The sequence below is a fragment of the Saccopteryx leptura genome, chromosome 3, assembly GCF_036850995.1.
Source record: "Saccopteryx leptura isolate mSacLep1 chromosome 3, mSacLep1_pri_phased_curated, whole genome shotgun sequence".
In the NCBI taxonomy this organism is placed as follows: domain Eukaryota; kingdom Metazoa; phylum Chordata; class Mammalia; order Chiroptera; family Emballonuridae; genus Saccopteryx; species Saccopteryx leptura.
The window spans coordinates 159,548,794-159,620,231 of NC_089505.1; the positions used below are offsets into that span (position 1 = coordinate 159,548,794).

The window sequence follows — 71,438 nt, forward strand, 5'->3', positions numbered from 1 at the left end:
TCTCGCTCTGTCTCTGTAAAAAAACAAAAACAGGCCCTGGCCGGTTGGCTCAGTGGTAGAGCGTCCGCCTGGCGTGCAGAAGTCCCCGGTTCAATTCCTGGCCAGGGCACACAGGAGAAGCGCCCATCTGCTTCTCCACCCCTCCGCCTCTCCTTCCTCTCTGTCTCTCTCTTCCCCTCCCGCAGCCGAGGCTCCATTGGAGCAAAGATGGCCTGGGCGCTGGGGATGGCTCCTTGGCCTCTGCCCCAGGCACTAGAGTGGCTCTGGTCGTGACAGAGCGACGCCCCGGAGGGGCAGAGCATCGCACCCTGGTGGGCAGAGCTTCGCCCCTGGTGGGAGTGCCGGGTGGATCCCCGTCCGGGGCATGCGGGAGTCTGTCTGACTGTCTCTCCCCATTTCCAGCTTCAGAAAAATACAAAAAACAAAACAAAACAAAACAAAAACGAAAACGAAAACAAAAAACCCCTGTATCTTTCTCATAACATAGGTTTACCTCATGGCTATGATACTAACTACTTCATGACTTCCCTTTCTCCATTCTTTTTGCTTCAATATCTACTAACTATATACTTGAATCTTGAGTTCTTCCAATTCTAATTAGGGCTCATCTTTCATGCCAGGCCATTTTATTTGTCTCTGGCCAGCCAAGATTTGTTCTTCAGTATTGATCTAATCAGAAGAGGTAAAGAGAGTTATAGTTCAAACATAGTTTCTTTGCTGTTCCTTAGTATAGCAGGGCAGTTTACCTTAGGAAATTTGTAAGGCAGGTCTTGTTGATCTGTCTTTGAGTTTGCTTAATTAAAAATTTGTTCTTAATTAAAATATTAAGTTTTAATACATCCACAGGAATTTAAAAATTCTGGTCTACCAATTTGCATACCAATTAATGTACTGTAGTTATAAATTACCACAAATTCTTATCTAATAAGGAAGTTACTATAGATGTATCTGAATTGTGTTTACTTAGTTTTAACATTAGAGACTAGTATTAGTACAATTGCAAAAAAGAGCCTTTGGATAGATACAGAAATGGAAAGGTTTAGATGTTATCTTAAATACTGTTTATGATGGTTAAAATGAAAAAGTACATTTTAAAGTTTTAATTATTAAGAAATTTATATGGGGCCCTGGCCGGTTGGCTCAGTGGTAGAGCGTCGGCCTGGTGTGCGGGGGACCCGGGTTCGATTCCCGGCCAGGGCACATAGGAGAAGCACCCATTTGCTTCTCCACCCCCCCCCCTCCTTCCTCTCTCTCTCTTCCCCTCCTGCAGCCAAGGTTCCATTGGAGCAAAGATGGCCCGGGCGCTGGGGATGGCTCCTTGGCCTCTGCCCCAGGTGCTAGAGTGGCTCTGGTCGCGGCAGAGCGACGTCCCGGAGGGGCAGAGCATCGCCCCCTGGTGGGCAGAGCGTTGCCCCTGGTGGGCGTGCTGGGTAGATCCCGGTCGGGCGCATGCGGGAGTCTGTCTGACTGTCTCTCCCCATTTCCAGCTTCAGAAAAATACCAAAAAAAAAAAAAAAAAAAAAGAAAGAAATTTATATGGGACGTACAATGTTAAACTAGTTTAATTTAAAAGATTATATATTCCAGTATATGATCTTTTGATTTTGATACCATTAGAACAATTAATGGTCTCTGGTAGGACTTCAAGAGCAATAATCAGTATCAGATCGCAATAATTTGAAGTTCTTTTGTGTTTGTGTGTGTGTGTGTGTGTGTGCGTGCACACACGTGTGTGACAGAAACAGAGAGAGAGAGAGACAGAGAGATGGACAAATAGGGACAGGCAGACAGAAAGGGAAGAGATGAGAAGCATCAATCCTTCGTTGCAGCTCCTTAGTTGTTCATTGATTGCTTTCTCATATATTCCTTGAGTGGGGGACTACAGCAGAGGAAGTGACCCCTTGCTCAAGCCAGTGACCTTGGGCTCAAGCCAGCAACCTTGAGCTTCAAGCCAGTAACCTTTGGACTCAAGTCAGTGACCAGAGGGTCATGTCTATGATCCCACACTCAAGCCAGCGACCTTGGGGTTTCGAACCTGGGTCCTCTGCATCCCAGTCCGATGTTCTATCTACTGTGCCACTACCTGGTCAGGCTTTAGTTTTGTTTGATTCAAATCTATTTTAACAGATGTCAAGGTGGAACAGTGCTTTGAAATCTTGAAAAATCTTCTGCTCTGCTGTAGGTATGCTAGTATCCTTAAGAATTGTCCAACTTTGATAATTTTTTTAGCAAGAGAGACAGAGACAGAGGGACAGATAGGGGACAGACAGACAGGAAAGGAGAAAAGAAGCATCAATTCTTTATTGTGGCACCTTAGTTGTTCACTGATTGACTTGACCAGGGGGCTCCAGCAGAGTAAGTGACCCCTTGTTCAAGCCAGCGACCTTGGGCTTCAAGCCAGCAACCTTGGGCTCAAGCCAGCAACCTTTGGGCTCAAGGTAGTGACCATTGGGTCATGTCTGTAATCTGTAATCTTACACTCAAGCGAGCAACCTGGGGGTTTTGAACCTAGGTCCTCTACATACCAAGCTAACTATCTATCCATTGCGCTACCACCTGGTCAGGCTGATAATTTCTTTTCAGCTACTTTATTTTTCAAGTTTTATTATATATATATATATACTGCTCACAAAAATTAGGGGATATCTCAAAATGAATATGAAGTAATAAAATATCCCCTAATTTTTGTGAGCAGTGTATGTTAAATTTTATTATGTAGTTTTGCAAATCACCATAAATTCTCTTGAGGAAAAACACAGAAAATAATACACAAATGCAATGTAGTCTGATATACATAAGACTACATTTTCATATGGAGTGATTGTTCACATTTATTATTGAGGTATATGAAATACATATGGTGAAACAATTTTTATCATTCTACAGAAATTTGTGTAAATTTAGTTTTCTCACTTCTAATAGTGTATTTCTGTTTTATAGAGAATACTGTATGTATTTTATCTTAATTTTTGACCAGAAGAAAATAAACTTTTAAAAATGTGTCATGGTCACAATTCTATTATAATTTACCACTTTACTTAGTTGTATAGGGTGTATGTTCATTGCAATTATTGACCTTATTTATTAGTAAAATGTCTATTTGAATAGTCATAATAAGATTGAGTACACAGCTAAGTTGGCATTTTGAGTCTATTTTAAAGCCTTTTATGTGTCTTTTTTTTTTTTCACATTTTGAGTTAATCAGAGACCAGAAATGAATGGAATACTATCTTAAACAAGTCAAAAATCTGTTATAACCTTTATACTACTTAAATGAAGAAAGGTAATAAAACCGAAAAAATTTCAACTGATGATTCCATTCAGACATTGGTCAGTTTGTCCCTCAATCCAAGTCGACCTTCCTCATCAGAGGTAAGGAGATATTTTTATACTAAAATATAAGGAAAATATGCTTATTGTTTTGAAATGTTTTGATAAAGCAAAAATATGGATTATATAAAGTATTAGATATTTGCTTCATTTTGAACCCAACTCCACGTCTGATTATAGTTCTTATATATCTAGCTCATTTCCTCTAAGTCCCCTGATTGTACTGGTACCTCCGATTACCTGTTTGTGTTTGTTTGTTTTCTTTTATTTCTCACCTTGTGATACTCACCGTAGCTGGCTTAAATATTGTAGGGCAATTTTGATCACTCTCTTGCACATACTTTTGACTCCTTGCCCCTCTCTCTTTTTGTACTCCTTGGCAAAACAACCCTGGTTGTTTAATCTAATTCTATACCTATACCTAGCGCAGAACATGGCGGGAGAGAAATATACCAGCATAAAGACTATTCTCACTTTAAATTCATAAGCATGAATCTCCAGTGGAACCTTTTGCTTATAGGCAATTGACTATCTTCCACCCACTCATTCACTCTTTCACTATCCTAGACAACTATTCCATAGCTTCACCCCATTTTCTCCTTAAAACAACTCCAAGTTATCAAAACTGCTGTTTTTTTTTAATTTTTATTTTTTAGTTAATGTAAGGCCAGTAGTCGCAGCCGTCACCACCATTCACATGCAGGTTCCCATTAGATTCAGGGAGGTGGTAAAGAAACAGTGGAGCCAAAATGTGGTGGGCCATCCTTTTATTAAGTCTTGCACCAACCAATGGGTAAACTCACAGGGAAAACACTTCCCTCTTCATTTAGAGCTCACAAAACCACTGACGCATTCTCCAGTTCCACAACCAGGAGAATATTCTCCGGTTTCTCCTAGAATCAAAGGCCCCACCAGTCTCAGTGGAGCTCGCAAAGCCCCTCAGCTCTGGTTCCCCATCTGCACACCTTCTCTCTCTCACTACATGTGGCTTCTTCCTTTCTCTGCATTCCGCTCTCTCTGCATTCCCTCTGCTTCCACTCTGCAAATATGGCTTTCCTCTTCCTTCTCCTTCTCTCTAACTCTTTTCAAAACTTTCTGGTGTGAAAACCTCTCCTCCAGCAAACATTAGCAAAACAATGACCCCTCCCAAGCAGGAAGGTATCAATAATTTGAAATTTCACAGTCCACACATACTTGGCACTGCCCAGCCCTCAATGCAAACTATAAGTGAGCAAACATAAAAATCCTATTTTACAAACTTATTTGACTAGCAGTTAATCTTTATTTTATGTCATATTTAAAAAAAAATTTACTTATTAGTTTTAGAGAGAGAAGAATGAAGAGAGAAAAACATGAATTTGTTACTCCACCCACGCATGCATTCATTGAGTGACTTCTGTATGTGCCCTGACAAGGGATCACCTGCAACGTTGACTTATCCAGTCGACACTCTAACCAACAGAGCTACCTGGCCAGGGCCAAAACTTCTGTTTCTAAATTTACCTCTACATTACTAAATAAATATTTTATTTATTTTTTATTTTTTGTATTTTTCTGAAGTTGGAAACGGGGAGGCAGTCAGACCGACTTCCGCATGCTCCCAACCGGGATCCACCCAGCATGCCCACCAGGGGACGATGCTCTGCCCATCTGGGGCATTGCTCTGTTGCAACCAGAGCCATTCTAGCACCTGAGGCAGAGTCCATAGAGCTATCCTCAGCACCTGGACCAACTTTGCTCCAATGGAGCCTCGACTGCGGGAGGGGAAGAGAGAGACAGAGAGGAAGGAGGGGGAAGGGGTGGAGAAGCAGACGGGTGCCTCTCCTGTGTGCCTTTGCTGGGAATCGAACCCGGGACTCCCACATGCCAGGCTGATGCTCTACCACTGAGCCAACCGGCCAGGGCCTAAATCAATATTTTTTTTTTTAATTTATTTATTTTAGAGAGGAGAGAGAGAGAGAGAGAAGAGGGAGGAGCAGGAAGCATCAACTCCCCTATGTGCCTTGACCAGACAAATGCAGGGTTTCAAACCAGGGACCTCAGCGTTCCAGGTCGACGCTTATCCACTGCGCCACCACAGGTCAGGCCTAAATCAATATTTTAATTCTATCCTACACATACTTGATCTGTCTGTGCACAATAATTAACACTGTTGATCACTCTCTCTTCCTTAGCATAATTCCTTCATTTGGCTTTTAACATACACATCATCTTGATTTTCCTCCTACCATTTTTTGTTATTTATTCTCAGTCTTATTTTCTTGGTCTTCTTCTTCCTGATCTCTTATATTAATATCAGAGAATTTCAGGGGTGTGCTCTTTGTCTTCTTCTCTATCTGCATTCATTCCTTGGTGACCTTGTCCAATTTAATAGCTTTAAATATCAACTTTATGCTAAAGATTCCTAAATTAAATTCTCATCCCAATACTTTTTCCCAAACTCCAGATTTATATTCTCAGTTGTTTACTTACATTTCTACTTAGATGGCCAATAGACATCTCAAACTTAACATATGTGAAATTAGCCTATGGATCTTTGTCCCATCCCTGAAACCTCTACTACCCATCCCTTTCCCCATCTTAGGTGACAGCTAATCCATGCTTTCAGTACCTAGAGCCAGACACCTTGGAGTCATACTTGACTCCTTTCTCAAACTTCACTTCTAATGGGTTGACTTCTAGACCTAAATTATATACAAAGCCTGACTATTTCTAATCATCTCTACTGCTAACATGTTGAACTGACACACCAACATCTCACACTTTATTTAAATAGCTTCATAACAGCTTTCATTCTCTTATCATTAAAGCCTATTCTGTTATCCCTTTAGTAGTTATTAAATATAGCAAAATTTAGAAATAGAGTATTATGTGTGCCCAGATATGAAGAAATATGAAATACAGGGCACCATTTATAAAGTAAACTGCTTCTTTTCATGACAGGTCTCAGCTCAAGTATTATCTTTTTAAAAGGGCCTTCTCTGACCACCTAGTTTTTAGATATTATTTTGCTGAGGTACTTTCTGTTACATTATTCTATTTTATTTTCATAAATCACTTATTCCTATCCTAAATAATGTCTACTTAACATCTGCTCTCCCGAAGTAGAATGTTGAGCTACAGGAGCTCTGTCTTGTTTACCCTTATGTTCCTACCATATGCAACACTGTCTGACACTTAGTGTATACCTCAATATTTGTCGAATAAATGAATGCCAAATGAATATTTAGGAAATAAATTGTATAATATCCATCTCTGAAGCCAGACTACCTGGTTTTGAATCCCAACTTGGAAACTTCCTAGTTATAAAATCTTGGGAAGTTACTTAACTCCTCTTTGCCTCAATCTTGTCTGTGAACTACAGATAATATATGTGCCTATCACTTGGAATTTTGAGGATTAACTAAGATATATATATGGCACTTAGAATAGTGCCTGGCATACTATTCATGCAAATAATAGCCTTAATTATTATTATTATTAAGTGATGTAGAATTTCTATTATTTTTAGTGCAGCAAATAGAAAGAGAATTATATTCTAAATTGTCTAGATTCTAACCTTAGTTACCAGCTTCTTGATTAAATTTTTATGTCACAGACCTGTGCCTTCTGCAGAAAAGTGGGGGGAAATGATTGAAAAATGTTACACGAGCTTTAATTTTTCTCATTTATTTATTTGTAGGTGAAGGCAAAACAAGAATCAGAACTGCAACTCAAATCATTTGTTTCTCCATATGATGTAATATGACAGTTTAAAATTTTTTTCATTTGACATTTTAAACTTTAAAAATTATGCTAATTTTTAACTTACTGGCTAATTATTTTTAATTTACTGTTTTTAAAATTACTAGTTATTTAAAATTTCCTGTATGTTTTAGTCTCTTCAACCAGAATTATATTTGCTTCCTATAATGAATCACTTAGGAAATATTTATTCAGCATCAACAATTTCTCTAGATGGGCAGCAGACTAATAACTGTGTTGCTGAGGCTGATGAAATAATCCAGAGACCAGTTAGTGTAACTCTGTCAAAGGAAGAACCTGAAACAGATCCAAGTTTTTTAGAAAATATTTTGAAAGAGTTTTTTTTAACAATCATCAGGAAGAAGGTGATTTCAACTGGAATGGGAGAGTCAAAGAGGGTATTACAATATATATTAGCATTTGGATCTGTAAGCAAATTCTGGACCTGTCCTGCCTTAGGAATATGGGCAGCAGAAAAGGGTAAACTACAATTCAGTGTGGGATTTTTAAAAAGAGTTTCACCAGGTGGGAGGAGAAAACAATATAAGTACTATGCTAAAATAAAAACAAAATAAAAACACTGCACTTAAATGTACTCTACCACCTTTATTTCTTTTATAATAGTTTCAGGTAAAGTTAAGGCTAAATGAGAAAAAAAAGAAAGTGCTCACTGCATAAAACCTTGGTATTATTACTTTAAATCTAGAAAACTCTTAGCTGGCAAAACAGTATTTTAAACCAAAGGAAAACAACTTAATGTTGGTAGACATTTTTATTTCAAAGAATTTTAGAATTTTTCTCATTACACCCATCAATTTACTAATAATTCAGTTCTTAAAAAGTGGTAGGTAATTAATAAATCAAAATTAAAAGTATAAATAAAGCTGGTACTCCACTCTATCTTTTCACCTTACCATACAGAAAATGAACTGTGGTTGAAAAGTAAATATACTAAACATTTATAAATGCAATGAATCCCCCCACCCAAAGCTAATGACAACAGCCAAAATACACTTGTTCTTAACTAGTTGTATTGTTTTCTATCTGCAATTATAGCAATTATTTTTTATATAAATAAATTTTTATTAATTTTAATGGGGTGACATCAGTAAATCAGGGTACATATATTCAAAGAAAACATGTCCAGGTTATCTTGTCATTCAATTGTGTTGCATACCCATCACCCAAAGTCAGGTTGTCCTCTGTCACCTTCTATCTAGTTTTCTTTGTGCCCCTCCCCATCCCTCTCCCCCTCTCCCCCCCCATTAACACCACACTCTTGTCCATGTCTCTTGGTCTCGTTTTTATGTCCCACCAATGTATGGAATCATGCAGTTCTTGTTTTTTTCTGATTTACTTATTTCACTCTGTTTAATGTTATCAAGATCCCACCATTTTGTTGTCAATGATCCAATGTCATCATTTCTTATGGCTGACTAGTATACTATAGTGTATATGTGCCACATCTTCTTTATCCAGTCTTCTATTTTTTTTTTTACAGTGATTAAGGCCTTTAAGTAAACTCTTGGCCAATACAGCAAGAATCCATAAAAGAGTAGTGTCCTTAACATGTTCACCAAGTCCAAGTTGGCACCCACACCATTCCAAATCCCTGCAAATGCAATCCAACCCCAGTTCAGTCTATTAGGAGCTGTCACAAGGAGCAGGACTCCAGGAAAAGTCCACATCCAGGAAAAGTCCACATGGCACTGGAATTGTTGTCACAATTCTATACTTTGCAGCTCACGTCCAAGTCCTAATGATTGCTGCTTCTAGCTGGTAATGATTCAGGTAGACTGGAAAAGCCATTTGCAGCATGTGTGGAGATGGAGCTTCTGTTCTCCTCTGCCTGGAGAGATGAGACCAGGTTGCTTTTCCCTGGAGCTCTGCGACTGTGGCGTGGTAAAGAGAACCTTGGGACACACTAAGCTGGGTGGCAAAGGTAAATTCATAACACAAGTTGGAAAAAGGGGAAAAGAGAGCTCTAAATTAGGAGTAGGTCCCAGCCTGAAATATGAGTGGGGCATTGAGGCAGGAGGAATAAAGGAAACACTATATATTAAACAAAGCAGCAGAAAATAGGACTATCAACACCCACAACAGAGATCTTCGAGGGAAGAATAAAAAACCTGACTATTCAGGCAAGACATAGTTAAGTGACCCTTGTGCAAGTGAGATCAGTTTACCTGCTTCTTGGAAGAAATACCGTAGGTTTGTCCACAGTGTTGTAGATGGAGCCGATGGCCCTGGGCACCTTCAGCCTTCAGTGGCAAACCTCAGCATTCTGGGCAAGGTTAGGTCATATGTGGCTGGAGCAGGGCTGGAAGAAACTGAACCCTCCCTTAGAGGAGCGAGGGGGAAGCCTACCTTCCAGTGTCCCTTTTTCCTCACAGCAAAGGCATGTAAACCTGGCAGGCTTTAGCTCAATGGCCTTCCTATTCACTATTGAAGCAGGACCCAGATGGAATCCTATGAGACCCCTTTGGGGCGTTGGAGCCTTTAAGGGTGTATCCTAAAAGCTGGTAGTTCACCTGATCTCTATTGGGCTTTTTCTGCCTCTTGGTACCTTAAAAGCCATGCTCAGAAGATCTCGCTGAGGTGTTTGAGGGTCCCCATCCGCCTATATAAACCTTTTCCATATATCTGGAGCTATTTGGAAAAAGACAAAACAATGTTATTAGCTGGATCAAATAAAAGAAGGTAGAAGTTTGCAGGAGAAAAAGATTTGGTGTCTCCTGTTCATCAGCATTCAAAAGAAATTTAAATTTTTTTTTTTTTGGTATTTTTCTGAAGTTGGAAACGGGGAGGCAGTCAGACAGACTCCCACATGTGCCTGACCAGGATCCACCTGGCATGCCCACCAGGGGGCGATGCTCTGCCCATCTGGGGCGTCACTCTGTTGCAACCAGAGCCATTCTAGCACCTGAGGCAGAGGCCATAGAGCCATCCTCAGCACCCGGGCAACGTTGCTCCAATGGAGCCTTGGCTGCTGGAGGGGAAGAGAGAGACAGAGAGGAAGGAGAGGGGGAGGGGTGGAGAAGCAGATGGGTGCTTCTCCTGTGTGCCCTGGCCGGAAATCGAACCCGGGATTCCTGCATGCCAGGCCGACACTCTACCACTGAGCCAACCGGCCAGGGCCTGAAATTTAAAAATTTTTAAGTGAAAAGCATGATATGGTAGACCCATAGGAGTTCAGGATATGACTCCCCTCTTTAAAATTTTTTTAAATTGACCTTAAAATATTTGCTGGGTACACTTTAATAATATCTTGACTTTAATGATTGTAAGAAATACCCATAATTCAAAAGGTTTGACAAAAGACAGTAAATGCTTTTGCTACATATGCAGGAGCATTGTCAGTTTAACCAGTTTAGGAAATTCAATAATAGAAAAATGCATACAGACAATGAGCTATAACATGCTTAGCAGCCTCTCCTGTTCTGACAGAGGTTACTATAAATCCAGAATATATATCCACTGTAACGTGGACATAGGACTGTTTGCGAATGAAGGTATATGAGTAACATCCATTTGCCAAAGTTGTCCTGGTAGGAGTCCTTGAGGGTTAACTCCAAATGAAGGGACAGATTGTACTATAAGACCCCTTGGACAGGATTTACCAATCTGCCATGCTGCTTCCCGAGAAAGTTGAAACTGTTCACACAGGGCTGCAGGGTTCTGGTGATGAATAGTATGAGATTGAATTGCTCGATTTGTCATGGTTGCTCCAAATAATTTTCTTTTGGGTAGCTTGATCAACAAGGGCATTCCCTTGTGCTAAAGTTCCAGGGAGCATGGAATGAGCTCAAGTATGTCCTATAAAACATGGAGCTCTATGTTGACATACAAGTCTTTGAAGAAGGAGGAACTGCTGAAATAGTTCATCAACAGTTGTCCCTAAGACAGCAGTCTTTATAGTGGAAACAACCATAAGTAAATATTTGCTGTCTGTATATAGATTAAAGGAGGAATATGGCAAATGCTGAAAAGCCATGATAATGGCATATAATTCTAGTCTTTGAGCTGATTTGAAGTTGACTGTTTCAGTATAAAGTTGTCCATTGATTTGCAAAAACGATTTGCCATTTAGTGGAATTTCCCAGAGCCATTGTTTTTGATCCTTTGAAAAAAGGAACAACAATAATTTTGAGGCTCAAAACCTATAAACTGTAAGGGTCGCCTATGCCTCTTGATAATCCAGGAGGCAACAAGATCAAAATGTGGAAGTGTATTCCATGGGCTATTAGATGGTTCAATGTGCCCAAGCTGTAGTAACCCCTTGCTCAAGCTAGCGACCTTGGGTCCAAGCTGGTGAGCTTTTGCTCAAACCAGATGAACCCGTGGTCAAGCTGTGGCGACCTCGGGGTCTTGAACCTGGGTCCTCCGCATCCCAGTCTGACGCTCTATCCACTGCACCACTGCCTGGTCAGGCAACCTTGGGGTTTTGACCTCAACATTCCAGGTCGATGCTTTGTCCACTTCGCCACCACAGGTCAGGCTTCTTCTTGTTTTGATAGCAGTTATCAATGCCTCTGTGCTCTGTCAAAGATGAAACAATTAGTTTACTTCATCCACAGAAGAAATTGTAATTCAAGTCCCTGCAACCTCAACTTTCTCATTAGTTCTAGAAAAGTTATTTTATAGATTATTTATCTTTTTCTTGTTGTTCAGATGGGAGCACTCTTTTGTCTTTCTACATTTTAAGCAGAATTGGAACTGCAGTTCTTAAAATTTAATATAGTCAAGTTTAGTGGCACATTCTTTCATAATTATTGTTATTTTTGTCTTCTTTAAAAATTCCTTTTCTGCCTTGAGATCATGAAAATAGGGTCTTGGATAATCTTGCAAACACTTCATGGTTTGCTTTCCACAGGAGTTAATTTTTATGCATGAGGGGAGATAAGGTTTCTTAATATTTTTTCAGATGTACGCTACCATTTATTGATGATAGTTGTGCAGTTCTTTTTTTACTTTTTGGTTTTTACTTCTTTTTTTTAGTTGTGCAGTTCTTAAAATGGCCAAATTGCTCTTTAGTGGTACATGAGAATGCAAAATGTCTGAGCTCTAACACTGTGATACTATCGAATATGGCTGATAAGAATACACATCAGCTTGACCAGGTGGTGGCGCAGTGGATAGAGCGTTGGACTGGGATGCAGAGGACCCAGGTTCGAGGCTTCGAGGTCACCAGCTTGAGCGCAGGCTCATCTGATTTGAGCAAGGCTCACCAGCTTGGACCCAAGGTCGCTGGCTTGAGCAAGGGGTTACTCAGTCTGCTGAAGGTCATGGTCAAGGCACATATGAAAAAGCAATCAATGAACAACTAAAGTGCCACAACGAAAAACTGATGATTGATGCTTCTCATCTCTCTTCGTTCCTGTCTGTCTGTCCTTATCTATCCCTCTCTCTGACTCTCTCTCTATCTCTGTAAAAAAAAAAAAGAATACACACCATATGTTTTAGTCCTTTAATGAAGGAGAACAGAAGTACAGTATTGTTTCACACATTTTTACAAATTGAAATGGGTCTTGCTTTCCATTAGTTATCTTCTGTTGTTTCCTATGAGTCTGTGCTATGCATCTTTACACTTTTTACCTTCAGCACATTTAATATTTGACTCCATCATTGTCCACAAATTAATATACTTTCTTGTCTTCTTTCTTTGCTTTCATCATTCTTCCAGTTGTTTAGACTTTAAGCTTTGAAATTTTCCTCATTGTAGAAGATAGATTTGAAGATAAAAGAACTTAAAACCATCTTGACTAGCCTCCTTGCTTATAATCTCCTTTCCAATCTATCTTTGAGTGCTGTCACCATTATTTTTCTTGTTTCAAGTTGGATTATTTATCTCCCTGCTTAATAAGCTTTGAAAGATTCATTGATTACTACTCAAAGCCCACATTTCTTTAAATGGGAACCCTTCATACTCTGACTTCAAACCTAGGGCTGCAAATATTTGACCATACAGATAGCTCACTGCCTTACTCCAGAATGCTTCCTTTACATAAATTATGATAAAATGGAGCTTTCAGGATTTGCTTAATAAGGTAGTTGGTTTAATAATTTTTCAATAATTCTTAGCTATTATTATTATTAGTACTATTATTATTATAGTTGGGGGAGGAAGGGGGAGGAACTAGTACTATGAAGTACTACTGGAGAGGTAGATAGAGACTTGAACTGCAAGAACCTTGCTTGCAAAGCTGAAGAATTACTTAGGAAATGGGAAACCATCTGAAATTATTAAGAGTGTCATGACTGAATTTAAGTTCCAGAAAAACAACTTAGGCGACCATATGGAGCACAGACCAAAGTAATAAAGAGCTGAAGTAGGAAATGTGGTGGTACAGAAATCAGAACTTGAAGAAACATCTAAGGATTGGGTACAGTGCTGAGTGTTTTACACGCATGCTGCCATTTTAGAGATAAGGAAACTAAAGTTAGAGAAATAACTTACCTCTAGTCACACCTGCCGTGATAGCACCAGGACTTGAAATCTTAGGGTTTGACTAAAGCCCATGCTTTATAACACTGTGCTAGAGTCATACTGAATTTTTCACAGTTGTCAAAAATGCTACATACATTAGTATTGTGTCCTGCAAATACCATTTCTTTGCTTAAATTCCTTACTCTCTTTTTTGCCAGGCAAACATTTCTTAGTTCAAAACATAGTTTCACAGTTATCACCCCCCCCCCCATTTTCTTATTGGTGCAGTGCATTGTTCTCCAAACTATGAGTAGGAGTAAGAGATACATATCATATATCTATCAAAATGGAACTCCAAATGAAATAAGATTTGTATTATTTCTTTTGGGAGGTGGATGGTATAGTGGTATTTTACTGTTAGCTCTTAAACAGCTGGTATATCCATTTTCTTTTTTTGGTTAATTTTTATTGAATATATCTTTTAGGAAAATTCTGTTTGCTGTCCTTAAATGATTACTCCAGTGCCACCTGGGAAATAAATGGTAGCAGCCAGACTAAAATTAAACCAATATGACCTTTAGGTTGCAAAATACTGTGACAGTCCTTATAAAATGACTTTTCAAATATTAATATGGCACATTTATTTTTTATAAATTAAAATTTGATTTTTCCAAGGGGTAAATATCTACATTATCACTGGCAGGTCCATAATTCTGTTAAAATGAAGGGAGATGTTATACACATAAATGTGTGTGAAATACAAATGACATTATATGCTCTGTATTTACACCAGGGATTTTCAGAGGGGGTTCCCCAGGATGCTACTTGAAAAAAAGATGCTTTGACAATTAAGTTTGAGTGAAACCCAACTTACCCCTCTTGTGGATTCACACTGCAAGAGAAATCTTGCAGTAGGAATGTGTGTGTGTGTGCATTGTGTTCCTGTTAGGATTGCTTAATTCAGCTTTTCCCAAACTGAATTGACCAAAGGATTCTCCTTTCGCTTTCATGAAATACTTCAAAAAATTTACTTTGGAAATTGTTGCCTTCTATCATGTATGGTAAAAGTTCATGAATATTATGAAACATAGGACAAGAAAATAGAATATCTTCATATAAAAACAAAATTTTGTTTTAGTGTTTTATTAATGTTATGAACTCTGCTTGCCCTGGATAAACATTAACATCAGCTAGGGGAAAAGATATTCCAAAAGAAAAGCAGATGGGAAAAAATCAATTTGGAAATTCTGAATTGCCAAGATCATTGGAAAATTCAAATAATGACAGTCTTAGCACCCAAAAAAGGTAATTAGTATATATATTGATGGATGTATCATAATCTAAACTATAAGAAGAGTGAGATAACCAGTGTACTGTTATAAGGATTTCTAACTAGAACAAAGATATGAGTTAAGTGAGTGATATTTTAAATTAAAATTACTTTGATTCTTATCCTTACTGTTATATACTAGCCTTCCTCTCTAAAAAATGAGGGGTAACTAATTGATTGAATTTATTTCTGTTGTAATCCTTTAGTTATCAGGGACAGCCTAATTACAGAAACTGATTTCATTTGTATTTCTTAGAACTAATTTTTCACCTTCTCTTTGATTCTTGGTTATGGGTAATCAGGGTAATCAGTATGCTGGAGTTTCACATTGTATCATTTTGTTCAAAATTAAATTTTTTTAAATATTTTATTTATTGACTTTTAGAGAAAGAGGAGAGAGAGAGAGAAGGGGGGGAGCAGGAAGCATCAACTCCCATATGTGCTTTGACCAGACAAGGCCAAGGTTTCGAACCGGCAACCTCAATGTTCCAGGTCGACCCTTTATCCCACTGCGCCACCACAGATCAGGCTCATTTTGTTCAAAATTATAGTACTTAAACAATAGTTCTGTACCTACTTGCCTTTTTAAATTAAGATAAGGAATTTTATAAACAATTATTCACAAAAAACTACAAACAATATATGTTTATGAAATTTCCAATTATTTTACATTGTAATAGATATTGGACTATGATTCGAAGGTAGCTATAATATAATGAAACATGATTTTATCACTACTAATAAATGTAGTCAGTATTGATCATCACATAGATTGAAAGGTAATATGACAATAATGATTTCAGACTGACTTTAAAAACATTGTCATATCTGTATTTACAGAAGATAAAATAAAATATATAAAATATGAAAAACTAATATTTATGGAATCATTTTTTAATATGACTTCCAAATATCTCATTTTCTTTAAGTCAGTTTCTTTGGAAGAATAAATATGACAGAGTTAATAACATTAGAAGAGATGACAGGTATGATTTTTTTTTATAACGTAAGAGAAATTTGATTTAGAAAATCACAGAAGTAGGAGAAACAAGTTACAGAGACAAAAGAAGGGGAGCTTAGGAGAAGGAGAAATATGCGTGGAGGTTAGGGGAGGGAAGGGACAGCGGCCTGGGCATCCTCCCTCTTCCCCAGGAGAGTTCCAACAACCAGCTATGGTTTTAAGATGTTTGTTTAAATGTGATAGTGAAATCTAATATTTATACTGAAATTAAAATGAAACTGTAGATAAAAATGTCTAAATTCTCCAACCATAGAGGTTAGAGGATGAGAGAGAAGCCTCCAGAAAATTCAGGGGCCTGTCAATTTAGTGACATTTCTGGGAGCTCCACGGTCTGGGACATGTTGAGATATGCCCTTTCCAGTGAAAGCCAGGTTTTGTATCTTGCTCCAGCTACCACTGAGAATGAGACACTTGATAGACCTCTTTGAAATTTGAAGAGAGATTTACTGCATTTGGATGTGCTGTTCCAATCTCTTCTTGTTTGTTTAACGAAGTAATCTAAGACTGCCAACCTTGAATAGACCCAAAGCAAGAGAAGGCCACGAGGTGGTCCAAGAGGCATTGCATGTAAAGCTGCCAGTTGTGTTTTGTAGTCCAGCTGAGCCAGTGGTGCTCGATGTGTCATGGATTGGAATGCTGAATGGAGTCTGAAACAAGTCCTCCAGATCTGTAATTAAATATATATTAGAGCAAAGGAATTCCATCTTCAGCAAATAATATTCTATTGTTACTGGATATTAATAAAATGTGACACCCTCATACATTAAAGTTCTTGTCAGTCTTATGGATGCCTAATGCTATTTCACTGTGGTTTGAATTTTTACTTTACAGATTACTCATAAAAGTTGATCATGATTTTATATTTTGTGGAATCCATTTTGATAACTTTTACTGGAAGTAGCTTCCCAGTATTTCTATTGGGTCATTTACTGTAGTTTTTTTTTTTTCTTTTTTTTGTATTTTTCTGAAGCTAGAAACCGGGAGAGACTGTCAGACAGACTCCCGCATGCGCCCGACTGGGATCCACCCGGCACGCCCACCAGGGGGCGACGCTCTGCCTAACAGGGGGCGATGCCCTGCCCCTCCGGGGCATCGCTCTGCCGCGACCAGAGCCACTCTAGCGCCTGGGGCAGAGGTCAAGGAGCCATCCCCAGCGCCCGAGCCATCTTTGCTCCAATGGAGCCTCGGCTGCGGGAGGGAAAGAGAGAGACAGAGAGGAAGGAGGGGGGGTGTGGAGAAGCAAATGGGCGCTTCTCCTATGTGCCCTGGCCGGGAATCGAACCCGGGTCCCCCGCACGCCAGGCCGATGCTCTACCACTGAGCCAACCGGCCAGGGCCTCTGCCTGTTTTTTTTATTGTATTGTTTGTTTTTTGGTGTTGAGTTGTATGAGTTCTTTGTAAATTTTGGTTATCAATCTCTTATCAAATGTCATTGACAAATATCTTCTTCCATTCAGTAAGTTTTTATTTTGTTGATGGTTTCCTTTGCTTTGTAAAAACTTTTAGTTTGATGTAGTCCCACTTGTTTATTTTCCTTGTTTGAGGAAATATATCAGAAAATAATACAGTATAGCTAAAAGAAATGTCAGAGATTTTACTGACTATATTTTCTTCTAGGAGTTCTATGGTTTCAAGTCTTAAATTTAAGTTTAATCCATTTGGAGTTTATTCTTGTTTATGGTGTAAGAAGGTGGTCTAGTTTTATTTTTATGTGTTTATCTTTCCAGTTTACACAATACTATTTATTGAAAAGACTGTCTTTACCTTATTGTATGTTCTTGCCTCCTTTGTCAAATATTAATTGGACCATATATGCATGGGTTTATTTCCTGGCTTTCTATTCTGTTCCATTGATCTATATGTCTGTTTTTATGGCAGTACCATGCTATTTTGATTATACAGCCTTGTAGGGATAGTTTGATATCATGTAGCATGTTACCTCTGACTTTGTTATTTTTTCTGAATATAACTTTCAGTGTTTGGGGTCTTTCTGAGTTTTAAAAAATGTTTCCATTAGTTTTAGCTCTGTGAAAAAGGCACTGCTGTTTTGATAGGAATTGCATTGAATCTATACATTGACTTGAGTAGTATGGACATTTTAATAATGTCCATTCTTCCTATGCATGAGCACAGTTATGTTTCCATTTATTTATATCTTCTTCAGTGTCTTATAATTTTCCAGCTACAGGTCTTTTACTTCCTTAGTAAAATTTATTCCTAGATATTTTATATTTTTGATGCTCTTATAAATGGATTTGTTTTCTTAGTTTCCCTTTCTGATAGTTCATTATTGGTGTATAAAAATGCAATTGTTTTCTGAATATTTATTTTATATCCTGCTACTTTACTGAATGTATAAGTTCCAGTAGTTTTTTGGTAGAAATTTTAGGGTTGTCTCTAAATAGTATCATGTTATCTGCAAATAATTATCTTATTTTTTCTCTTTAAATTTGGATGCCTTTTATTTCTTCTTCTTGACTGATTACTGTGAGTAGGGCTTCCAGTAAATAAGAGAGGTAAAAGTGTCTATTCCTGTCTATTTCTTTATCTTAAGGGAACACTTTTTGGTTTTTTTCCATTACATATTATGTTAGCTGTGGGTTTGTCATTTATACCTTTTTTTATTTTTACTTATTTTTTTACAGTTTTAAAAAGTTGTAAAAAAAATTGTGACAGAGATCATATGTGGCCCACAAAACCTAACTTATTACTGTTTGGCCCTTTATCAATAAAGTTTGTTAATCTCTGCTCTAGAGCCTTGATACTTGGAGGATAGCTTGATTGCCACTACCATCCTTGGCTTACACTTTTTTCCTCATGAGTTGTTTTTTTTTTAATGTTGCCATACTAATGTCTTGTTTTATATGTTACTATTAAAAAGTATAACCCCACCCTGCTTTATTTATTTATTTATTTTTGTAAACTGGCTTGGGTGTTTCAATCTGGAAAACTAGAGGATTTCTTTAATGTGTAATAATTTTACCAGGTTGCATCTCAGTTGAGAATTTTAGATCAGGTATTTCTGGATCAACAGTAGGCTCCTTCAGTATGGAAATAAGGACTTCTTTTGTTTCAAGAATATTTTCTAAAATTAGAAAACAGTTTAAATTGCAGATCCATTCCATCGTTTATTCTTTTTTCTTTTTCAGAGACCAAAATCAGTGTTATCTTTACTTTTTTTTTTTTTTTTGAGAGGAGAGAGAGAGAGGGAGAGAGACAGAGAGAGGAGAGAGAGACAGAGAGAGAGAAGGGAGGAGGAGCTGGAAGCATCAACTCCCATATGTGCCTTGACCAGGCAAGCCCAGGGTTTCGAACTGGCGACCTCAGCATTTCCAGGTCAACGCCCTATCCACTGCGCCACCACAGGTCAGGCAGTGTTATCTTTACTTTTTATATCTGTTATTTTCTCTCTTATCTATTTTACTATTTGCTTTATGTTTCATTTTCTTTGCCCCCTTTATTTCTTTTCCCCATTATTTTTACCATATATTTGGTCATACCTGTTCCTTCCTGGATAATTTCTCATTTATTCATTTCTTTCTACTGTTTGACCAACTTCCATTTCACATCTTCTTATCAGTTTTTTATTTTTATTCTGAGTTATTAAAATTGTTATTTATGCCCTGGCCGGTTGGCTCAGTGGTAGAGCGTCGGCCTGGCATGCAGAAGTCCCAGGTTCGATTCCCGGCCAGGGTACACAGGAGAAGCACCCATCTGCTTCTCCACCCCTCCCCCTCTCCTTCCTCTCTGTCTCTCTCGTCCCCTCCCACAGCGAGGCTCCATTGGAGCAAAGATGGCCCAGGCACTGGGGATGGCTCCTTGGCCTCTGCCCCAGGCGCTAGAGTGGCTCTGGTCTCAACAGAGCAACGCCCCAGAGGGGCAGAGCATCGCCCCCTGGTGGGCAGAGCGTCGCCCCCTGGTGGGCGTGCCAGCTGGATCCCGGTGGGGCGCATGCGGGAGTCTGTCTGTCTCTCCCCGTTTCCAGCTTCAGAAAAATACAAAAAAAAAAAAATTGTTATTTATGGTGTTTTTAATATCTGCAAAAGCTTGCTTAATTATATCTTATCTACATTGAGAATATTAATTTTTTCTCTGCTTTATAGATGTCTGTTATTTTTGTTTTGTTTTGGGGTGTTGTTTTTTTTTTGATGCCTGTTTTTTTTTTTTTGTTTTGGTTTGGTTTAGTTCTCAATTTTAAGGGTTTTTAAAAACTGTGTGGATGCTAGATTGTTTTAGAGATCTTGTTCTTGTTTGCTTGTGTTGGATTTTTCTTTATCAGTAATAACAGGTGTTCTTATAGAGGAACAGAGAATGATGTTTTGGTGGTTTTTCTCCTTCTTAGGTTAGGAGCGCCCTCTTCTGTTGATATAGCAAAATGTAGTTATTTATTTATTTTTAAATAAATTGGGTTTTTGGGGAAAAGGGTCAGTTTTCTCGGTGTGTGTGTGTTTACTAATTTAATTATGCAGAGCTCTTATTTTGGCCACTTTCTTCTTTTTTCTTACTACCTATACTCAGAGGAATACCTCAGATTTTCAAAGCATTGTCCTTTCAGCAGCTGTGTCTTCCCATCTTACCACCTCTAGCCCCTTACATTTTACAAGCCCCTGCCTTTGAGACTCTTCATAGAAAGTGATCTGATTTAGCAGATCTTATTCTCAGTATTTCTGCACTGCATGGGAGAGGCCTCTCATTACAGACAAAACTGTGGTTGACCCACTTTGTTATCTGTTTATGTTGTTAACTATTGGTCATTAACACCAATCCAGCCAACAGAAATCTTCAGTTTTGGCTCTGGTGAAGAAAGAAACTTGATTCGGTGAAAAACAACTTAACTGTGATACAGCAAGGCTGTGAGACAGCCCTGGGGCCAGGTCCTCTCCATCTACACCAGGGGTCCCCAAACTACGACCCCTGGGCTGCATGCTGGCCCCCTGAGGCCATTTATCCAGCCCCCGCCGCACTTCCTGAAGGGGTACCTCTTTCATTGGTGGTCAGTGAGAGGAGCCCAGTATGTGGCATCGCTCACCTACAGTACTACTTCCGGTGACACGAGACACAGGCCTCACGGCTCCGGAAGCGCGTCATATCACTTGTTACAGCTAGCAGTGACAAATATGGAACTGGACATTGACCATCTCATTAGCCAAAAGCAGGCCCATAGTTCCCATTGAAATATTGGTCAGTTTGTTGATTTAAATTTACTTGTTCTTTATTTTAAATATTGTATTTGTTCCCGTTCTGGTTTTTTACTTTAAAATAAGATATGTGCAATGTACATAGGGTTTTGTTCATAGTATTTTTTATAGTCCAGCCCTCCAACAGTCTGAAGGACAGTGAACTGGCCTTCTGTGTTAAAAGTTTGGGGACCCCTGATCTACACAGTCTGCTCTGCTCTGCTACATTCCATGCTGGTCTGCTCCGTGCTGTGCCAGTCTGCTCTGGGCTGTGCCAGTCTGCTCTGGGCTGTGCCAGTCTGCTCTGGCCTGTGTTGGTCTGTTATGCTCTGTTCTGGCAAAACAGCTTCAGTGTTTCAGCTCAATCAGAAAACACAGCCTTAGATACTCTGTGGAAAGAGAAAGTGTGTTTCCTGAGCCAGAGGGGCAGAGCTTATGCAGTATAGACAAACCGACCCCAGGTCCCTGATTGGTTTGTTCTCATGCAGATGAGAACTCCAAATTCTCACAGTTTGGTCCAAAAGAAGTCTTGGAAGGAAATCATGTTTACAAAACAATAATGAATTCTTTTTGAAAAAAATTTACATTTGAAGCCACTGTGGAAAATGTCAAGTAATAGTGGAATGGAGAAGCTAGAGCACAGGAAAGTCTGTAGGTATAAATATATATATATAAAAAACATCACCATATAAGTTTAAAAAAATGCATTGCATTGTTTTGTACATTATCAAATGCTTACAGATGGGAGAAAAATAATGTGTCACCCTACAAAACCTTAGTGATTTTAATGTTTTCTTTAAGATAGGTAAAAATGAATACATCACCCTACCAGATCTTAATGATTTTCCTTCACTTCTTTGTCAAGCTGCTGTTCATTCAGGAATAACTGAAATCTCTTTATTACCAAATGAGAGTAAGTATGATGACACTGTAAGTACAGATGATTCTGAGAGGTAAAGTTGAATGATGTTGATGAAGAATTATTGTACGATAAGTAACTAATTTCAGTTTGGGAAGTTAAAAAAAGTTCTGGAGATGGATGGTGGTGATAGTTGCATAACACTGTAAATATATTTAATGTCATTAAACTATACACTAAAAATGGTAAAATGGTAATTTTAATATGTATATTTTAAAGTATATACATTTTATGGTAATGTTAAGTCATTGATATAATTTCTACTTTTAAGAATATACTCTAAAATTTACATTTTACATGTAAGATTTAAGTACATAAACTTTGGGCCCAAGATAAATTCACCAAAAAATTAAACCAAAACATATAATTACTTGAGCTTTACCTAGTTTTACATATATATGTAAATGGGATGTACTGTATTCTTCACATATAGGTATACCCCTTAATATATCACTCTTAGAGAGTGAAATGACTCCTCAATGTTTTCCTTAAGGGCTATATTGCAAGAAGACAAATAGAATTTGGGGTAAAATTTATTATTGCTATTTTAAGCACTTTTAAATTTTATTCACTATTTTTTTAGGAAATGAACTGTCTTTTAGCTTTTATACATTGATAAGTATGGATTATAATATTTTAGGAGAGAAGATTATCAAGCAAATGAAACAAGTACAGGAAGAAAGAAGATACCTGGAAAGAACTAGAGAAGAACTAATAAATGTTAAAGAGCTATATGAACAAAATACATTGAAGCAATATCATGGTAAAGTTTATTACATATTTCTTAATTTTTAAAAAAAATTTTGAAAGAGAGAAAAGGAAAAAGAAATAAGCATCAACTTCTTGTTCTTCTTAGTTTGCCATTGATTGCTTCTTATATGTGCCCTGACTGGGGCTTCAACTGGTAGCCTTGGGATCAATGGCCCTGGGCTCGAACCAGTGCCCTCAGTGCTCTGTGGCAATGTTCTACTCACTACACCACCAATCAGGGCATTACATATCTTTTACCACTATATAAAACTTAAGTTTTTCAGAATTTATGCTTTTTAATATTTACTATTTTACTCTGACGGTTAAAGTGGTACACTTGATATAGTTTCAATACAGAAAATATAAAGTCATTGTTTAACCTTATTTTATACAGTAAATGCAACATACTTTATGTTAGGTGTTTTTATTAACATTCAGACATTTTCCATAAATGACATTCATTTATTTATTTATTTTCTAACTTTATTTACTAAATAAGTATTTATTAAGTGCCATTTGAATTTAGCTACTGTTAAAAGGGCTCGGGAATTACTAATAGGCAGGCACAATCTTATCCCTATTCTCAAAGAGTTTATAGTCCAATGGGGAAATGATAATCAAGTTAAACAGTAATGATACATCCTGATGAATACTACGATAAAGGAATTACAGAACTCTATGCAGAGGAATACAGAGGAAGAACACCTAAATTAGATGGGAGAAATCAAGACATGCTTCCAAAAAAAGATGAGCTAGAATCTGAAGTGTGCTTCCTCTGGGACGCAGGCATTCAGGCGTGTTTCCCTCTTCTATCTACATCTTCCTGTTCCACCTTCTCCTTTTGACCCCTTCTTCCCAGCTGAACAGGCTATTTTTACTAATCGTTCAATATCAGCTTAAATATCACTCTAGAAGCCTCGATTTCCTTAGTTTCCTCAAGGTGCTTAATTTTTTGATATGTGTGTCTGTCTGCTTTGCTAAACTGAATGAATGAAAAACGAATGAATGAATGAATGAGAATTAGGTAGAAGAAGTTGGTAGTTTCTTTGCAATAGAAATAGAAAGATTGTTGTTAGGACTGGTGGAAATGGAAAAATGAGCCAGGGTGGAGAAAGTATAGGATAATGGTTTGAGAATGTTAAATGATATGAGAGTCCTGTACAGTACTTTGAGTTGTACTTGAAAATTATAAGGGTAACAGGTTTATATGAAATTAACTGGTTTTAGGATTCTCAACTTACAGCTAAATTATTGCTTTGGAAGCCCTGGCTGGTTGGCTCAGTGGTAGAGCATCGGCCTGGCGTGCAGGAGTCCCAGGTTTGATTCCCAGCCAGGGCACACAGGAGAAGCGCCCATCTGCTTCTCCACCCCTCCCCTCTCCTTCCTCTCTGTCTCTCTCTTCCCCTCCCGCAGCTGAGGCTCCATTGGAGCAAAGTTGGCCCAGGTGCTGAGGATGGCTCCATGGCCTCTGTCTCAGGCGCTAGAATGGTTCTGGATGCAACAGAGCAATGCCCCAGATGGGCAGAGCATCGTCCCCTGGTGGGCATGCCAGGTGGATCCCGGTTGGGCGCATGCAGGAGTCTGTCTGACTGCCTCCCCATTTCCAACTTCAGAAAAATACACACACACACAAAATTATTGCTTTGGTACTAGAATTCATCAAAGGTTATAGACAATATTAGGAGATATTTCGGAAGGTTCAACATCCTAATATTAAAATGTTATCCTGGAAGTAATGGCAGTGACTTGGTCTTGTACTTTAAACAAGCAATTTTATTAGATTCAAGCAATGGACTAGAAATTAAAAGATTGATTCTAATACCAGATCAATCTTTTACTTAGGCAAGTTATTTCTCCTCTTTGTTCCTCACCCTTTCTGTTTATAAAATGAGAATGATCAGTCACTATCTATTTTTTCACTTTCAATTTTAACAGGAATGTTTCTAATTAAAAGCATGTATCAATTATCAAATATTTATTGAGCCTACTATATGCTTCAATTTCAGCAGTTTTAAATGTTGAGGATACAGCAGTAAATAAGACAAACATGACTGTTCCCTTAAGGAGCTTGCTTCTCAAGGAGGGGGGGGGGGCAGACAATAAACAAGACAATATCAGCTACTGATTAGAGCTGAGAAGTCGAGTGAAAAGAGAATACTGAAGATTGATGATGGCACAGGAGGGATGCTTTAGCTAGGGTTTCAAAGAGCAGTATTACTGTGAATATAGCATTAACATTTGATTATTAAAAAGGCAAGTTGGTAAAGAGATAGGGAATCCTGGCTAATGGTGGTGCAGTGGATAGATAGTCAACCTGGGATGCTGAGGTCTCAGGTTCTAAACCCCAAGAGGTTGATGTCTTGAGTGGGGGATCATCTGACTTGAGCACAGGCTCACCTGCTTGAGCTGGTCCTGGCTTGAGCATGGGATCACAGATATGATTTTATGGTCACTGGCTTGAGCCCAGAGGACATTAGCTTGAAACCCAAGATCACTGGCTTGAGCAAGGGGTCACTGGCTTAACTGGAGCCCCCTGGTCAAGGTGCATATAAGAAGTAATCAATGAAAATTAAAATGATGCAACTATGAGTTGATGCTTCTCATCTCTCTCCCTTCCTGTATGTCTCTCTCTCTCTCTCTCTCTCTCTCTCTCTCTCTCTCTCTCTCTCTCTCTTTCTCTCTCTCTCTCTCAGAAAAAGAGAGGGGGGGAAGAATAGGAGGAACAGACCAAATGTTAAGGTCCAGAGATAGGAATGAGCTTTCAGTTTTAGGATATGAAACAGGCCAGGGTGGCTAGAGCATGTTAAAAAAGGAGGAATGTAGAAGGAAATAACATCATAAGTTTAGAAAGGAACAGATAGCTCAATTCAAGGAGTTTGGATTTTATTCTAAGTAAGATAGGAATCCATCAGAGGATTTTTAAGCTGGGAATTTGATGATTTTTAAAATATTTTAGAAAAATCAGAATGACTACTACTGTATGTGGAATAACCTATAGAGGGACAGAAACAGGCAGAGAGCTCAGCTGGTAAGAAATGCCAACTATAAAAGGCATGAGGATTAGATATAGGGCAATAGTTAAAATTTTGAGTTAAGTTCCATATAGTCATGTGATTGTAATCAAATCACCATATAAAAATTTTTTAATGTGGAGCTTACATTTATTTGAAAATATAAAAAAAAAACCATGAACATAATCTATTCTAGCATATAGTTTGTATTGCTGTTAAGTTAGTACTTAGATTCACATTGGTACCAAAGTGATTCCCTAGCTGCCAGCATTAAAGTTCTAATCAAGGGTCTCAGGTTTAAGAAATTCTGCCCTACACAATTTTGGGGATATAACTAAAATAATTTTGATAAAAAGTGAATCAGAATCTGCTGATATCACAAAATATAAGTCATTTTGAGGGCTGAAAAAAATAAGAAAAAATCTGAAAAAGTATATATGCCTCTTTCTTTCACAATTACAAAAGAATAATTATAAATAAAAACATGTGCTTTTTTTTTTTTTTTTTTGTATTTTTCTGAAGCTGGAAACCGGGAGAGACAGTCAGACAGACTCCCGCATGCGCCCGACCGGGATCTACCCGGCACGCCCACCAGGGGCGAAGCTCTGCCCACCAGGGGGCGATGCTCTGCCCTTCCGGGGCGTCGCTATGTCGCGACCAGAGCCACTATAGCGCCTGGGGCAGAGGCCAAGGAGCCATCCCCAGCGCCCGGGCCATCTTTGCTCCAATGGAGCCTTGGCTGCGGGAGGGGAAGAGAGAGGCAGAGAGGAAGGGGGGGGGGGGAAATGGAGAAGCAAATGGGCGCTTCTCCTATGTGCCCTGGCCGGGAATCGAACCCGGGTCCCCCGCACGCCAGGCCGACGCTCCACCACTGAGCCAACCGGCCAGGGCCAAAACATGTGCTTTTTGCTCTACATAGTATTTTTAATAAAGATTTTTCCAGAAATAATTCTAAGCTATAGAAAGACTTGGTTATAGTTTTTGGATTTACCACTATTTTACTATATTTGTAGATAAGTACATTTATTATTTAATTGACATTCAATCTTAGCTCTAATTTTCTCTGCATATAAGGGAGGAAGAGGAAAGTAGAAGACTTAAAGTTAATTCTGGTTTCCTTTCTAGGTTTTTTTTTAAGGTGTTAGCTAAGGTTATTTTTTTTTTTTTTTTATGTTCCAATTTTTTCTTTATAAATTTTAATGGGGTGACATCACATCAATAAATCAGGTTACATACGTTCAGAGAAAACATCTCCAGGTTATCTTGTCATTCAATTATGTTCCATACCCATCACCCAAAGTCAGATTGTCCTCTGTCACCTTCTATCTGGTTTTCTTTGTGCCCCTCCTCCCTCCCCTACCCTCTTTTTCCTTCTCCTCCCCCCCCCCCCCCCGGCCCGGTAACCACCACACTCTTGGCCATGTCTCTTAGTCTCGTTTTTATGTCCCGCCTATGTATGGAATCATGCAGTTATTAGTTTTTTCTTATTTACTTATTTCACTCCGTATAATGTTAACCATTTTGTTGTAAAAGATCCGATGTCATCATTTCTTATGGCTTCTTTATCCAGTCATCTATTGAAGGGCATGTCTTGGCCACTGTGAACAATGCTGCAATGAACATGGGGATACATGTGTCTTTATGTATCAATGTCTCTGAGTTTTGGGGATATATACCCAGTAGAGGGATTGCTGGGTCATAAGATAGTTCTATTTTCAGTTTTTTGAAGAACCACCATAATTTCTTCCATAATGGTTGTACTACTTTACATTCCCACCAAGAGTGGATGAGGGTTCCTTTTTCTCCACAGCCTCTCCAAAACTTGCTATTATCTGTCTTGTTGATAATAGCTAATCTAACAGGTGTGAGGTGGTATCTCATTGTAGTTTTGATTTGCATTTCTCTAATAACTAATGAAGATGAGCATCTTTTCATATATCTGTTGGCCATTTGTATTTCTTCCTGGGAGAAGTGTCTGTTCATGTCCTCTTCCCATTTTTTTATTGGATTGTTTGTTTGTTTGTTTGTTGTTGAGTTTTATGAGTTCTTTGTATATTAGGCCCTTATCTGAGCTGTTGTTTGAAAATATCATTTCCCATTTAGTTGGCTGTCTTTTTATTTTGTTGTCAGTTTCCCTTGCTGAGCAAAAGCTTCTTAGTCTGATGTAGTCCCATTCATTTATCTTTGCCTTCACTTCTCTTGCCTTTGGAGTCAAATTTATAAAATGCTCTTTAAAACCAAGGTCCATGAGTTTAGTTCCTGTTTTCTTCTATGTACTTTATTGTTTCAGGTCTTATATTTAGGTCTTTGATCCATTTTGAATTAATTTTAGTACAAGGGGACAAACTGTAGTCAAGTTTCATTTTTTTGCATGTGGCTTTCCAGTATTCCCAGGACCATTTATTGAAGAGGCTTTCTTTTCTCCACTGTGTGTTGTTGGCCCCTTTATCGAAAATTGTTTGACCATATACATGTGGTTTTATTTCTGGACTTTCTATTCTGTTCCATTAGTCTGATTGTCTGTTTTTCTGCCAAAACCATGCTGTTTTGATTGTCGTGGCTCTATAATATAGTTTGAAGTCAGGTATCGTAATGCCCCCAGCTTCTTTCTTTTTCCTAAGGATTGCTTTGGCTATTCGGGGTTTTTTTTTTGCATTTTTCTGAAGCTGGAAATGGGGAGGCAGTCAGACATGCGCCCAACCGGGATCCACTCGGCATGCCCACCAGGGGGCAATGCTCTGCCCATCTGGGGCATCGCTCTGTTGCATCCAGAGCCATTCTAGCACCTGAGGCAGAGGCCACAGAGCCATCCTCAGCACCCGGGCCATCTTTGCTCCAATGGAGCCTCGGCTGCGGGAGGGGAAGAGAGAGACAGAGAAGAAGGAGAGGGGGAGGGGTGGAGAAGCAGATGGGCGCCTCTCCTGTGTGCCCTGGCTGGGAACAAACCCGGGACTCCTGCACACTAGGCCGATGCTCTACCACTGAGCCAACCAGCCAGGGCAATTGTATCTTTTTTGATTTACCTTAACAATGCTTTGTAGTTTTCATTATATAGCTCCTTTACATTCTTTGTTATGTTAATTCCTAGGTATTTTATTTTTTTGTTGCAATTGTGAAGGGGATTATTATTTTTTTTTAGTTCGTTTCCTAATGTTCTGTAGTTGGCATATAGGAAGGCTAAGGACTTTTGTATATTTATTTTGTATCCTGCAACCTTACTGTATTGGTTTATTGTTTCTAGTAATCTTTTTGTGGAGTCTTTGGGGTTTTCGATGTATAGAATCATATCATCTGTAAAAAGTGATACCTTTACTTCTTTTCCGATATGGATGCCTTTTATTTCTTTGTCTTGTCTGATTACTCAGGCTAGAACTTCTAGCACCATGTTAAATAAGAGTAGAGAGAGTGGACAACCCTGTCTTGTTCCTGATTTAAGGGGGAAAGTCCTCAGTTTTATGCCATTTAATATGATGTTAGCTGATGGTTTATCATATATGGCCTTTATCATGTTGAGATATTTTTCTTCTATACCCATTTTGTTGAGTGTCTTAAACATAAAGTTGTGTTGTATTTTATCAAATGCCTTTTCTGTATCTATTGATAAGATCGTGTGTTTTTTTTCTTTGTTTTGTTGATATGGTGTATTACGTTAACCGTTTTATGTATGTTGAACCATCCTTGAGATTCTGGGATGAATCCCAATTGATCATGATGTATTATTTTTTTAATATGTTGTATTCGATTTGCCACTATTTTGTTTAGTATTTTAGCATCTGTATTCATTAGAGATATTGGTCTGTAGTTTTCTTTTTCTGTGCCGTCCTTGCCAGGTTTCAGTATGAGGGTTATGTTGGCCTCATAAAATGTGTTTGGAAGTATTGCTTCTTCTTCAATTTTTTGGAAGACTTTGAGTAGAATAGGAACCAAGTCTTCTTTGAATGTTTGATAGAATTCACTAGTATAACCATCTGGGCCTGGACTTTTATTTTGGGGAGGTTTTTAATAGTTTTTTCTATTTCCTCTCTACTAATTGGCCTGTTTAGGCTTTCTGCTTCTTCATGACTCAGTCTAGGAAGATTGTATTGTTCTAGGAATTTATCCATTTCTTCTAGATTGTTGAATTTGGTGGCATATAGTTTTTTGTAATATTCTACAATAATTCTTTGTATATCTATGATGTCTGTGGTGATTTCTCCTCTTTCATTTTGAATTTTGTTTATATGACTCCTTTCTCTTTTTTCCTTGGTGAGTCTTGCCAAGGGTTTGTCAATTTTGTTGATCTTTTCAAATCCTTTTTAGGTTTAAAAGTTTAATTCTTTAGTCAGACTCAAACTACAAGGGATCCTTGGGTTACAACAGTCTCAACATATGACGTTTCAAGTTTATGACGCTCACTCTCATAACAACTTAAAGAAATTGAGATGTGAGTGTTTCAGTTTACGCCGTTAATGTCATACTTATGGAATACATTTGGTGAATTAGGTTGGTTGAGCGCAGTGGAAGAATACGCAGTAATGCGGCATATGAGTGAGGCAGCTGGCATCCCCTGGTACGCATACCTATGCCATTTTGGATTGTTAAAAGTTCAATTGTTCCATTTGTGTTAGGCAAGGTGTGTATCAATTTACACAAAAATTCAGGTTACATCAGTGTCATAGGAATGGAATTGTGTTGGAACCTGAGGACCCCTGTATGACCTTTGTTTTTTTATAGACTGTGATAGTTGGAAGAAAAAAATTACTTTAAAATAAAGAAAGTCACAGCATCATTGGAGGAGATTTTAATAAAACTTCAAGAAGATTTAGAACTCTACTATAAAATCTTCTTATGCAACTTGAAGCCAGGGAGGTCAAGATGAGACCAAAGAATATGGCAAACATCACAGACTCTAAGGTGCTTACTAAATGTGTTCACATTTTATTGAAGAAGTTCTATTCAAAATATTTGCTTTATACTTGTTAGTTTTATCTATTTAGGATGCTTTGGACTACAGATAAAACAAAACTTCACTTAACTTAGGATAAGAAAATTCATGATGCTGAGGAGATAAAATCAGCAGCTTAATGCTGTCTTTAAGGGCCTAGGTGGTTCTGGTATTGCTTCATTATTTTCAGGGATTGGTTTATTATAGAACTGCTTTCCCTCATGGTAGCAATAGAGGTGCCAATTGCAAGTAGGGCTATATTCCTAAACCAAGAAACAGCCTCTTCCAGACATATGGAATATGTAAAACTCTCCCCCTTTTTTTAGTGGGGGAAGGGTAGATAGTGAGACAGACTCCTGCATGTGCCCCAACCAGGATCAACCCAGCAATCCCATCTTAGGCTGATGCTTCAGTGCTGAGCTATTTTTAGCACCTGAGGCCAATGCGCTTGGACAAACTGAGTCATCCTCAGTGCCTGGGGCCATGCTTGAACCAATCGAGCCTCTGGCTGCAGGAAAGAAAGAGGGAGAGACAGAGGAGAGGTAGGGGGAAGAAGCAGATGGTCACTTCTCCTGTGTATGACTGGGAATCAAACCCAGGATGTCCATATGCCTGGCTGACACTCTACTCACTGAGCCACTGGCCCTTTACCTTGGTTGGGGATCAACCAGGCCTACCATGGACTGTTAAGTTACCAAGGAATGCTATGTGCTGACTTAGACCAATGAGGAACTCTACCTGAGGACAGGGTCACTTTCTCTGGTTCTGTGGGAAAGAGATGAGATGAACACATGATGAAATGCAGTGGGGGACAAACCATATTTACTACAATCCCCTTTTTATGTGTGAGGAGGTTAATAATATTCAGGGTATCTAAAATTATTGATTTTTGAAAGAAATTACTAAATTATATAAAATTTTGTCTATTTTTTTAGTCTTGAATATTAAAAAATCAGAGACATGAAGGTTATTTTTTGATTGCATAATTCCACCGTTTACTTAAACAATATCTCAAGGCCATATCTGTTTAATTTTTGTTGATGGATCCCACTTATCCAAAAAAAGTTTCTATAATATATTAATCATGTTTAAGAGTATAGAGTTAACTTTAGACATGATAAAATATTAAAAGTTTTCTCATTTATATTTTCCCAGTTTTATTGAGATATAATTGACATATAGTATTGTATTGATTTAAGGTGTATAACGTGATATATGTATATATTGTGAAATGATTACCACAATAAGTCTAGTTAACATCTATCACCTCAGTTCCATCTTTTTCTTGTAATGAGAGCTTTTTAGACCTACTCTCTTAGCAACTTTCAAATATACAATACAGTATTATTAACTATAGTCACCATGCTATACATTACATCCCTAGAACTTATCTTATATCTAAAAATTTGTACCTTTTGGCCTCTTCATCTACCCACCCACCCTTGGCAACCACCAGTGTTCTCTGTTTCTATGAGTTTACTGTTGTAGATAAATTTAAAATGCAAAATCCAAATAGGCTTAAATATTGCTTTCTCCATATTAGCTGATACTTTTTTTTTTTAGCATATCTGACACTTGTCTTATTATTTTATCAAGTTAAATATACAATTTTTTCACAAAGGCAGCTTAAAATTTTAAATAATTTTTTGACATTATATTTCATATACTTTTTGAACAAAAGTAACCAAAAAACCTTCTTATATTAAATAAGCTTTCTTGTATTAAATAAGTTTTTTATATAAAATATACTATTTTATTATTAAATATTTTAGATTAGTTCTAATCTCATTCAGTTTATAAAGCCTTATGTCAATTTCTAAAGCCTTGCTAATATCTTAAACCCAGCATATTCCTTTCATATTAATAGTTATTAGTATTTGTGGTACTAATTTAATGGTACTTGTATAAATACCTTTTTTTTTTTTTTACAGAGATAGAGAGAGAGATAAACAGGGACAGACAGACAGGAACAGAGAGAGATGAGAAGTATCAATCATCAGTTTCTCGTTGCGACACTTTAGTTGTTCATTGATTGCTTTTTCATATGTGCCTTAACTGTGGGCCTTCAGCAGACTGAGTAACCCCTTGCTTGAGCCAGCGACCTTGGGTCCAAGCTGGTGAGCTTATTTTTTTGCTCAAACCAGATGAGCCTGTTCTCAAGCTGGCAACCTTGGGGTCTCGAACCTGAGTCCTCTGCATTCCAGTCCGACGCTCTATCCACTGTGCCACCACCTGGTCAGGCCCCTATTTATTTTTATAATACATGAATGATGATATTAGAACAAAAGAGGAAGCTGTCCCTAAAAGTGAAGAAATCAGCAGATTAATAGTAATTTACTCCAAAGCATTAAGTTTATTTTATGGAATAGGTCATTTTCATGATTTGCTCTTTTGGTATCTATTATCACATTATAGTTTATGTTAGCAAGGCAGTTACAAATAAAAATGTATAGATGTCATCCTTAGTAGACATTTTAATATATCTCACACAGAATTACCTTATAATCCAGATCACTGAGGTGCAGCGTGCTGTTGACCAACTTAAGATAAAATTGATACTGGGAAAATAAAACTCATCATAGAAGCTAAGATAATTTGCATTTCTCCTCATTAGACTATAACAGCTATCTTGAAATAATTTTGGTGTTTTAACTTTGGGTAGCAATAGCATAAGAGTAGTAATGACTGACTGTTTTAAAATTGTTACCTTAGCAACAAAGAACACATAAAAAAGTACAAGAATAACAAATAAATCCTAAAAAGATGTGTATTATATCAAGGTCAAAGTAAAATTTAGTAAAATTCTAGTAAGAATAAAAGAAAAAGGACCCTATGAATCAGTACAAAGCCTCAGTAAAATATTTTTTAAAAAGTAGTTCTCATGTATTATAGTCATTCATAAATAAACCACTGACCTCTCTAACTTCATTTAACTCCCTAGCCCCTCGCTTGAGTAATTACCGTATTTTCCCATGTATAAGATGCAACTTTTTCCAAAAACCTTGGGGTTTAAAAACTGGGTGAGTCTTACAAAGTGGTTGTAGAATTTTTTACTTGCATTTCCCGCTTTTCCCTGCTTGTTGTCTTTGTGCTTATTGTACCTGGGTAAAAAGATCCTGGGATGATATCAATATTGAGATCATTGTCAAGTCATTTAAGAAGTGTGGCATTTCAAATGCCATAGATGGAACTGAGGTCAAGGCAATATATGAAGACAGTGACAGATGAGGACAAGCTAATGGATGGGAGTTTTGACAGTGATGAGGAGTTGTATGAATTTTATAATGAATAAAACTTGAGTTCAATAACTTTATGTAATACTTTCTTTTTCCAAATTTCGGGCCCCAAAATTAATATGCGTCTTATACATGGGGAAATACGGTATCTCATTCTTTCTGGTTGTTTGCATTGTCCTACATAGTAGCCATGAGGATATTGAGCACTTGAAATGTAGCTTGGTGGGTGACTAAAGAATTGAATTTTAAGTTTTATTTAATTTGAGTTAATTTAAAATTTAAAAGCTACATTAAGCAAATGGCTACTATACTACATAGCACAGTTCTAGATTTTTTTTCACTACCAGCAATCTCCAGGCTAATCCTTGGCTCAGCCTTGAGAAGCTTAAAACTTAAAATTTAGAGAACGAAAGGGGTAGAGGGCAGATTTAAACAAAATATGAACAGTTAGCATTCTTATACAGTATGTACTCAAAAGAGTAATTTGTTCAATGAATGAAAGCTGTGTATTCAAAAAATGGAGAGAAAGCCAATGTGGAAACTTGTATACTTAACGATAGTTGGGTGGGTAGAAGAAAATAATAGAAATACCTCCAGAGCCTTCAACCATGATCTCACTGTTCTTTTCTTTTGGAAAGTATGCATATTAGATTTTATTATGTTTGTATATTTTAACCCTATAAATATCACTTATGAATGGTTTTAAGCCATAGTAGAATTACTAGTATAAAAAAGAAACAAACAAAAAAAACTAATAGGAAAAGAAGAACCAAGTTTTTCACTTCCATAATAAATTTTTAATTACTAATTTCTGAATAATTACCTCAAACTTACCTACAAGATTCAGAACTAAGGGGCAGAAAACCTAGCTGAGTCTGTTGCAAAGTTAGCAGAAGCAGTGCTTCTCAGACTTAACATGAGCTATCCTGGGTCTGACTTGGTAACCCTGGAGTGAACCTGAGTCTTCATTCCTAAGCTCCCAGGTGGTGGGAATGCTTCGGTCCACAGACAATACATAGAATAGTAAACGATGTGGCACCAGATGGTTTGAATTTGAATCCTGGCTGTGCCACTTACTAGTTTTATTCCTGGAGGGAGTTACTTAACTTCTAGTCATCTCAGTTTGCTCAGCTGTAAAATAGGGATAAGTAATAAGATCTGCCTCAGTAAAAAATTTGATACAATCAGAGGTTAGATAATCCACTTAGAAGAGTGTTTACCACAGAATAACAATACTATATTACTTAAGTACCTGCTCAGTTTCTCAGAGCTGGGATTTAAGGTTTTTGTAATTATAAGGAGGGGGTGTTTGTTTCTGTACTTTTAAATTTATTTTTATTTTTTACTATTTCTCTTCACTTGAGAACAGATTTTGAAGCTTCAGCAAAAGATAAATTTTTTTTCACTTTAGTTTTTTAATTTTATTATGACAATATATAAATAAATGAAATTATTTGATAGCTTATCTAGCAGTAAACAAGCATGCTTATTCAACAGGACTTTTGACCTATATATTTAACATAATAATCCAGTGGAAGTGAAGGCATTAAAAGGAAATAAAAGAAGACAGTTAAAAGTTACAAAAAAAAACACCTTTATTTAGATGAAAATTATGTAAATTTTTGTGTGTGTGTGTGTGTGTATTTTTCCGAAGATGGAAACAGGGAGGCAGTCAGCCAGACTCCTGCATGCGCCCGACCGGGATCCACCCGGCATGCCCACCAGGGGGCGATGCTCTACCCATCTGGGGCGTCGCTCTGCCTCAATCAGAGCCAGTCTAGCGCCTGAGGCAGAGGCCACAGAGCCATCCTCAGCGCCCGGGCAAACTTTGCTCCAGTGGAGCCTTGGCTGCAGGAGGGGAAGAGAGAGACAGAGAGGAAGGAGAGAAGGAGGGATGGAGAAGCAGATGGGCGCTTCTCCTGTGTGCCCTGGCCGGGAATCGAACCCAGGACTTCTGCACACCAGGCCGATGCTCTACCACTGAGCCAACCAGCCAGGGCCAAAATTATGTAATTTTAGATGAGTAAAATGGAGTTCATTTTTGAAAGAATTCATTTCACAGATGAGAAAACATGCAATTTCAGATTTGTGTACACTGAAAGCTGAACTGACACAATAAAATTAATACATTACAGCCTCAATTAGGTATGTTAATTCGACTTTTATTTGTCAAAAGTATTGAATATTATTGGTATTTGATTAACTTTGTTCTCCTTGCCAATATTTTATGTAAATCATGAGGTTTATTTTATTTTTTTTTTTACCAAATCCTTTGGTATTACAAAGTGAAGGTATTACAAAGGATATCAGGAAATATTTGATGAAAAAAGTAAAATGGTCTCTATTTGGTTATTTTTGATGATTTCAAACCTGTTGCATATTATTTGACAGTACTATATTTTACAATTTTTATTAGTATTATTATTTAAATTATTTTCCATTGATTTGAAAGAGAGAAAGAAGGGAAGAGAGACAGTGAGAAAGAGAGAAAAGCCTCAACTTGTTTCACTTAATTGTTCCATTTAGTTGTGTACTCATTGATTGCTTCTTGTAAGTGCCCTGACCCGGGTTTGAACCCATGACCCTTGGCACACCAGGTCAATGCTTTATCTACTAACCCATCCGGGAGGGTATAATCTTTATTTTTAAACAGTCTTAAAATTTAAAAGCTAACATGATTATAAAATATAAATTAAAATCATATAGTTTAGTAAATATGAATATATTTATATGTAAGTAAACACTGTTTAATTCATTCCTCGTAGTACTTTAATTAAAAGCAGCCTGGAAATACAAAAGAATTAGGGATATTGAACTTGCATTCAGAGTTATGACAGAGCTTAGTATCTAAGAATTTAAATTTTTTATTAATTTATTTTAGAAACATAAAGACATTAGAAATTCAGCAAATTACATGGAAAATGGTGGGTCTTACTCTGCCATAATAATTGTAAAAATAGGAAATGGAATATTCTCATAACAGATGACTGAATCATTTATTTCAATTTAGAGGAGGAAAATGTGCAAGAAACTTAAGATTTATGTAAGTCCAGAGTACAAGGATGCAGATCTTTAATCTAAGTATTTATAAGAACAAATATAAGTGAAACAGTATTCTTAATTGCCTTGAGAAAAAGAACAGAGACCTCTGTACATTTAGAAAGATTCTTTGCACAAAAGATCTTTTAGAAAGAGAAGCTACTTGAGAAAACATTGTCTTTAATAATTAAAAGGAAAATGCAGATAGACAAAGAAAAATTTACTCTTGAAAACTGGCCAAGAAATAAAGTATAGATGTCCATAAATGAAGGAATTTTAATAATTTGAAAGGTAAATAACAATGGATAGAATATCCATTATATCAGCTCTAACCACATTTTAAAAATTTAGTTGGAAAATAATAGTTAGGTCTAATATACTAATTAAAATATTACTAAGTTATATTCTTGTATTTTGTGAATATTTTGATCCTTTATATACCCCCCCCCCCCGAAAGGTTGTTTATTTCATATGCCTCACAGAACATGGAGTCAGGGAGCAGATTCTTTCCAGCAGTTTGATGGACTTAAACAGAAGAATGAATTGCAGGTTTTAGGTTTAGAAAAAGAAGCACAGAGTAATCTATTCTAAGCAAACATTTCCACTTCATATTATACATATTTAAACATTAGCATTTATTTGTAAGTATATATGTTAATATTATGGGGAAATTTAACATAATAAAATTCTGAAAGCAGTTGTTCCTAATTATAGTATTAAATCATCTTATAGAGGAAATTTTTTTTTTTTTTTGAGCTAGAGAGAGACAAGAAAGAAGGGTGAAAAGCATCAACTCTTAGTTGCATTCACTTTAGTTGTGCATTGATTGCTGACTGGGGCTGAGCCAATGTCCCCTCGCTCAAGCCAGTAACCTTGGGCTTTTTATGCCGGAGACCTTTGGGCTCAAGCTGGCGAGCTCTGGGATTGTGTAGGCTATTCCCCCGCTCAAGCCAGTGACCTTGTGCTGACAAGCTGGTGCTCAGAGCCAGCAACCTCAGGGTTTCAAACCTGCGACCTAGACATTCTGGTCAATGCTTAATCCACTGCGCCACCACCAGTCAGCCTTGTGGAGGAATATTTAATATAGTAAATTGACTTGTTTCTTACCTTTATGTTTCTGAATACTGATAATATCAATACATACATATCTTTCAAATTCAAACAATCAGAGCATCTCTTTATTCTTTATCTGTTTTTGATCATACTAATAAGATATATAGTCACATAACAAAAATGTATTAATTTTTTTCTCTTCAAGAAACTAGAGCTATACAGATCCTTTTCTACATTTTAAGTTTGACAGAAGATGCTCATGTCTGTCACAGCTTTGGTTGTAAGGCTTTCCACATGTCTTCGGTTTGCTGTCTGGCTACAGCATCTCCAGAGTAGTCAAGGCAGTTTGCATTCCACATGCCAATGCCCCGTAAGCCATGGGTGGGGATATAGGCTGCCTTTAAAGAAACGCTCTTTGGGTTATCATACCACACTTGATGGAAACGGCCAGAAGAATCCTATATAAATAAGTGAAAACGGAAATGTTAAGTATTCAGCACAATAAGAAGGAAAACATTTAAATTCAAAGATTCAAAAGGATACAATCAAATAATAAAAATTTAAAGGGCATAATACCTTCTAGCTCTATGATTCCATGGTTCTTATGTGATAATTTTCTAGAGATCATTGCTTGTGGCATTTTTACAACAGCAGAGATTACAAAATTAGCCTCCTAATATCTTCCATTTAAGGTCCTTCTAATGTCCTCAGATTCCTTTTTTACTCTGATCTGGTGATTATCAGCCAAGATGTATATCTGAGCCACTGTAGAGCTTTTAAAAGTATCGATTCCTGGGACTCATATCACATGAAACCTACTTACTCAAAACTTTCTAGGGCTAGTGCTCTGATATGTATTTGTTTTGTGTTTTATATTCAACTACATAATTGTGTTGAAATATGCAACCAAGGGTAAGGAGGACCACTGTTGTGGTTCTCTGATACCAGCTTATACACTTTTTTGGTATTCCCTATAGTTGCTAGAAATGGGCCCAGTTAGGAGCTTGATAAGTACTTTTGTTTATGATGAATTAGTCAAATCAATAGGTAATGGCAGAAGATGAGGAAAGGAACTCCTTTTCTAGACCTTACAGAATTGATCTAGGGGCCTGTCAGGTCTGGACTCCATGGGTACCTTATGCACACAGCTGATGAATAACCATAAACTAGAGAATGGTCATATGCTCACCTCCCACCCTGTAAAGTCCTTCTCTCTAGTAACACCTGCCGCTATCTATCAATAGTACTACCAGTCTCTCTTAGGAGATATGTCAACTATTAGATAGGGATAAAGGAAAGAGGAGAGGAGTAGATTTAGGCAAAAGGATAGAGAAAGGGGAAAGATAGGATGGGCCTGGAGATTATTATGCTGAGTAAAATAAGCCAGTCAGAGAAAGACAAGTACCGTATGATTTCACTTACATGTGAAATCTAATGAACAAAATGAACTAACAAGCAAAATAGAAACAGACTCACAGATACATACAACAGAATGACAGCTGTTGGGGTGGGTGGCTTGAACAAAAAAGAAAAAAGAAAAGAAAACCTCATGGACATAGACAACAGTGTGGTGACTGCTGGGGGGAGGTGATGGGGGAGTGTGGTAGATGAAGATGTGACTTGTGGTGATAAATACACAATACAGCGTACAGATGATGTGTTGTAGAATTGTACACCTGAAACCTGTATAATTTTATTAACCAATGTCACCCCAATAAATTCAATAAAAAGGAAAAAATAACTTGGTTAAAAATAAAAAGGTTAAAAATAATTTACTGATTTTTATGCTTGTATTACATACATACAAGCATATCTTATACAAATATTGATCGACTTATGACCTGTGCAACTTATGACCATTCGACTTTACGACCACAATCGCTGGCCATGATTGCTCCGCGTCTGGCAGCGCAAGCGTTGCCCAGCTGGGTGTATGACAGTGCAGACCAGCTTCCAGCAGCAATACCAGCTCCGTGTGCACCATTTCAACTGTTATCCCAGACTCAGTACAGCAATTTGTGTTTTGTGTCTTGGATATTTTTCATCAAACCCCTCACAAGATGTCTACCAAGAGGAAATTGTCTTTGCAAATATGTATTAAACCAGTTGTACTGGTAGTGCAGTGTTTTACTTAAACCTGACGAATGTAAAAATAAAAAACAAAATGGTGTAGAAATGATACAAATGGCATAAAATGAACAAAGAAAATTATGATATATAACAATAACGAAAGAAAATTATAATAAAATATGACTTAAAGATTTTTTTTTTTTTGACAGACAGAGAGAGAGTCAGAGAGAGGGATAGACAGGGACAGACAGACAGGAACGGAGAGATGAGAACCATCAATCATTAGTTTTTCGCGAGTTATGACACCTTAGTTGTTCATTGATTGCTTTCTCATATGTCCCTTGACCGTGGGCCATCAGCAGACTGAGTAACCCCTTGCTTGAGCCAGCGACGTTGGGTCCAAGCTGGTGAACTTTGCTCAAACCAGATGTGCCCATGCTCAAGCTGGCGACCTCGGGGTCTCAAACCTGAGTCTTCCGCATCCCAGTCCGACACTCTATCCACTGCGCCATTGCCTGGTCAGGCTTTTTTTTTCTTTTTTATTTATTGATTTTAGGGAGAGGAGAAAGAGAGAAAGGTGGTGGGGGAGGAGCAGGAAGCATCAACTCCCATATGTGCCTTGACCAAGTAAACCCAGAGTTTCGAACCAGCGACCTCAGCATTCTAGGTTGACACTTTATCCACTGCACCACCACAGGTCAAGTGCACTTAAAGATTTTTATAACATCATTTCACAGTACTATACATATAGCCTACTCAACTTACGACCAAATCGTGTTACGACTGGTCAGAACCAATCGTGGTCGTAAGTTGAGCACTAGCTATACTACCTCATATTCTGTTCTTTCAAATATTTAGAACTAGTAAAAACCATGCATGCTCTAGTAACAATTGTGATTCATCATTACAAGGTAACTTGAAGAATTTGCACCTAGATCTAGATACACCTTTGAATTTGTCATCATTCTAGCTAGTTCTTTGAACCTTGTTGACACTGTTAAGAAATTTCAAATGCCTCAAAGTAGTAAAGGATCAAAGGATAAAAAACCGGTACATGTAAGATTAATATATGTATGGTTAAGGCATAAATGCCTTCAAGAATATCGAGTACCAAGATGAAACTGTTATTGCTGAGATAGCATAAGAAGGCAAAATGATTCTCTTAAATCATACCAAAAACTTCATTTTGATTGCTACACATTTTACAGAGAAAAAAAAAAAGAGGAACAGCCTGACCAGATGGTGGTGCAGCAGAGAGAGCATCAGCCTGGGACATAAAGGACCCAGGTTTGAAACTCTGAGGTCTCCAACTTGAGTATGGGCTCACCAACTTGAGGGCGGGGTCATTGGTTTGAGTGTGGGATCATAGACATGACCCCATGGTTGCTGGCTTGAGCCCAAAGGTCATTGGTTTGAAGCCCAAGGTCACTGGCTTGAGCAAGGGGTCTGCTGTAGCCCCTGGTCAAGGCACATATGAGAAAGCAATCAATGAACAGCTAAGGTACCACAACAAAGAATTGATGCTTGTCATCTTTCTCCCTTCCTGTCTGTCTCTGTCTGTCCCTCTCTCTGTCTCTCTTGCTAAAAAAATAAAAAGAAAAAAAGAAAAAGAAAGGAAAAAAAAAGAAAAAGAGGAACAAAAAAGGTATATTAGATTGTTGTCTAAAGTGCCATTGAATGAATAGCCTTCAAGGTCATTAAAATGTTTCCTGAATTTTAAGTCCTTTAAAGAACGTGTCTTCTTATTCATTTAGGCAAAAATAAGTCAGGGATTCAAAAACACTACTTCACAGTGTCAACTACTATTCTATATTCTATATTTCTAAATTATGTATAATTGGTTATATATAGTCTTTACAAAGCTGATATCCATGAAACACTCTTTCCCCTACACTTTTCTACGAGTGCTGGGAAACAAGGTTCTATGTTAAACAATTACACAGCTTACATACTGCAGCACTTCTCAAAGAGGGACATACAGTATGCATTGTTTTCCAAATATATTTGTCCGTGATGTGTTTGTGTAATATTAACAGTACCTAGAACAGAGTTCCATAAGTACTATATGGCAAAGGCAAGGTTATAGTATGCCCTAATTTAATGACCAGTTATGTACACCAGACTCTAAAGTTTAGAAAACTCTACAGTAAAGCTTTCTATATAATTGATATAAAAGCATGTATAGATGTAAATTCATTATAATTTATTAAATATGTATGTTTGCAGTCATTTTTACACTTGATCCTAGTCAAAAGGCTGAGAAGCAATTATAGTCACTTTTTATAAGAGTATCAGAATATTAGTTAAAAATAGATATTGTCACTGGAATTAACTTACATCATATAACTTCAGAGCACTTTTTATAGTGACATAATTCAAAGTCAATTCAAAGATAGTCTGTTCTTAGATTTGATTTGTGAGGTGTAAAACCTTTTTATTATGCTAAAGGTAAATTATGAAAAATATAACTTTTTTTAAATTGTATTTTTCTGAAGTGAGAAGCAGGGTGGCAGAGAGAGACTTCCGCATGTGCACAACCAGGATCCACCCAGCATGCCCACCAGGGGGCGATGCTCTGCCCACCTGGGGCGTTGCTTTGTTACAACTGGAGCCATTCTAGCACCTGAGGCAGAGGCCATGGAGCCATCCTCAGTGCCTAGTCCAACTTTGCTCCAATGGAGCCTTGGCTGCAGGAGGGGAAGAGAGAGAGAGAGAGAAAGTAGAGGAGGAGAGGTGGAGAAGCAAATAGGCGTTTCTCCTGTGTGCCCTGGCCGGTAATCAAACCTGGCACTTCCACATACTGGGCCGACACTCTACCGCTGAACTAGCCATCCAGGGCTTGAAAAATATCACTTTTCTTTGCTTCTGTGGTATGGCAACTCCGGTTTATCAAACACTACCTGACAAAACTGCTGCTAACACTGGGGAACAAAATTTTTGTTGCACCCACAAAAACACTTGTTCTTACCTATATCGAGTGTGCTGATCTCAAATCTGATATTAGTTTTTCTCTGTAAGCTACAGGTTTTTTTGCAATTCAAGATTTTAGGTTTTCATCTTATTGTAAAATTTTCAACATTTAGTTTAACATAATGAAGTAGAATGTCTTCTTGGGCACCATCTTTGTGAAAATATAATAATTTATATAATGCAGTAAATACACTAATACACTAAAAGATATGACTGCATTAGAATTTGTCTACAATTTCAAAATAGAACATATTAAAACACTTATTTTAATCATAAAATTTGCACAAAACTTATTTAAATTCTATTCAGGCAAAAATTTGTGTTGTAGCTCTTGTGTTTGTGTACTTGTTGAGGACAATCTCATTTGATGCTCCAGCAGTAGTCTTCTCACCACTAACAGCTCCAAGATTTTAAGGAAACTTATCAAGGTGACTGTTCAGGAAGTGAATCTTAAAGCTCATGTTACTTCCAATGTCAAAGAAATCCAACAGCATCCTTTGAACCAGAAGTTCATAGTTTTCTGCTTTTTTGTTGCCAAGGAAGTTCTTTGTAACTGCTACAAAAGACTGCCATGCTGCTTTCTCCTCTTTATTCATCTTCCTGGCAAATTCTTCATCACGTATGAGGGTTCGAAGTTGAGGTCCATCAAATACACCTGCTTTTATCTTCTTGAAAGACAAGGCAGGAAAAGCAGAAATAATATGTTGAAAGCATTCACTTTCTCTATTCAAAGCCTGAACAAACTGCTTCATTAAGCCAAGTTTGATGTGAAATGGGGAAAAAATGATCCTGTCTCGATTAACTACAGGTTCATTCACAATATTTTGCATCCTTACTTCCAGAGCTTCACGTTTCGGCCACTCCTTCCGTGTCCAGTGTTTCTCCCGAGCTCGGCTGTCCCACAAACACAGAAAGCAAGGATATTTTGTGAAACCTCTCTGTTGTCCTAGCAGTAAATTTACCATTTTAAGATCCACACAAATGATCCAGTTATGCTCTTCATACTTCAGAAAGTCAAGGACAATTTTTATGTCATTCTTACTAAGTCATTCAATTCAGGTTGGCTAAACTGCTGAGGGGTTAATGACTGCTTGGCATCAGAAGAAGACCCTTCAGATTCTACAACCATTTCCTCATGCATCTTACCAAAATACACTTGATCACCATGTTCACTTTCTTCGTCCTTAGAAGAAGTAATACCATTGAAAACTGGAACCAGGAGTGTCTCAGTATGTGGGATACGTCGTATTGCTGAAGGAATATTAGGACATGCGATCATATGCCATTTTTTCTTGCCTTTGTATGGATCAGACAGAAATAACAGTCACTGCTGTGGTCCTTAGGTTCACGCCAAACCTTAGGAATACCAAAAGGCATTCCTTTGCGTTTTCCTTTTGTCCAGTCACAAAGCATTTCTTCACAATTATGACACACAATATGAGGAGCCTAATTCTTGTCTTGATCACCAAGGGAAACTTGAAAATAGGTAATATATGCACGTGTCACAAATGATGAAATATTGCGCCTTTGACATTGAAGTGTATAACAGCCACATATATAACAGAAGGTGTCAGGACTATTCTTACATTTACGACTACTCGAAGAAGCCATGATTCAATCTTAAAACAAAATAAGAGGGTGTTTTTATAGATAATAATTTTTACATTTAAAAACAACTGCAATTATGTAAAAGTTATGTTTGTAAAACATTAATTGCCTTGTGGGTTATGTTCAATCCAAGAGTTGTTGCTCTTTAACTCCAATTTAAAAATCAATGCATGGCATTAACTGTAACAAAAAGAAACTAAAATTGCATAAAAACTAGAGCATGCACCAAAAAATGGACTTCGGATTTGGAATCAGCGATGCAGAAATATATAGAAACAGTTCTAAAACCTCATGCAACAGAAAATGAAAAAAAAATTGTTCCCCAGTGTAATTATTCACTCTATCTCTTCAAGTCTTCGTAATATTTTTCAGTCTCTAATTTTGATATTGCTTTTCATTTGTCTAATATCACTGAATTGTGACTGAATTGTGAAATAAATTGAAATGATGTCATTTTCTATTGTAAAGTCCTTGATGGCGCAGCTCTTGTTCTCAGCCTCTTTCCTTCCTGCATCCTGCATGAGAGCCTCATCAGAGACTCTAGCTACTCTGATATGGAGCCTTTCAGAGCTACCAACTTGTTTTGGCCCAAGTTAGTTAGAAGCCACAGTCATCATATGTATTGGTCAAATATGAAGAAAATCCTGTCCACGATATACATGTTTTTATCACACCACCTATACAATGACAAGTGGCCCATGCAGAGCACTTCTACAATGTTCTAATTTGAATTGCTCACCAGGGAAGTAACATTCCTGATTACACAGATTCAAAGACAAGTCTACTAATATAAACAGCAGTCTGGATGTAATACTCTAAAAGAAAACTGATAGAAATTCTCCATATCAAATATGTAATTTTAAAAATATGCAATTATGAAAACTAATAGAAATAAATGTTCATAACTTGTAAAAAGTCTTACTTTATAGTTATAATATGGTGACTTCTGATATTCATCCCACAGGATTCCAGAAATAGAAATGTTTACTTGCTTCATAATTACTTTATAGGGCACCTGACGTCCTGCAGCATCACTACAAGGAGCTCCCCGGAAAGGGACTTTTGCAATATTACAAACATGATCCTGGAAATGCAAAAATGTCCTTGTTATAGATGATCAATTAAGAACAAAATCCAAAAATATACTAAAAACCATTTATTAGAAAAATATACACTATAAATATCCTGACTCTACAGTATGAAAATTAAATTTCACTACTAAGAATCTCGAACATTTAGAGACTTTCATGGGATTGGATAATTAAAAATAAATTCTTTTTTAGTCTTAAACTATACTTCAGAAATTCTCAAATTTTCATATTCGATATATAGAATAATTTATGAATTCTAAATAGAGTACATATATGAAAATAAGGTGTAAAAATACAAAAGAAAGAAAATAAATTACATAACAAATTAGCTGTTCTTACCTTTGACAGAGTCAGGCAAGTATAATCATAACCATACCAGGGAAGACCCATTACAAGTTTCTTAGGGTTAATGCCCATCTCGATATAGTCATCATATGCTAATCAAATAGAGACAGAAAAAGCATACTGTTTTTTTCTCATATCTCTATTAATATGTTCATCCAAGCTATGCAGCCATTCAGAACCTAAGTTTGTAAAAACAGGTACATTTATGCTAAATACTAATACAGTGTTTCTCTGATATTCTGAAAGTCATCCCTTAAGAACTATGAATTCTAAATCACTTTCTAAACTCTTTTAAGTAATAAAAACATCAAATTAAGACCAAATTGAGCCTGACCAGGCGGTGGCGCAGTGGATAGAGCGTCAGACTGGCATGCAGAAGACCCAGGTTTGAGATCCCGAGGTCGCCAGCTTCAGCGCGGGCTCATTTGGTATGAGCAAAGCTCACCAGCTTGAGCCCAAGGTCGCTGGCTTGAGCAAGGGGTTACTCAGTCTGCTGTAGCCCCATGGTCAAGGCATATATGAGAAAGCAATCAATGAATAACTAAGGAACCGTAACAAAGAATTGATGTATCTCATCTCTCTCCCTTCCTGTCTGTCCGTCCCTATCTGTCTCTCTCTCTGACTCTCTGTCTCTGCCACACACACACACACACACACACACACACACACACACACACACAAGTTGCAAAAAAATTTACAAAATTCAGCCCTGGCCAGTTGGTTAAGTGGATAGAGCGTTGGCATGGCATGCAAATGTCCTGGGTTTGATCTTGGTCAGGACACACATGAGAAGCAACCATCTGCTTCTCCTTCCCTCCTGCAGTGATTTGGTTGGTTTGAGCATCAGCCCCAGACAGGAGCTGCCAGGTGGATCCCGGTTGAGGCCCATGTGGGAGTCTGTCTCTTTATCTTCCCTCCTCTCACTTAAAAAAAAATTACAAAATTCTAGGAAGAATGACACACTTCAGGAAAGAATGCTAATTGTGTCTATTAACTGGTAAGATGTATATTTGATATTCTAGATTCTAAAGTTTTAATAAAGTTTTATATGTGTTAAACTTCTTATCTAGGATGGTCTCAGAATTTCTTTCTTTTTTTAAAAAATTTTATTATTATTATTATTTTTTTTTTCCAGAGACAGAGAGAGAGTCAGAGAGAAGGATAGACAGGGACAGACAGACAGAATGGAGAGAGATGAGAAGCATCAATCATTAGTTTTTCGTTGCGACACCTTAGTTGTTCATTGATTGCTTTCCCATATGTGCCTTGACCATAGGCCTTCAGCAGACTGAGTAACCCCTTGCTTGAGCCAGCGACCTTAGGTCCAAGCTGGTGAGCTTTTGCTCAAACCAGATGAGCCCACACTCAAGCTGGCGACCTCGGGGTCTTGAACCTGGATCTTCTGCATCCCAGTCCGACGCTCTATCCACTGTGCCACGGCCTGGTCAGGCTCAGAATTTCTTATAGAAAGCACGGTGTTCCATATTTTACAAATATCCTAAAAGTATGAATTACAACTGGGGATGAAAAATGTCTCCCTCTTACTGTGTATTAATCTGTAGTTATAGAAGCAAAGAGAAAAATAAGCAAATTACTAGTACTATCAATCCCTTTCTGTCCAATGCTGCAAAATATGTTTTCCCACCAAGAGAAGTTCCAAGACCATGTAGAATGGTAAGTAAACTGGTATTTTTCAGAGCCTTTATATTTATTGTGTACCATTAAATACCTGAGAGAGGAGTGGGTTATGCATCATTCTCCAAACATATTTGCTAATGAACCTTTTATTGATAGAACACAATTGTTATCTCTTCCATGAAACACAGTTTGGGAACACTAGATTAAACAAATACTTTTTAATTGTAATAATTAAATTTTTTGTCATGTATTTTTTAATCATTTGTCTTTCTTAAATTTTTAGACTTAGAAATAAATTCAAATGTGGTTAAGCTTATCTGTATTTCCCTTTATGTTTTGTCTCTTTGGCAATTTATTAACTTATAACTCAAAAAACAACTTTTGAGCATAGATTCTGGGCCTAGTCTTGGGATATGTTGAAAGAGATCATTCTCATTCCCAGATGGCACAAAGAATTGTTTTTCTTATTGTTTTATGGTTTCACTTTCGTATTTATTCTTCAAAATACATTAAATTTTTGTGTTTTTTGTGTTATATCATGAGATAAGAACTTAATTTATTTTCAAGCAGTTAACTATTGAGCCTCACATAGCCTTTTCTCACTTCCATCTTAATCCTATACCAAATAATTACCCATATTTGTCATATTTCTAATAGTATATGTTTGTGATCAGATTATTCTATGTAAACAACTAGGACATAATAAAATGGGAACAGGTTCTAAGGTTTTGCCTCATATGAAAAAGAAAAGATTTTTTATTTATGAACCAATCAACAATTTATGAACCAATCAACAAATCAATGCCAACTATCTCAGAAAACTTCACTTGAGTCCATAAGATAGCAAGCAACCTTGTATTCATTTGGCTGATGGGATACAAACCAATCAAAACTTTGGAAAAGATAAGGCAAAGGCAACATCATATGAATGACAGATCAGAAGTGCTCTTAATTCTAATCCTGTATAGGCATAACCTCTTTACTTCACTTTAAAGATGTTATTTGTCTTACAAATTGAGGGCTCTCCACATACAAAATGATTATGACTTGCTTTATTGCTGTTATCTAGAACCAAATCTACAGTATCTCCTAGGTATGTGTGTAATTTGTAATACAGTATTTGTACTAATAGTAAATGCCAAATGAGATAAAGCCAATTCTATCAATCATGTATAGAAAGTACTCACATCATAACCATCTTTGCTATTAAATTATTTTACATTGGTTATTTCAACAAAAATATCTTGTCAAATTCAAGATAAGCAAATATTTCCTTCATGTAATTTTGAGAGAAGTGTGTTGACTAGAAGTTAAAACATATGCTTGTAGGTCCTAGCTGGTTCGCTCAGTGGTATCGGCCCAGTGTGAGGTCATCCCAGATTTTATCTCTGGTCAGGGCACACATGAGAAGTGATCATCTGTCTCTCTCCCCATCCTCTCTCCCTTCTCTCTTTCTTCCCCTCCTGTAGCCAGTGGCTCGGCTGGTTCAACTGTTAGCCCTGGGCACTGAGGATAACTCAGCTGGTTTGAGCACTGGCCCCAGATGGGGGTTGCTGGGTGGGTCCTAGTTGGGGTGCATGTGAGAGTCTGTCTCTCTGTCTCTATCTTCCCTCCTCTCACTTAAAAACAACAACAACAACAAAACCATGTGCTTGTGTTTCAGCTATATAATACTTATAGCTGTACAATCAAGATAACCTAACACCTTCATCCCATCTCTAATAGACGGGTAATAAGTATCATACTTATCTCATAAGATTTTTAGAAGAATTAAGTGAAAACCAAACCTTTAAAACTTTTTGTAAACTTTAAAGCTCTCCAAATTAAGTTTTTCATGTTTCAAGAAAGCTTTACAAATGGAAAAGGTATACAAATGACCAAGAAATACTAAAATATGTATTAGTGTTTGAAGTTATGGACTTACTATTATTAATAAATGATTGGTTGGTGTATCTTACCAGTTAATGTCTGATTATAGGGAGCATTGGCTGCTGCAATACATTCTGACCAGACCTGACTTTGTTCATCATAAGACATCACAAAGAGGAAGTCACAAGCATCTGCAATGCCAGTATAATTATAGCACCTTCTGTCTATGCACTTTGGAGACCACGCTACATCAAAGGTTACCTGTGGAGAAATGCATACCACTGTATGTAACATGATAAAATTCACATAGCACACCAGATGTTTTGTTGATTACATATTCTCTTGCCTCATACTACCCAAGAACATAGAACTGCTTTCATATATGAATGTAGGGTGTGACACATGTAGAATTAGAATGGTTCTAAGAAATGTATTTTTTTGCCTACATGGAGTAACACAGACATGTATTTAGACAATGTGTTGGAGATATATATTTAGATAATGGCCATATATTTGGACCCAGACATATTTGGACATATACAATGACCAGGAGTGGAGAACTGTGTAGAAGGGATGTTTTTTGGGGTTTTTTAAAATTATTTTTATTTATTTATTCATTTTAGAGAAGAGAGACAGAGAAAGAGTGAGAGAGAGATAGAAAGAGAAGGGGAGAGGAGCAGGAAGCATCAACTCCCATATGTGCCTTGACCGGGCAAGCCCAGGGTTTTGAACCGGCGACCTCAGCATTTCAGGTCGATGTTTGATCCACTGCGCGAAGGGCATTTTAAACTTAAATGTCTTCAGGAATTAGACTGGAATCTCAACAGACTGAAAGATACAGATGTAATGACAATAGGGTGTGATGGGGCCTCTAAGCACCTAGAAAATAAAAGCAGCACCCTAAAATAGTTCAAATATAAAATTTTTTTCCCTTTTTTTATGTCATCAAGGAACTTGGGTTTTTTTCTTTTTAAGATTCCTCCCCCCCCTCTATTTATTGATTTGAGAGAGAGAGGAGATTGTAGTTGCTTCACTTTAGTTGTTCATTGATTGCTTCTCATGTTTGCTTTTCTTATGATTGCTCTTTGAACTGGCAACCTTAGCATTCCAGGTCAGTGCTCTATCCACTGCATTACCACAGGTCAAGCCAAACACAAAAGCTTTTTTTTTTAATTGTGCAGGCTAAGGTGGTCATATGTCAGCACAAGCTCACTGGCCTGTGTTGGAAGTTTGAGCCCCTGATTTACAATTACATTAGTATGGTAGGTTCATTCCAACATTACAATTAAAGAATAGTGGTGTTTTATATAGCTACAGATATAACCAACTCAAAATGTTAAATCACTTGATTGTTCTAATTTTATGGGAATATTTCAATAAAACTTCAGTGATAAATTATCTTTCATTTTGAATGATGAGTCAGTCTTCCACAATGGATATCTTTGCCTTAACCAAATATTAATTAGCATTATTTTATATCTGTGCAAATATTCTAAAATTCTATTAAAAGGTTTTTTTTGAGAGAGAGAGAGAGACAGGAAGGGAGAGAGATGAGAAGCATCAACTTGTAGTTGCAGCACTTTACTCGTTCATTGACTGTTTCTCATACATACATGCTTTTACTTGGGGATTCCAGCTGAACCAGTGACCCCTTGCTTAAGCAAGTGACCTTGGGCTCAAGCCAATAAGCCTGTGCTCAAGCTGGTGACTTGGGGTTTCGAATATGGGACCTGAGCATCGCATGTCGATGCTCTATCCACTGCACCACCACTGGTCAGGCAAAAATTATTTTCTTAATTAGCCTCTCAGTAAACCGATTGATAAATTATTGCAAACAACTGAAATACTTTAAAATTTTTACACTTTGGACAATTTATTCTACTATTATTCTTTTAAAGACTTTCTCAAAGTTCTCTCAAATTCTTTGAACATTAGCCCTAAAGGAAACTCGACTTTACAAAAATAGTTTATTATAGGTTATAAACTGAAATTTTTACTTATTGGACCCTGTTTTTATCACTGCTTCCTATTATAAAATGGGAGCTATACTTAAATGTATAGCTTTAGTTTCTCTTTAAAGGAGAAACTAAATGATTACCTCCAAGCAGTTAAATTTCAAACCATTTTTTAAGTCTTTACCTCTCTCCTAAGTATTAAGAATGTTTTTACCGGCCCTGGCAGGTTAGCTCCGTGGTAGAGCGTTGGCCTGGCGTACAGGAGTCCCGGGTTGATTCCCGGCCAGGGCACACAGGAGAAGAGCCCATCTGCTTCTCCACCCTCCCCCTCTCCTTCCTCTCTGTCTCTCTCTTCCCCTCCCACAGCCAAGGCTCCATTGGAGCAAAGTTTGCTCGGGCACTGAGGATGGCTCTGTGGCCTCTGCCTCAGGCGCTAGAATGGCTCTGATTGAGGCAGAGTGACGCCCCAGATGGGCAGAGCACCGCCCCCTGGTGGGCGTGCTGGGTGGATCCCGGTCGGGCGCATGCGGGAGTCTGTCTGCCTCCCTGTTTCCAACTTCAGAAAAATACAAAAAAATAAAATTTAAAAAAAAAAAAAAAAGAATGTTTTTACCCATATTTCATGTCATGGTTAATCTCATATTTTTAAGATGGCAATGTAAATATTTTAGATAATCAAAAGACTTTGGTTCTAGTTTTGGCTCTGTTATAACTAGGTCAGTTTAACTTAAAACATCTAAGTCTGTGTTCCTACCTATAAAAATGAGGGTGTAGAAAGAACTCTACAAGAGCATTTCTAGCTCTTTAATTCCCTGACCACAATTCTGTAATCTTTAATTATCACCTTTACCCCAAAACACAATTCTCTTTTTATACTCTATTTCAGTCCTTTTTTGTCCTGTTCACCAGGTTAAGAACCTTTTCTGATTCCTCTTTCCTACACCCCATCACTAATCTCACATCTTCCTTTGGGGCCTTCTCATAATTGTCTGGCTACTTCCTTTCCATTAATTAACTAATTCGATAAATATTTATTGAATTCTTGCTGAGTGTTAGGGTTATGCCATCATCCTAATCCAAACTCATTATTGTATTATTGGGTTAGTCTTTACTGGTCTTTCTGTCTCCTCTAGACTATTTTACATACAGCTATAGAATATTCTTCTCCAAACACTTTCTACACATATAATCTTACTTACAGAATAAAATAATAAAATGCATACTCTTCACTCTGATATTCTTTTTTTTTTTTTTTTGTATTTTTCTGAAGCTGGAAACGGGGAGAGACAGTCAGACAGACTCCCGCATGCGCCCGACCGGGATCCACCCTGCACGCCCACCAGGGGCGACGCTCTGCCCACCAGGGGGAGATGCTCTGCCCCTCTGGGGCATTGCTCTGCCGCGACCAGAGCCACTCTAGCACCTGGGGCAGAGGCCAAGGAGCCATCCCCAGTGCCCAGGCCATCTTTGCTCCAATGGAGCCTTGGCTGCAGGAGGGGAAGAGAGAGATAGAGAGGACGGGGGGGGGGGGGGTGGAGAAGCAAATGGGCGCTTCTCCTATGTGCCCTGGCCGGGAATTGAACCCGGGTCCCCCGCACGCCAGGCCGACGCTCTACCGCTGAGCCAACCGGCCAGGGCTTCACTCTGATATTCTTGATCTTCTACAATTGGCCTATCTTGGCAACTGTGCCTCCCACTAATTTACATAAAATCACTTGATATAGAAACCCAAATTGTTCTACTTGTTGCTCGAACATGGAAATAGATATTACTGCTGCAAAGTCTGCTCAACTTTTTCCTCCTTGCCCTCTCACTAATACTTAATGAGCACTAGCAAATAGGTTATGTTTTTCATACACCAGTTCTAATCAGTTAATAACAGCTATGTAAAGAATGAGAGAAAAGTTTTAAGAACTATATGAGGAGAGGAATTGGCAGCCTACATAACAGATATTTGCTATTCTCGATCTAAATTATATTTCTCTGGCCCTGACCAGATAGGCATTTATCGGTATAAATTTCCTTCTTAGAACTACTTTTGTTGCATCCCATAAATTATATCATTTTATGTTTCTTTTTTCAGTTGTCTCAAGATATTTTTATTTCTTCTTTGACGAATTGGTTTTTCAGTAGCAAACTCTTTCATTTGTACATATTGTGAGAAATCAGTGTAGCTCATTTCTAGTTTATACCATTGTGGTCAGAAAAAGTGCATGATAAAATTTCAGTCTTCTAAACATTATTAAGATGTGTTTTGTGGCTTAACATATGCTCTTTCCTGAAAAATGTTCCATATGCACTTGAGAAGATGCATATTCTGCTGTTGATGGAATGTTCTATGTCTGTTAGGTCACTTTGCTCTATCTAACACAATGGTTTTCAGCCAGTGTGCCACAAGAATTTTTAAAACTTGCAATACCTGACTATTTAGTTAGGGGCAATGACCTCTTTTCCCTTAGACTGTCAAATAAAAAAAATAACAACAGCCAACACAACAGTAGCCATCCAGTATGAATGCCTTGTCTTGATCCATAAAAATATAGATCATATAACAGAGTTGCATCTTATTGGCCACATCACATAATAAGGTTGTGTCTGATTGGTTAATTCTTGGTAGCAAAAATTCTTATATACAAATAGAGACACCTGATTTTTTTTAAAAGTCACTTTGGAGCAAAAAAGGTAGGTAATAACTATTTTTTTATAAGTCAATCCAAATTATACCTATTTTTTTTGGTCAGATTGGCAAAAAATACATTTTTTGGTGTGACACAAATTTTAGTAATCAGTTTATGTGGGCCATGAGATGAAAAAGGTTGAAATGCTCTAACAAGTAATTTCCTTATTGAAGTCTATCTATTATCGGTCTGGATAATCTATGCACTGCTGAAAGTAGAATAGAGAAGTCCCCTACTATTGTATTGCTGTCTATTGCTTCCTTCAGATATATTAGCATTTTCTTGGTATATCTGGGTGCTCTAATGTTGCATACATAAATATTTATAACATATATTGTCCTACTTGATGTGTCTCATAAGTTCCTTAAGCTATCTTCAGTATTCTTCACTCTTTTTTTCTTTTTACTGCTCTGATTAGACGAGTTTCACTACCTTTAAGTTTATTGATCCTTTCTTCTGCTTGAATCAGATTTTTGTTAAAGACTCCCGTTGAATTTTTCAGTTCATTATTGTTATTCTTCATTTCAATGATTTCTCTTTAGTACTGTTGTTTGGGGTCTGGGAAGAACTGCAGTTACTACCTAGGTGTGTGCTAATTAGAAGTCAGACCTTTAGGCAGCAACTTGTAAAGTATGCAGTCAGACCCTTCCAGGAAAAGACTAGGAGATGGGATTTTTTTCTCTGTTCTTTCTGAGCTGAGCCCTGAGTGAATGCCCATTGCAAGTGCTCAAGTGCCTTGGGAACCTCTTTGCTAATGTCCCGTGAGTGTAAGCCCTGTTAGCTTACAGAACTAGGTATTTGCGGGCCCATCCCTCACTTGAGAGCCTTAAAAATTGGGGCACAAAATGTACATTCCAAACCATTCACTTGTCAGAAAGGAGCTGGAATTGGTGGTTCCCCTCCTATTATATGTGTCAGGAGTGGGGTTTATGACAAGAGTGTGTCTCAGCCTTTCCTGCCCATTTTGATATGGTTATTTTCTCAGCTGCCAGATGTGTAGGCACTCAGCTAGATTCTGGATTTCTCCCCAGGGAAACTGTTCCATTTGTAGCTGTATATTCTGTGTGTCCCTGTGAGGAGGGAAATTCAGGAGTTTCCTATGTCTGCATTGGTGCAGAATCTCTTAGCCTAGTAGTTCTTAATCATAATTACCTATGAAACTTTTCTGGGCACTTAAAGCATGTGAATCTAATTTTGGGGAGTGGGTTCAAGGGTGAGTATGTGTTTGTATGTACTTTTTCTGATTACTTATTTTCTCAGTAGATGGCGGGGTTTGAGAATCACCAATCTGAGGCCACATTATCCTTCGTTACCCATACATTGCCTGGAAAGATGCCTTGTGCTATGATCTTCTGCTCTAATCATATTCGTTTTGGCAATGGGGAAACACATAGCCTTTTGTCATAGCTCTGACTCATTCTGTGGAGTTAGTCCTTTGTGCCTTAGTGGGATTCAGGTACTTTACAAGTTATTCAGAGGCTATAGAGCAGGTGAGGCACTTTTCCAGAGTACCTCTAATCTAAGGTAAGAGCTGTCTTTGCCCTGCACTGGTGAAAGCAGGGCTTGAACAACGTAGCCCTTTCTGATTCTTGCTGATCTCTTTGCCTACCTAATATTCTAGCCCTGCTGTGAGGCTAGAAGGTGGGACAATCCATGTTGTAGCTTGATATCCACGGAAAACAGATTCAGCACCTTAAAATTCTGTAAAACTTCTTTAATAAAACCTCCAAAGTTACAGAAATATTTTCTAGGATATAAGTGCTAAACTTTTTTCTACTCAATTACTATAAAACTAAGATTCTATTAGTTACACCTTCATGAATATACATTGATAAGGACGTTTATGTGTTTCCAAAAAATATTAAAGGAATTTTTACCTGTGACCCCTCAATTTCACGATGGAAAGAATCTGCAGTTTCTTTGACTAAAGCAGTTAATGCATCATATTCAGGTGATGAAGAATTTACTTCTTGCTCTATGTCTAAATTAATTCCATCCATATATTGTGTTTTGGCCAAATTAACTTGTTGAGCTATCCAGGATGCTCTGAAATTAGGATCAATGATATCCTTTAATGAGATATCTCCTGTGAAAGAAATACACATCTTTTGTGCACATATGCTTTTCACAGTTTAAGGACATTTACTTCACAAACCCATTCTAAAGAGATCAAATGTCCTTTAAACATCTCATTATTTTGGAATTCTAAGCTCCCGATTTAAGTCTTCCAAATGAAGAAATAATATACCAAAATAATAAGTCATTACTCATCCATCTCCAAAATAACTGTTATGAGTAAAATCATCCTTAAAGTAGAAAGAAACATCATGAACTATGACTAGCTAAAGGTCATCATGCTAATTAGGAGTCACGTTTTGCTCAAAATGACACAGTGGTTTATTTAATTCTTTAATAATATTTGTATTTGTGAAATTAATTAAATAGTACTTAAGATTGAGTTTAGATGCTAAAAATATAGCAGATGAACATGAAAAGGGAATTTTTTGGCAAGACAGAATACCAAATGATAACAAGTAAACTTACCAATTGTCTGGACACATCTGGTAAAAACTGTCACTCACCTTTTAGCACTACTCTGGCTCCTTTTGAATGAGCATAGCACATAAGTTCTGAGTCATATTTTCCAAAAAGTGCCACAGTTGTAATCTGTGACCAGTCATAAGATTTCCAAGTTTTGCCACCAACATCAAACACAAAGACCTATGGACAACACAGATAAGCAGCATCACTTAAACCAAGAAGAATATCATTCCGAACCCCCAAATGACAGTAAACACTGAACACATGCCAGGCGCTGGGGCACTGAGAGAACAAGACTGAATAAGACATAGGGTAGTGTCCCAGTATAATTCATGGCAGGGGAAATTAGCCTGCCTGGAAGGTAGGGAAGGGCACTAGAAAGAGATAGAGCAAAGTGCTGAGGCCTGGAGGCAGAGAGGATGGTGGTTGTGTAACTAAATATTGAAGATGAGCTGGTGTCACCCCAGTAAATTCAGTCATAAAGGAAAAAAATTACAGAGGATGGCTCTCGCCTAGAATTTGGATTGTGACAGCAGGGAGGAGAACTAGAGAATGGTGGGCAGGATTAAATCATAAAAGGCCTTGAAAGCTCTCTTGAGAAATTAGTATTTTATCCTGAAGAGAATTCACATGTTTGCATTTTAGGTCTGCATTTATGTATGCATTTTAGAAAAATCCCCTCAGCTGAAGTGGAAATGGATTAAAAAGAGGCTAAAACTGGAGGCAGAATATAGGGAAGCTGTTAGAAGAACCCAGGCAAGAGATGATGGTGACCTCAACTAATGTTGTGGAGCAGCAGACGTAGGTGAGATTAATGAACAGTTCTGAAAGATCCTAAAGAGGAAGAATTAACAGGACTTTGCAACTGCTTGAATGAGGAAGGTAAGAGAAAAAGAGGAGGTTGGTAACCCTGAAGTTTCTGGCTGCTATAGGTAGAGCCATAGATACTGTATTCTATAAATGCTTTTTGGTGAACCTGACTCCTTAAAATAGTACTCAAGTTAAATTATAAAGCAGATGATGTTATGTTTTCCCATTATTTTTATCCCACAGATAATTCTAGAAGGACAGAAGGCTTACTAATCATTATTATTTTATCCCAAATAAGGTATTGATTAATTGATCCAGCAAATACTTATTGAATTCCATCCAATAAAGTATAGGGAGAGTGTATTGCTAAGCCTCAGTGACAAAGCGGTTGAAAAAGAGAGAACGGGTCCATTATTTAAGTATAGTAGTGTTAAGGGCTGCATGGTAATGCAGGGGGCCATGACAGCATAAAGGGACCTGCTTCCCTAGTTGGGAAGGAAAACTTTCCTGAGGATTATGCTTTTTTCAGAAAGGACTGAAATCTGGGGAATGATCTGGACAGAATGGAGGAGACATACCTATGGATAAAAAAAAGAGCATTCTCAGAAAGGGAACAAAAAAAAGCTCAAAGATCTCAATACATCAAGAGAATTCTGAATTTATGGAACCAAAAAAACATCAATGTGGAGGCCCTGGCTGGTTGGCTCAGTGGTAGAGCATTGGCCTGGCATGTGGATGTTTCAGGTTCTATTTCCATTCAGGGCACACAGGAGAAGCAAGCAGTTGCTTCTCCACCTGTCCCCCTCCCCTTCTCTCTCTCTTACTCTCTTCACCTCCCATTGGCTCGATTGGTTAAAGCGAGTTGGCCCCAGGCACTGAGGATGGCTCCCTGGCTTCCATAGCAGGTGCTAAAAATAGCTTGGTTGCAGAGCAATGGCCCTAGAAGGGCAGACGATTGCCCCAAAGAAGGCTTGCCAGGTGGACCCTGGTTGGGGCACATGTGGAAGTCTGCCTCTCTGCCTCCCCTCCTCTTACTTAAAAAAGAAAAAAGAAAGTCAATGTGGCTAGAACACAAAATCTTGCAAGTACATGGAATCAGATAAAACTAGGAAGGTAGGTGGTGGCAAGATTAAGTAAAGCTTTGTAGACTGAGGAGGATTTTGTATTTGTCTAGAGAACAATGGGAAGCCATTAGAGTATTTTAAGCAGGGGTGGAGCATAAAATTTGCATTAAGAAGTAAGAGAGAGAATGCAATCACTGGTCCACTGTGAGTAGAAAAATGGGGATGGTTGGTGGGAGAACTAGCTATAAAAGTTTAACTGGACATTTCTAAATTTTCCAACCTCTGGGTTTCTGTTTTGTTTCGTTTTATGTTTCAGAATTAATTGTGCATAACCCATTTTTATGCTAATCGATTGCCCACTGAAATAATAAAAAGTTTAAAGATGTGAAATTGTACACCTCATTGTTTTTAGACTCATATTTCCATCACAAATCTTATCCTCTATTTTAATTCTGATCATTAAAATTGAATTTAAAAATACTGCAAAATTCTAAAAAATAGTATGAACCATTTAAAAATATAAGGGGAAAAAAGCCATGTAGTCTAATCTTGGGGTTTGAAAAATATAGAAAAAGTCAGTAAAGAAAAAGACCATTTACCATGAATATACAAATGAACACAATTTTGCTTGTTTGCATAATTGGTTTTTAGTGCTACAGTAAGTCTTTAAGATGTTAAGTTTCCAACATTAGGCAGGTTCTCTATCATAAACACTTTCACCACTTTTATTTTTTATTATTATTTTTTTTACAGGGACAGAGAGAGTCAGAGAGAGAGATAGATAGGGACAGACAGACAGGAATGGAGAGAGATGAAAAGCATCAATCATCAGTTTTTCGTTGCGACACCTTAGTTGTTCATTGATTGCTTTCTTATATGTGCCTTGACCGCGGGCCTTCAGCAGACCGAGTAACCCCTTGCTCGAGCCAGTGACTTTGGGTCCAAGCTGGCAAGCTTTTTGCTCAAGCCAGATGAGCCCGCGCTCAAGCTGGCAACCTCAGGGTCTCGAACCTGGGTCCTCCGCATCCCAGTCCGACACTCTATCCACTGCGCCACCGCCTGGTCAGGCCACTTTTATTTTTTTTCTCCTAAACAGTGTGTACATATTTTTTTTAAAATTGGCATTGAAATGCAACAGCCTCAAACTTAATCTGCTAGAATAAGAACTGGCAATTGTCGCTATATTGCAAAATAATGCTCTTTGGACTAAGCCTTTATTCCTCTCTGAAGTCCAATTCCTTCCGCAGTTATCAAACTCGAAGAAGTCCGGTAGGTTTTGCCCCCAAAACAGTTTGATTAAAGTTGTCAAAGGTCTTACAAAAAATCGTTAGGTGAGTAGAAGGAAAAATTACTGAAAGACCTATTTTTATTCTCCTTTGTGGTGGTTTTTGAGGTGCCTAAAGAAAAGGGCTGGTGGGTATAGAAAAGCAGAGGAAAGCAAAACTTTCTCTCCTCCAACGCACTGTTGGAGTGCCAAGATTATTTCAAACTGAATCTTCATTCTCTTGAAAAACCAGTGGATCTTGCTACGTAGGGAATATCTCATTGTCCTAGCTCCCGGCTTGTAAACCTAGAGTGCGCTGCAGAGAGTCAAGTAATGAAAGGGGATTGTGCTGGGTTTGAATACTTGCCTGTCAGTTACAGGCAGGCACTTGCTGTGGAACGTGGGAGGAGTTACTCAACCTCTCTGAGCCCGAGTTTCCTCATCTACAAGATGTGGGAAATCCCTAACAGGTCCTGGGCGAGTGGTCAGATTGGTTTCAGCTCCCACACCACCTCTTTTTAGGGCTCGGTTCTACTAACTTCCTTTCGGGGTTCCTCCCGGCCAGACTCGGAGGGGCAGGCGAGAGGCGCTTACCTCGAAGTTGGGGCGGCTGCGGATGGGTTGGCAGAGCGCTGGATCCTGGCACGGGCAATTGGTCCCAGCCCCGAGTGGCAGCACCAGCAGCAATGGCAGCACCAGCAGCAGTGGCAGCAGCAGCGGAGCGATCCCAGGGGCGCTGCTCCATAGACGGGCTAGGAAGAACGGGAGCCTGAGCGACGGCCTGGACATGCTGGTGGTTCCAGTGGGCTCCTCCCGCCAGGCCGGGAGGGGCGGGGCCTGCCGCTATACAGGTTGGGCGGGGTGGGCGGTGCTCCCAGGCCGGGAGGGCGGGGCCTGCCACTTTACAGGTTGGGCGGGGTGGGCGGTGCTCCCAGGCAGGGAGGGCGGGGCCTGCCATTTTACAGGTTGGGTGGAGTGGGCGGTGCTCCCGGTGGGGGGGGCGGGGCTGGGCACTAGACGCAGCCGGGAGCCAGCGGGCTGGATGAAGTAGAGACCTGTGAGAGATGAACGACTACAGTAAACCAGTGTGTCTCTTGTCACTGCTGACTAGTTGACTCAATCAAGTAAAAATCATCTGTACCTTTTATATATCCCCACCAACACTCTGCAGCTCTTAGTTGTTTGTCTACTTCTTGCGGAGTCCGGATGGGGAGGGTTCCCCCGAAATGGAGAAGTAGAGATCTTTGAAGAGTAGGAAGAGCAACATGGTTAGAATGGCCGAAAAAGTTTTCGGAAACATATCCGTTCTGAGTTAAGATGGCGATTTGAATACAAACATCAAATTCTGCTTCCTCACATTCTTAACCCTTAGTAAAACCCTAGGCCCACAAGGATGATGAAATGACAGCAACATTCTGGAAGCTGGAAAGCACAAGTGTGAGAGGTAAGTGCCCCAAACCCCAGCAGTGGGGAAGGCTGATGACAGAGGCGGATTTAAGGGCGGGCGCGCCGACTTCGGAAGGGCGCCGCAAAACCCCAACTTCACACTTTTTTCTAATGACACCAAGTTTGGTTTCATATGTGCAATTTTAACATTAATAATACATAATATTTTTTATTTATTTAAAAATATGGCTCACATGTATTTTTATTTTCCCTGTCTCTCTCTTTTTTTAAGGGGCCCAATATTTTCTTCTGCACCTGGGGCCTCAACCAACCTTAATCCGACTCTGCTGATGAACAACTTAAACCACAGACACCTGAAAAGGTTTGGGAGCTGCAGGAAGTGCCTCAGAAATTAGGATTCAAGGGAGGATGGAGTGGGTTTCTGAAAATTCGGGCGATTATGGGAAAGCCGCTTGAAAAGCAGATAGATCGTTAGATTTTTTCCCCTTCAGCCTCCTGTATCTAGGCAGCTGCCCCTTCCCCACCTAGGCTGAAGTTGTGAGGTTTAATTCTCTGGAGAAAGTGAAATCTCTAGGAGGTGCTTGGATATATACCTGAAAAAAGAAATAAGTGACTTTATGCCTGACCAAAGCTATTGACATCAGGCTTCTCTATAAACCAGATCACTCTGTACTGAAATTCAAAGCCAAGACCACAAAAAGCTCAGAGCTTTTTTCCTTTATATCTTTATTTTAATTTATTTTATTTTATTTACAGAGACAGAGAGAAAGTCAGAGAGAGGGATAGGGACAGACAGACAAGAACAGAGATAGACAAGAAGCATCAATCATCAGTTTTTTTGGTTACAATACCTTAGTTGTTCATTGATTACTTTCTCATATGTGCCTTGACCGTGGGCCTTCAGCAGACTGAGTAACCCCTTGCTCCAGCCAGCGACCCTGGGTCCAAGCCCGCGAGCCTTTTTTCTTTGCTCAAGCCAGATAAGTCCGCGCTCAAGCTGGCGACCTCAGGGTCTCGAACCCGGGTTCTCAGCATCCCAGTCTGACGCTCTATCCACTGCGCCACCGCCTGGTCAGGCCATTTTATCTTTTTAAGTCAAGGACAGCAGACAAGAAAATCCAGCAATATAAAAGAAAGAGGCCCATACAACTGAAAAAGGAATATGGAAGAAACAGACACTGAAGGGTGAATACTTAAAAACTTCCTGAAAGTTAAGAGAAGATATTGCCAGTATAGGATACAATTACAAAAGGGTGTGTGTTGGATAAATTGAGTTCTTAAAAATTAGAAGATAGGCCCTGGCCGGTTGGCTCAGTGGTAGAGCGTCGGCCTGGCATGTAGAGGTCCCGAGTTCGATTCCCGGCCAGGGCACACAGGAGAAGCGCCCATCTGCTTCTCCACCCCTCCCCCTCTCCTTCCTCTCTGTCTCTCTCTTCCCCTCCCGCAGCCAAGGCTCCACTGGAGCAAAGATGGCCCGGGCGCTGGGGATGGCTCCTTGGCCTCTGCCCCAAGTGCTAGAGTGGCTCTGGTCGCGGCAGAGCGACGCCCTGGAGGGGCAGAGCATCACCCCCTGGTGGGCAGAGCATCGCCCCCTGGTGGGCGTGCCGGGTGGATCCCAGTCGGGCGCATGCGGGAGTCTGTCTGACCGTCTCTCCCGTTTCCAGCTTCAGAAAAATACAAAAAAAAAAAAAAAAAAAAAAATTAGAAGATAGCAGAAATGAGGGAAAGAGCTCAGAAGATTTGAGGAAAATAGAGCAAAAATACTCTTCAAAGAGAAAAGTAAGAAAATTAGAAGAGTTGTCTAAAGGGGAAGAAATCATTTAGCTATTTCAAGAAAAGCTTTCAGGACTGAAGGACATGAGTTTTCAGAATGAAAGAGCAAATAGTAGATCCTAAATGCTTCCAGAGAGAAGATAAGAGTATCAGAATGTCATCAGATTTCTCAGCAGCAACATCTGAACCTCAAAGACAATGAAGCAATGTATTTGAAATTTCTAAAAGAACATGATTCTACCTGAAATTCTGCCAAATTATCAAATGGGAAAGTCATGCAAATTTTCGAAGTATGGCCTATTATATATTCTTTCTCAAGAAACTACTAGAAAATGCATTTCAATAAAACACAGAGGGATAAAAGTTCAGGTGACCAACTTTTTTACAATGAAAAAGAGGACAAAAATAAATTGAAGAAAACAATATCATAAATAAAAGAAACATTTTATTCATTGCAACAATAATACACTATAATATGATAAATGCATAATAAAAACACTTGTAATATTTTATATTGTAATTATGCTTACATGCCGATTAATTTTTAATAATAATTGTAAGAAAAGAGTACTTATTTAGATACAAATACATCACATCACATCACACGCAATGGATGGACTCTGCATCGATGGAATACGGACATTTACAGATTAGTCTTCCAATATCAAAAAGGAGGACATGGCCTGACCGGGCGGTGGCGCAGTGGATGGAGCATCGGACTGGGATGCAGAAGGACCTGGGTTTGGGACCCCGAGGTCGCCAGCTTGAGCATGGGTTCATCTGGCTTGAGCGAAGGGCTCACCAGCTTGGACCCAAGGTCTCTGGCTAGAGTGGGCGGTTGCTCAGTCTGCTGAAGGCCCGCGGTCGGGGCACATGTGGGAGGGCAGTTGGTGAACAACTAAGGCGTCGCAACGAAGGGCTGATGATTGGTGCTTCTCATCTCTCTCCATTCCTGTCTGTCTGTCCCTCTCTCTGACTCTGACTCTGTGAAAAGAAAAAAAAAAAAGGAGGACATGTAGGAGGATACTTTCCGAGGGAGGACGAACTTACAAAAAAGGACTATCCTCCCCAAAGACGGACGATTGTCACCTTAATAAAAGGGATACAGGAAATAGACAATTTAAAACGGAAGAGAGGGCCCTGGCCGGTTGGCTCAGCGGTAGAGCGTCGGCCTAGCGTGCGGAGAACCCTGGTTCGATTCCCGGCCAGGGCACACAGGAGAAGCGCCCATTTGCTTCTCCACCCCTCTGCCGCGCCTTCCTCTCTGTCTCTCTCTTCCCCTCCCGCAGCCAAGGCTCCATTGGAGCAAAGATGGCCCGGGCGCTGGGGATGGCTCTGGCCTCTGCCCCAGGCTCTAGAGTGGCTCTGGTCGCAACATGGCGACGCCCAGGATGGGCAGAGCATCGCCCCCTGGTGGGCGTGCCGGGTAGATCCCGGTCGGGCGCATGCGGGAGTCTGTCTGACTGTCTCTCCCTGTTTCCAGCTTCAGAAAAATGCAAAAAAATAAAAAAAAAAAAAAAAATAAAACGGAAGAGAGAAGATGTAAATATCTGTTCACCACCCACCCCCAAATGGTGAATCCCATTATAACTGCTGAGCACCACAGACTTTCAAGTTCAGATTGGATCATGATAGAGAATTTGTAAATGATCTGCTGGATCCCCCATGTCAAGGCACATATGAGAAAGCAATCACTTAACAATGAAGGTGCTGCAATAAAGAATTGATGCTTCTCATCTCTCTCCCTTCCTGTCTATCTGTCCCTACCTGTCCCTCTCTCTGCCTCTCTCTCTGTCACAAAACAAACAAACAAACAAAACAACAACAACAACAACAAAAACCTACTGCGAGGGCACATACAGCTAAGTTCTACCTGGAACGTTCAGCCAGAGAAGTTTCACATTCAAAGCCTCAAGCAGTATTTTCTGTAGAGTCTTTAATTAATACATGGTAGAAAAACAGACTTGGTTGCTTCCAATAAATTGCTTTGAAACCTGTAAATAGCCTAGTTCTCTATAGTTACATAAATAACACTGTCAGATGGTGAGAGTACTAAGATTGTTTCATGTGGCCTATTATAATCTAGTTTTCTGAACTCCAGTTTTTCCCTCCTTTAATCTAAGAAACAATTCTTTGGTTTTCAATCCTTAGTCTCGATAAGAATCATCTGCAAGGCTCAAAATGCAGAGTCTTAGGCCCTACACCCAGAGATTCTGATACCGTGGGTTTGTATGGGCCCTTGAATGTGAATTTGAAACAAGAGCCCAGGTGATTGTGATGCAAGTGGTTGTGATATATAATTGGAGAGACACGGCCATAATTAGTGCTTTCATAATCTTTCTAAGTACAGGGTTTGTTTGGGTTTTTTTACATCCTACTACCTTTTCAAAAATCTTTTTGCATTCAGTACAGCAGAGTTTCTTAAACGTATGGGAGCTCACAGTTCCTTCTGAGGATCTAATTAAATAGCTATGAACTCTCTCTAGAAAAGTGCCTGTCCATATTCATGCAAATTTTGTAAACAGTTTTTAAGTTTATCTATGGACTGTTGGGGTACTTCATCTTAAGTACAATGCTACAAAGTGATTATTCACATAGATAGTCCTCAAGTGGCATTCATAATATTTATTTCACCACCACAGTCCACCCATACCCTATTTTTCCAAAACTTCCTAGGTTCAACTCCTGCCATTCTCCTCACCCACTGTTCTTTTGTCACTCCCACTGATAACACATAAAAGCATCACATTTTCCTGAACCAAAACATCAGGAATACATGCAAGTCATGTTGCCTGATACAGATGACAGAAAACTCAATTTGGCTTGAGCAAAAGAGGGAATTTATTAGTTTCAGAAACTAAAAGTTCGTGTATGAATCTCTAGGGCCCAATGACTTTAATAAAACCACTATTTCTCAGTCTTATTCTCCATTTCTCGTCTTTGCTTTTCTCTGAATTGGCTCCATTCTCAGGCAGCCTTTCCCCTTATAGGAAAAATGATTGACAACAGCCCCAGGCTTCCTAACATCTCCAGAGTGTCCCTAACACTTGCAGGCCTCAGGGCAAGGGCACAAGTGGAAATCCTCACACCTGAAGACTAAATACTTAAGTTATAACAAAACCAACAAACTATTCTCTACCTTCAAAGATATACTTTATAATGACTAAATAAATGAATACATCTATATATGTATGTGCGTTTTTATAAACCTATTGTTTTTATGACTGAAAATCAATGAACTGTTAAAATTATAACATTTCATTATTATTACATAGATATTCATGGTTTATTTGGGGTTTTTTTCTTTACTTATTCCATAAAATTTATTTTTATGTCTTCAGTTCAATAAGGTCACTAATTATACTACAAAAATCAAGATCTTTACATTATTTGTGTTCTCTTTCTTTTTTTACATGGGATGTCATTTATTTTATCCAAATATATACATGAAGTTTTACTTTTACATTTGAGACCAATGTTGTGTAAGGTCAGTGTTTTTAGCCTTATGTTAACTTCTCCACCAGGCGCTACATCCAGTGGAAGTTAAATGTTTATACTTTTACTTTTGCTTTTTAGAGTAACAGAATTCTAAAATAACTTAGCCACTTTGAATCAAACACAAAATGTAAAAAGGGTCTAGATGATTTCATTGTTTTCTGTATTTCTGAAATTTTATATTGAAAAACACTAAGTGAACTTGTGATATGTTTTCTAAAACACAGCTTTTATTACAGCCTACTCTCAATCATATATTTTTCTCTGTCAACCTTTTGCACACTCATTGAAAATTTGGTCTCCTGGCCCTGACCAGCGGCTCAGTGGATACAACTTCAGCCCAACATATGGACATCCTGGGTTTGATTCTTGGTTAGGGCTCACATGGGATGTGACCATCTGCTTCTCTTCCCCTCCCTCTCCCACTTCTCTTTCTTCTCCTCCCACAGACAATGGCTCAATTGGTTCGAGCATCAGTTGGATGGAGCACTGAGGATAGCTTGGTTGGTCTAAGCTCATCAACCTCAGGCACTAAAAATAGCTCAGTTGATTGGAGCATCAGCTCCAGACAGGGGTTGCCAGGTGGATCCCGGCAGGGGCATATGCAGGAGTCTGTCTCACAAACTCCCCTCTCCTCACCTAAAAAACAATTTGGTCTCCTAAATAAGCATAATAAACAAATATTAGCATAATTGTTCTCCAAAAAAGTTTCTTTGGAAAAACTTATTACCATCTTTGAAAAATAACATAAAAATAGTCTACTAAATCATGGTAAAATATAACAATTTGAATTTTAAAGTCATTTTTTTAGTTGAAAAAGTAATCCTGTTTTTAAAAAAATCTCTAAGATTTTAATTTGTCCCTTTGAAGAGCCTAAGCAGTATACAAAATTGTACTTAGAAGCAATAAAAATTATGGTGATCAAGCAATTAAGAAGGTCTAATGATCCTGGATGTTTGGGTAAAATTGGAGTCTACATTTACGTTTTTTTATTTTTTTATTTTTTTATTTTTTTATTCATTTTAGAGAGGAGAGGGAAAGACAGAGAGAGAGAGAGGAGAGACAGAGAGAGAGATGGGGGGAGGAGCAGGAAGCATCAACTCTCATATGTACCTTGACCAGGCAAGCTCAGGGTTTCAAACCAGCGACCTCAGCATTTCCAGGTCAATGCTTTATCCACTGTGCCACCACAGGTCAGGCTACATTTAAGTTTTTTATAAGAAAATATTTTCTTAATTCAGAAAAAAATCTAGCATCTGATTTAAGTCTATAAAGCTAAAATATTATTTTTGCCACTGCTCTGTTGAAACATATAAATCAAGGAATTGATTAATTTTACTTCTGATAAATAGCTTAGTGAGCAATTATAACTTAAACATAACATTTAACTTAATGGTTGCAAAAGGGAATCCATCAAAGTAAAACCAGTCTTTTAAAGAGATACTAAAAGTATACAGAAATAAAAATAAAAATAAACCTTTATTGGTCAATAAAACTGGCTGTATAACTATAGTTTCAGTGGCTAAAATATACTTCAAGTTGCTTAAAACTCGCTTGATTAAACTAAAGTTCAATATTTAAGGAAGACAAAACAAAACAAAAATCTAGTTTAGTGGAAGTATCCTAGATGATGAAAGATTTTAGACAGAATAGGTAGATTTTTTTTAAAAAAAGAAAGAACAGAGAGACTCTATCAGCCCCTCCCATCCTCCAAACAACACCCATAAAAGTTTCAATTTCTAAATAATTTATAGTGTCAACCAGTGTTTCTCCACCTTATTATTATTATTACTAAGGAGCCTTTTCTAGTCCTTTTAATCCTGATTAACATCTGTTTATATTTTATGTTTATATTCATGTTTATACATAGAAAGAATAAAGTTTTTGCCACAAAGAGCATATTTTCATGAAGAATGTATGGTCGAAACAACGAAATGTCAAACCTTCTCTTTTTCTCTCATGTTCCTTCCCGGTGAAAAGAAAGAAGTACCGTGAGTTGTTCTGGCACACAGAAGACGAGACAGTAATGGTTCTAAGTGTACATTCTTATACATCTCTCTTACCTGGTTGATCCTAGTTAGGACTCGCTTCCTTCATCAATGGAAGATGAATCAAAATTCTTGAGAGCCCTGGCCAGAGAGCTGGGTTGGTTGGAACCTTGTCCCCATACGCAAAGGTTACGGGTTGGTTCCCTGGTCAGGACACATGCAGAAACAGATCAATGTTTCTTTCTCTCTCTCTCCCTCCTCTTTCTCTAAAATCAGTAAATTAATTGTTTTTTAAATAGAATTCTTGAGAAATAAGGCTTACTTTATATTTGTGGGATAATGTGAATTTTAGTTGGTAGGTCTCTGGTGTGTTTGAACTAAAAGAAATAAACCGGTAATACCTTTTGATCAAATAAAACTGCTGTCATTTTAAGTGGAAAGACGGAGACCACAATATCATAGATCAAGTAAAATTTAAAAATAATGTTCATGCTACAATCACAACTGAAGTTTCATTAAATGCCATCTAACAAAAAACTAAAATAGGATGTAATGGGAAATAATTAAAATGATAATTTGAAGAATTCTGAAGGCAGGGTGACTCATTTTGGAAAACAAAGGAATGGAGCACAAGAAAGAAATACAGAATGTTAGCCTCACATAGCACAGATTTATATGATAAAGTTTAGTTTGTGATCCTTGCCAGGTAAGTACCTTGCCACATGGTGATTACTCGCAGAATTAAAAAGAAAGGAAATAGGGCCTATTTAAATTACATATGAAATTAATAATAGCCAAATGACCAAAAGACTCTTTAGTATGAATTTAAAAAGTATAATACTTTTAATTACTAATAATTTTATTTGTGATCATTCCATTATTAATAACAGCAATATAACTAATTATTTTTAATTGCCATGTTGCTATTTACAAAATACTTTAATACACATTATCTCATTAAAACATGTTCAGTAAATAATCATAAATTTAGATCATAGTATCTCTCTAGTATATTCTAAATCTATTTCTAAATCCCAATGCTTGAATTTGGCGACATGATTAGTAGCAACTCTTGCAAAGATGCTAACGCATCCCCTGGTTACCACTGCCCCCAAAGCTGCCTTGGCTCATTTGGCTCCACGCATAACGTTGCTGAGACTGCTTTTGCCCGCTTGGCTGCACAGCTGTTACTGCAGCATCTTTCTCCTTTGCATTCATTATTGTATTTGCTTAAGAGTGTGCCTTGAGCCTGACACATTCCCTTACATGGAGAGAAGAAGCCCTCATAGCCTATGCTGTGCTTGTTGCCTTATTTGAGAATAACTTTCCCTGTTCTGAGTTTTATGTGTACTTCTTTGTTCTGCTTACAGTGTGTGCATCACATGGGACCCAGCCACCGCCACCGCTATATCTGTTCCTGACAAGGATAAAAGCAGGTTCATTACCTGCAACAAAAAGGGGGGCTTGCAGATCATCTCCCTGCACTGGCTCCATAGCAAGACCCCCAGGCCCTCAGTACTCCTGGGTGGGTCGTTTCAGACTGTGTAGGACACAGTTTGGAAACCTCTGATCACATCAGTGCGGCATTAATTCAGGAGAGAGGGTACCGGGTGCCATGTCCCTCTTGGTGCTGACCTAGAGAAGGTGCTAGGGAACTCAGTATAGACTGGGTGGCCATTCACACACACAGTCCTACTAGTCTTCATAACCTTCTCCTGGCCAGGGCTGACGTGCTTACAATCACCCAGTTGCAGTGATGGGATTCAAATAATTTAACAACTGGTTCTCTGCCCTAATGACTGTTTTAAGTATAAAAAAAGATATACTGAAAGGTAATTTATTACTTCATGCATTTAGTACTTAAGTAGGTACACAAAACTAAATTATGTTATAAGAAAGAGTTTTAAAATATTAATGAAAAAATATTAAATAATGCTCATAATATCTTGGAGGAATTTTGGACGTAACACAAAGCTGAAACAAATGAGTTTGTCACCCCTTGATTGTTTGACACTTTTCCTCTTACGTTATATGTTTGTTTACTGAAGTAACAAATGCGAGGCTATTAAAATGTAGTATTTCATCAAAGTTATAATGACTTTTAAGAAGTGAATAAATAAATATTACAAGCATAGTTCCATCAAATTTTTCTCACCTATGGACGGAATGAACATGACTGCGGGTGCTTAGAATACGCCGCTGCGAAGGTGAGCGTTAAAAAAGAGTAAGGAATGTAAATCTGTGATTTCCACATTGGGTGGCAGCCCAGGCGCCCACCTTAGAGAGAACCCTGATACAAGTGCCATTTTAACAACCAGTTTGCTGAACTTAACACAAAATTAGGTATCGGTTCTGCCAAACCGGAGCAAACCGGCTGGATCCTACCACTGCCCATTGTACTTTTGATCTTCCTGAATGGTGCATCTGGTGGGCAAACTTCAGAAATGCCAACTGCAGACAGGAAGAGAGAGCAAGAGAGCGGAAAGTCAGCAAGTACAGGGCTGCATTCACACCCATGTGGCTCTGCAGTTAGTTCATGGTCACATGTGGCATGTGGATAATCCTCAGAATATGATTGTGTTTGAAATATTTTCAGGGCATAATTTTTTCCAACTTCCCAACGGTGACCTCAAATTTAACAGAGACCAAGAGACGGGATACCATTATAAGTTTCACCGAGAGTATGAAGGGTCTTTGGGCCAGTAACCATTACATTGTCAATTTGGGGAGACTGAATCTGGAAATAAGATGTGGAAGTGGCGAAGCCATTTATCAAATCAAAACATTTGAAAAAATATAATAAATGTCCCAAGCATTTATAAAGTATTTGGTTAGTTCACTCTAGCAATTTGTTTATTCAGTCATCTAGTAAATATTTATCATGTATCTGCTCAGTTTCAGACCCTGTAAT

General features: G+C 38.2%; 2 protein-coding genes across 2 annotated transcripts; one reads left to right on the forward strand and one right to left on the reverse strand.

Annotated features, from left to right (window-relative positions):
- The first annotated feature begins 3,273 nt into the window (after positions 1-3,273).
- SPATA1 (spermatogenesis associated 1) lies at positions 3,274-33,247 on the forward strand. The gene is given in 13 exon segments (XM_066372667.1): positions 3,274-3,372; positions 7,013-7,069; positions 7,209-7,554; positions 14,692-14,806; positions 15,761-15,817; positions 16,347-16,419; positions 21,831-21,942; positions 22,589-22,711; positions 30,192-30,220; positions 30,433-30,526; positions 30,529-30,602; positions 33,126-33,177; positions 33,180-33,247. Coding segments are annotated over 13 exon segments (1,299 nt in total).
- Positions 33,248-37,237: 3,990 nt separating this feature from the next.
- Positions 37,238-60,675, reverse strand: CTBS (chitobiase). The gene is made up of 7 exons (XM_066376671.1): positions 60,459-60,675; positions 56,768-56,906; positions 56,063-56,271; positions 49,642-49,813; positions 46,040-46,137; positions 45,532-45,693; positions 37,238-38,419 (listed from the first exon to the last, which is right to left on the reverse strand). The coding sequence occupies exons 1-7, from the start codon at positions 60,651-60,653 to the stop codon at positions 38,228-38,230; spliced, it is 1,167 nt and encodes a 388-aa protein (XP_066232768.1). The 5' UTR covers positions 60,654-60,675; the 3' UTR covers positions 37,238-38,227.
- Positions 60,676-71,438: the final 10,763 nt, after the last annotated feature.

Coding starts and splice junctions, on each gene's coding strand:
- CTBS (XM_066376671.1), bottom strand. CDS start 60,653: ATGTCCAGGCCGTCGCTCAGGCTCCCGTTCTTCCTAGCCCGTCTATGG. Junction 49,814..56,062: donor GTGAAATTGAGGGGTCACAG/GTAAAAATTCCT, acceptor ATTTCTCCACAG/GTAACCTTTGATGTAGCGTG. Junction 38,420..45,531: donor CACCATATTATAACTATAAA/GTAAGACTTTTT, acceptor TTATTTATATAG/GATTCTTCTGGCCGTTTCCA.